This window comes from Zootoca vivipara, chromosome 6 (genome assembly GCF_963506605.1).
Source record: "Zootoca vivipara chromosome 6, rZooViv1.1, whole genome shotgun sequence".
NCBI lineage: Eukaryota > Metazoa > Chordata > Lepidosauria > Squamata > Lacertidae > Zootoca > Zootoca vivipara.
In genome coordinates, this window is record NC_083281.1 from 67,268,716 (window position 1) to 67,340,804 (window position 72,089).

Here is a 72,089-nt window from a genome sequence, read left to right on the forward strand (position 1 = left end):
ATTTTGGACTCACAGCTGTCCATGGAGGCGCAGGTCAATTCTGTGTCCAGGGCAGCTGTCTATCACCTCCATCTGGTACGCAGGCTGAGACCCTACCTGCCCGCAAACTGTCTCACCAGAGTGGTGCATGCTCTAGTTATCTATCGCTTGGACTCCTGCAATGTGCTCTACGTGGGGCTACCTTTGAATGCGGCAGCTAGACTGGTGACTGGGAGCAGCCGCCAAGTCCATATAACACCGGTCTTGAAAGATCTACATTGGCTCCCAGTACGTTTCCGAGCACAGTTCAAAGTATTGGTGCTGACCTTTAGAGCCCTAAATGGCCTCGGTCCAGTATACCTGAAGGAGCGTCTCCACCTCCATCATTCTGCCCGGACACTGAGGTCCAGCACCAAGGGCCTTCTGGTGGTTCCCTCATTGTGAGAAGCCAAGTTGCAGGGAACAAGACAGAGGGCCTTCTCGGTAGTGGCGCCCGCCCTGTGGAACACCCTCCCATCAGATGTCAAAGAGAAAAACAACTACCAGACTTTTAGAAGACATCTGAAGGCAGCCCTGTTTAGGGAGGCTTTTAATGTTTAATAGATCACTGTGTTTTATTTTTCTGTCGGAAGCCGCCCAGAGTGGCTGGGGAAACCCAGCCAGATGGGTGGGGTATAAATAATAAATTATTATTATTATTATTATTATTATTATTATTATCATCATCATCATCATCATCATCATCATCATTACAGTGCAAGTATAATTTTGGCTTCTAGCCTCATGCAACATCTGAGGTCTTTTTTGAATTAGGTTGAATCCAGAACTCTGGAACCTGAAGGTGGAGAACTGTGTCTGGCAGTAACTAGGAATGTGACCAACACCACCCAGAACACAAAATAAGCTTTCCTGAACAAGAAATCAGTCTTCCCTTGAAATGCACACTTCTCTGAATTTTGCAGTGCTGTTCTCCAGCCAGGTAGTGGGTACAAACAGCATATGTACAGTACTGGGGTTGAGTGTGGATAAAATACATCTATTAGTAAAAAGAATATACAATAATGTATTGATTTATTATTTTTATTATTTATTTGCATTTCTATCCCACTGTTTCTCTAAGGAGCTCAAGGTAGCAGACGTGGTTCTCCCTCCTCATTTAATCCCCACAACAACCCAGTGAGGAAGGTTAGCAACTGACCTCCAAGGTCAGCCTGCAAGTTTAATGGCGAGTGGGGATTTGAACCCCGTTCTCTCCTAGACCGACACTCTGACCACAGCACCAGCACCAGCTTTGCGAAAATGTATATATTAGGCAAAGTTGCATGAAAAAAATAATGTGTCCATTAAAGAAATTTGCACTAAAATAGTGATGAATTTTCAGGATGACATTTTAAAAATCACAAACTGATATGGAAGTGTAGAGAACTGAAGAGTAGAAAAAATGGAAACGAAGAGAAATGACAGATTTCCCCATCCCAACTCATGTGGTGGGACGCGGGTGGCGCTGTGGTCTAAACCACAGAGCCTAGGGCTTGCTGATCAGAAGGTCGGCGGTTTGAATCCCCGTGCCGGGGTGAGCTCCCGTTGCTCGGTCCCTGCTCCTGCCAACCTAGCAGTTTGAAAGCACGACAAAGTGCAAGTAGATAAATAGGTACCACTCCGGCGGGAAGGTAAACAGCGTTTCCGTGTGCTGCTTTGGTTCGCCAGAAGTGGCTTAGTCATGCTGGTCACATGACCCGGAAGCTGTATGCCGGCTCCCTCGGCCAGTAAGGCGAGATGAGCGCCGCAACCCCAGAGTCGTCCGCGACTGGACCTAATGATCAGGGATCCCTTTACCTTTACATTTTACTCGTGTGGTAAGTGGCTTGCTTTTCTAGCCTACCTTTTTCTCCAAGGAACTCAGAGTGGTGTACATTGTTCTTCCCCTCCATTCCCACAACAACCCAGTGAGGTAGGTTAGGCTGAGAGTGAATGACTGGTCTCCAAGGTCACCCCTTGTGAGCTTCCTGGCCAAGTGGGGATTTGACCCCTGCTGTCTCCCAGGTCCTAATTTGACGCTCTAACCACTACACCACACTGACTATACAAGATCTAAACTAGATCTATATCTAGTTTAAAATAGCCAGCTGTGTGATCTCTTTCTTTATATCTCTCTCACACACATGGAAGCCTCCCCCCCCCACACTTATTTTCCTCTCTTCCCCTTGACACGGGTTCTCTGTGCTTTTCTATAAATATTTCACTAGCACTTCTAAAAGTCTATTTCATCCCCTCTTTTAATAGTATCAAATATAAATGCAGCACTGGAATGGCAGCAAGTGCCGGTGATGGCTGGGCAAATATAAAACTTCCCTTGAAGTGCAAAGAAGTGGATGGCAACAATTTGGCTTTATCTATTATATATAAATGCATACGGCTTGCCAGTGATACGGTTCCTGTGAAACTCGCAGGATGGAGATGAGGCTATCATACTTCACTATGGTGAATCGCGGTGGGGAAGAGGCTTTGTTATGTTGTTGTTGTTTAGTCATTTAGTCGTGTCCGACTCTTCGTGACCCCATGGACCAGAGCACACCAGGCACTCCTGTCTTCCACTGCCTTCTGCAGTTTGGTCAAACTCATGTTGGTAGCTTCGAGAACACTGTCCAACCATCTTGTCCTCTGTCGTCCCATTCTCCTTGTGCCCTCCATCTTTACCAACATCAGGGTCTTTTCTAGGGAGTCTTCTCTTCCTTTGTTATGTTATCTGTGTGGTATTGGAGAAGCGGTCACACAACTGTATGCCCTATCCGGCCACTGCCACTATGTGGTGCTTTGGGGCATAAACAAAGGCTGTGGTAGACCATGGCTGCGCAGCTCCTCAGAGCAGGCTTTTACTTCTGGGTAAAACATTTTTTTCCTTCCAGCTTCTTGAAATGGAGACCTCTGCCTCCTGAGGCTGGAACTGTCCACCCAAGTCTGTAAACTTGGCTACAGGTCTAGGCCAAGGGACATAAAGAGATGGAAGGCTTTCATGCTGAAATCCAGCCTACATGTTGGGAAGCAGGTGAGGAACGGAAGCCATAGATAGAGAGGGTCTGCTAACCTGTGGTTTGAACTGGCCAAGACCACAAAGTCTGTTCCTAGAGGGAACAGCAAGTGCGACTCGGGAACAAAACCCTGCAGCGCCAAGTGCTTCTGCACTCAGGGATGCCTGTGTGGTGTAGTGGTTAGAGCGTTGGACTAGGACCTAGGAGATCAGGGTTCAAATCCCCACTCAGCCATGAAGCTCCTTGGGTGACCTTGAGACAGCCGTTGCCTCCCAACTGAACCCACCTCACTGGTTTGTTGTGGGGGTTTAATGAGGAGGATGGCTATGTATGCCACCCTGAGATCCAAATGCAATAAAACAGAAACAGAAACATATTCCTCGCTCCAGGCTCCCCAAGTTCCATTCCAGGGGAAATGGAGAAGGTACATAGCTGAGTGGAAGAGCATTTGCTTTTTGCACAGAAGGTGCTGGGTTCAGTCCCTGAGATCCTCACAAAGGGTTGGGGAAAACCCCTCTCTGAAATCCTGCAGAGACATTGCCGGTCAGGATAGACAATACTGCGCTGGATGGACCAGTGGCTTGAGCGGGTACAAGGCAGGGTTCTGCACTCCTGTTTTTACAAGGGAAGGGACATAGCTCAGTGGTAAAGCTCTTATTTTGCATGGAGAAGGCCTACATTCAATCCCTAGCATTTCTATGCAAGGCTAGTAGAGACCTCCATGTTCGAAACCCTGGAGAGCTGCTGCCAGTCAGTGTGGGCAATATGGGTAGATGGACCAATAGTCTGACTCTGTATAGGGCAAGTTCCTATGTCTGTTTGTCTCTCTCTTATTTTCTCTCTCAGACACATACCCTACAAACACACACCAAACACCACTTGGTCCACCAAGGATGTTCAATCCTCACTGAGCTGTTTTAGGAGTTTTGCCCCAAAACATATACTGATTTGATTTCTAGGTCACTTTTTAAAAAAAATCTAAGCAATATATGACAACATCAAGAAAAGCGTAAGATAAAACATAGCTAAACATAAACATAGCTAAAACATGGGTCAGAAAATGCCTGGGTGAAATTATGTGGCAGGTGTCAGAAAGAGATAGCTCCTTGCTTCTTCTTCTTTTCTTTTCTTTTTTAAAAAAGAGGTCCTCATGAAAATTAGCAGCATTTTAGTGCATTTCCCCCCCCCTAATATTTTCCATGCAATTTTGACCAATATGCACATTTTCCCAAAACCGTTTCCCCTAACATGAGGCATTTTGTATGTTACTTTCATGAATATGTGTACGCACACCAGTAGATGCATTTCTTGCCTGCACTGCAAAATTAGGAGAAGCGCGAATTGTGAAGGGGGCGGGGCATGTTTCAATTTGCGTGTTGTTCCTAGAAGTGCAAATGATGTGCTTTCGCCTTTAAATGCAAACAGAGTAAAAAATTACCCCCACCCCACCTCTGCCCTGCAGGGAATACCTTCTGGTGCCTCTCAGAGCCAGAGAGGCCAAACCCTGTGAATGGATTGGATTTTCTTTATTAGTCCTTTCCGAGCCTCGGTGCTTTCGAAGTGCAAACGTTTAAACGTGGACTTTAGCTGTGAATTTAATAAAAAAAGGTGCGATCTGGAAATGTCGATTCTGTTTGTCTAGATCTCAGGATTTGACAAAATTGCCATTCCTGTCATCAAAAGCCCCAGGACGAGCGAGGTGCATTTTCCTGAGGCTTTCCCCTTGTTTTCATATTCTGTCGTAATGAGAGATGATGGAGGGAGAAACGAGGTTATTAGAAATGTTATACGGCCTGCGAGAAAAAAGCCATTTTCTTTTCCATTTTGACCCCTGTGTGCTGTAATTGTGAAGGATTCTTTTTGGCTCCTAAGTTAATGCATTTTCATTGATTTGGTTTAACTTCATGCATTGGAATGAGCTATCTTTTTTCATCTTTTTCATCTTTTTCAAAAGCAAGTTTAACTTGGTTGAGAAAATGCAAAGGGAAAACACCCACACCAGTTATTTGAAGTTGCTCTTTTCAGACAAAACATCCTTACCCGGTATATACTCCAGCTATCTCTCTTCATTAGGGACTGTCCTTATTTGCCTCACACTGGCAAATGCCTGTTTGTATCTTGTCCGGATTTACTATTCTTCAACCTACTACCCCAGATCTGTAGAAAGCAAACGTCTTCATTCTGGGTGGGGATGCATGTTTCTTGTCACTATTGCACATATATATATCAGGAAGGGGCTTATCTCAGTGGCATCAAGGCATATTGCAATGGTAAGATCTCAGGTTAAATCCCTGGCATATCAAGGTAAGGCTGAGGAAGACCTTTCTCTGAAATCCCTGGAAAGCTGCTACCATTTGACCTGACTTCCCCAACCTAGTGCCCTCCAGAAATTTCAGGCTACATCCCCCATTAGCTTCAGCTAGCATGGCCAATGTCTTCATGGCCAACGGTGGCCATTGCTAGCCTTCTCCTCCATGATCTTGTCTGACTGTCTAGCCAGAGTGGTGCATGCTCTGGTTATCTCCCGCTTGGACTACTGCAATGTGCTCTACGTGGGTCTACCTTTGAAGGTGACCCGGAAACTACAATTAATCCAGAATGCGGCAGCTAGACTAGTGACTGGGAGTGGCCGCCGGGACCACATAACACCGGTCCTGAGGGATCTACACTGGCTCCCAGTACGTTTCCGAGCACAATTCAAAGTGTTGGTACTGACCTTTAAAGCCCTAAGTGGCCTTGGTCCTGTATACCTGAAGGAGCGTCTCCACCCCCATCATTCAGCCCGGACGCTGAGATCCAGCACTGAGGGCCTTCTGGCGGTTCCCTCATTGCGAGAAGCCAAGTTACAGGGAACCAGGCAGAGGGCCTTCTCGGTAGTGGCACACGCCCTGTGGAACGCCCTCCCAGCAGTTGTCAAGGCAATAAGCAACTATTTTACTTTTAGAAGACAACTGAAGGCGGCCCTGTTTAGGGAAGTTTTTAATGTTTGATGCTGTACTGTTTTTAATATTCGGTTGGAAGCCGCCCAGAGTGGCTGGGGAAACCCAGCCAGATGGGCGGGGTATAAATAATGAAGAAGAAGAAGAAGAAGAAGAAGAAGAAGAAGAAGAAGAAGAAGAAGAAGAAGAAGAAGAAGAAGAAGAGTAGTAGTAGTAGTAGTAGTTTGGATTTGATATCCCGCTTTATCACTACCCGAAGGAGTCTCAAAGCGGCTAGCATTCTCCTTTCCCCTCCTCCCCCACAACAGACACCCTGTGAGGTGGGTGGGGCTGAGAGACTTCAAAGAAGTGTGGCTAGCCCAAGGTCACCCAGCAGCTGCATGTGGAGGAGCGGAGACACGAACCCGGTTCCCCAGATTACGAGTCTACCGCTCTTAACCACTACACCACACTGGCTCTATTATTATTATTATTATTATTATTATTATTATTATTATTATTATTATTATTCCTCTTTTAATGCCACTCAGGTTTGTGGCCACTGCTACCTGCCCTGGGAGCAAATTCCAGAGTTTAACTATGCATTAAGTACTTGGCTTTTCCTGCGTGGAGTCTCCCAACATTCAGCTTCACTGGATGTCCCCAAGTTCTAGTCTTATGAGAGAGGAGAAAAGGAACTTTTATCTACAACCACTTTCTCCATGCCATGCCTGATTTTCTAAACGTCTTTCATGTCAACCCACCTTTTCTCTAAACGAAAATGCCCCAAATGCTACAACCATTACTCATAGGGAAATCGCAGTCGTTACTTCTGAATTTGCATCTATGCAATAAATTGGCATATGCAAACGTCCTCTTCCACCTTCTTGTTCTGCAGATGCATTTCTTGGTTTGGGGGACATGTGTAATTGGCTGCCTTAACTCTGAAAGTCAAGGCCGATGGGAGCTGCCAGGACAGGTACCAGCCAACAGGGTTGGTCCTTGGGACAGTTCTTGTGCATATGGTAGCATGCTGGGGGAGAAAAAACACAATGGAATTTTATTGCTCACTTAGTAATGTGTCTGTGTTCGCTGGATACTTCTTACACATACACCTGTGGGCCTGGCACGCTCCAAAAAGGACTTTGTCAAGGTTAGTCTTAATGGCTAAATTATGCAAATTGAAATTAAAAATATTTTCTTAATAGAAGATGCATAAATTATTCCCAGCTGGCCTGCAAGTGACAATAAATTTCATGCTCCTGGAAATTAAGATGGCCCACTTTTAGTAGCTTGCTGTTCCATTACAAAGGATGCATTATTCATTTCGGAAGGCTCCATGATCCATCCTTCCTGGTTTCTCCAAGAAAGGACATTTAAGCTGCTGCCTATGCAGACTTAACCTGGGCTGAAGCCCTGCCAAAAATAAGGGAGCTTACTTCTGCATAAATGGGACTGCACCACCGGACACTTCTCAAGCCTCTGTCTCCTTTAACCTCTGCATCCATTACTGTGGGATTAGGAACTCTCTGCAAAAAGTTATACCTTTTAAGGAAAGGCAAGTGTTTTGCATTTTTAATAATTTAGTTTGCAATTATGTCATAAGGACACCTTTATAGATTATATGTTCCTAAGTGGCTTGTATAAAGGTTTCCAATTCATCCATTGCAAAAAGCAGTGCACAATGCATCTGACAAATTGTAACCTTCAGTTTTGCGTAGGGCTCTGCCATCAATTCAGGGTGGGGCAGCCGTTTTCAGTAGGAGGGCTGCATTCCCTTTTAGGCAAGTTCCCACGTGCTTGTGGTGGTGGGTGTCAAGGAGCCGTCAGGCCAGTGCAGGTCATCCACCGGGCAGGAAGAACGTGAGGCATGAAATGCAATTCGCTTCTATTCACAGGAAGTTTACAACACAGCACAGCTACTCAGGCTCGACTTCTTCAGCTGAAACAAACCACTGGCTCCCCCCTTCCCCTCTAGCCTCTCCCTCTGGATCCCTCCCAAGCAGACGAAGACTGTATCGAGGGGGGTTGGCTCCTCCTCTGGGCCTGTCTGCTCCATTGAGCTGTCCTGCTGCTTGGTAGCAAGGGCAACCTCTGATGCCCCTCTGTCTGAGTCTGTGCTCACACTGTGACTCTCTGCCTCTAGCCCTGCCATGGAAGGGCCTCCTTCTCCTGACCCGTTTTGATCGCCCAGACCTCCTGCTTCTAGCATCTCCCAGCTCATTGCTTCCCCAGGCTACTCTCCAGTGTCCCACCACCATGATCCAGGGTCTAAGTCGTCTTCTGTGTCATCCCGGGGGGGGGAGGGTGCTCTAGGGCAGGCGGCACCCACCACTCTTCCTCATCCATTGCTAGAAGGGCAACAAATGTCCCATTGCTAGAAGAGCAACAAATGTAAAATTTTGCCTTTGTACAATAGGTTATTTTCTGCATCCACACCCAACCCTCTCTATCATCCAGACAGACAGACAGACAGACAAGAGGCATGATCAGATTTCAAGGACATATTCCAGCCAGGCAAAGACACTCAAGAGGGGGTATCAAGTAGGGCCGGCAAGAGGTATGTTCTGGAGAGAGGAGGTGTGGCCTGGGGCAAGTCCCAAGGGCTCGGTAGAGAGGCCTGAAGTTCCCAGTCCCTGACTTAAGCTCCACACTGGTTGACCTTCCAGCTCAGTAGGGAGATAAGCTGGTAAAGTGGGCAGCATAGAAGTGAGTTTTCAGCTGAAGTTACTGCTGAAGCCAAATGAGCCCTTGTTTGAGAGTACAGGTGCAAATGTACTCTATTTATAACTAGGAGAGTCAGCGTCACGCTAGGCCAATGCTACATTAATGGCAGTAGTAAAATGCGTCTTTTTTTTCTTCTGAAGGAGCGACTCCCTGCCCCCGCCCTCGTCCCCAACAAGATGTTAAAGATATTGAGCTGACTTGTAACAGTGCCTGCTACAAGATCGACGAGCGCGATTTGCCAAAAAGAGAGAGGGAAAACTCCCAGATCCAATATTGTCGAATGCCCTTCCCCATTGAGAGAGAGAATAGGAAATTAAGCATTCAGATCTGGAAACTTCGCTCTCTGGAGATTTTTGCTCTTTTGGAAAAGGCATGTCTCTCAGCACAATGGCAGTGTCTTATGTCGCAAGAAGAAAAAAGGCATTTCTGCAAGGCATTTCAATTGAGATATGGAACTATACAGGCCACACAGAAGCCGGGGGGGGGGTGAGTGATAAGGAAGAATGCAGCTTAAAAATGCTAGAGGAACGCTGAACTGTCCCCTTTATTAAGGTTAAGTAAGCCGACTAGCCTTAAATCTTTCTGAAAAGGGGCAAAGAAATCCCATCCTAGTTCTTTGGATTGCTGTTCATTCAGAATCAGCACCTGCTGATTTACGCTCTTACAGTATTGTATATAATGTTGACTCCTTACCCCAATGTGAACAGTGCATACTAGTAGATTTTGAAGTGCAGGAGCTCATCCTGAACAAAAATGCAGGCAATTGTGTTGCTCAATTGTGCTCAACACACAAACACACATGCAGCAGTATGTAGCATGATACTCAATTTATTAGGATCTGCACGGCCACAATCCTATGCTCTGTTTTTCTTTGGGAAGAAGCTCCAATGAACTCAGCAGTGTTTACTTCTCAGTGCTTTGGTTCAGCTTGTGTAACACATTGTGCTTTGACAAAAGATCTTTCGACAGCTGAGATGCAACCTGTAGCTTTTCATTAGAAAGGCAAACAATCTGACAGAGACTGAACTACTGTTAGCCAGAAGTAGGAACTCCATTGAAGAAAAGGGAAGGGAAGGAAGAAAAGGAAACTTGTCTTGGTCCCCCCCCTCCTCAATTCTCCAACTTCTTTTCTGCTTAACTGTCTCAGACAAGCTTGAAACCTTCATTATCCTTGATTTGGTTGCCCGAGCAAAGAGAGTCCATCAACTACACTTGTTGTTGTTTAGTCGTTTAGTCGTGTCCGACTCTTCGTGACCCCATGGACCATAGCACGCCAGGCACTCCTGTCTTGCACTGCCTCCCGCAGTTTGGTCAAACTCATGTTCGTAGCTTCGAGAACACTGTCCAACCATCTTGTCCTCTGACGTCCCCTTCTCCTAGTGCCCTCTATCTTTCCTAACATCAGGGTCTTTTCCAAGGATTCTTCTCTTCTCATGAGGTGGCCAAAGTATTGGAGCCTCAGCTTCACGATCTGTCCTTCCAGGGAGCACTCAGGGCTGATTTCCTTAAGAATGGATAGGTTTGATCTTCTTGCAGTCCATGGGACTCTCAAGAGTCTCCTCCAGCAGATGATAAAAAAAATTCCTTCAGTAGCACCTTAAAGACCAACTAAGTTTATATTTTGGTATGAGCTTTCGTGTGCATGCACACTTCTTCAGATACATATCTGAAGAAGTGTATCTGAAGAAGTGTGCATGCACACGAAAGCTCATACCAAAATATAAACTTAGTTGGTCTTTAAGGTGCTACTGAAGGAATTTTTTTATTTTGCTTCGACTCAGACCAACACGGCTACCTACCTGTAACTAGAACTGGCAGATGATGCTATTCCATCTAGTTGTGAAAAGTCAGTCCTGTTAACAAAAATAAACAGAGTAGTTAACATGACAATGCTGCTTAGACAGTCTGGTAAGTACCATTGAAATGCGTCAAATATGCATTACTTAAAGTGTTCAGTCTAACCCAGTGCCTCTTTCCCAAGTGATCTCTCTCTCTCTCTCTCTCTCTCTCTCTCTCTCTCTCTCTCTCTCTCTCTCTCTCTCTCTCTCTCTCTCATATCCCACCTTTCATTCAAGGATGGGATATACCGGTATAGTCCCCCCCCCTAATTCTAACCTCACAACAACCCTATGAGGTAGGTGCAACTGAGGGTGAGTGACCAGCCCAAAGTCACCCAGTGAACTTCATGGCTGGATGGAGATTTGAACCCTTTTCTCCCAGGTCCTGGGTCCAACACTCTGACCACTACACTACACTGGCTCTCCAATCATGTCCCTTCTGCATGTACTGTAAATAAAACAATGCCACTGCCTGAAACACGTCTTTGGTGTTCATTGAGGTCTTTTGTGCTCTAACATATTTCGTTGATTTTTCAAACACTTCTGCTATCCATATTTTTCTTATACCAGTCCTCCATTAAGAGTGTTATCTATTATTTCCCCTTGTTTGGTGGTGGTTATTTTGGCTGATTTTGGTGTACGTTGAAAATATTTCTGTTTGCCTTGCCGCTTGGCCCTTTCTGATGCTAGCTGCTATAGTTTTGAACACCAGCCTTTATTATTTTCATTGCTGTATTGCACTTTTTTTTTTTTTACTACTCATACGGTATAATTTTATAGTTGTATTTTTTTCATTTGTGGACACTGCCTGGATATATTTATGTGACAGCCAGTATAGAAATATAAATACTTTTTTAAAAAATACATAAAATAAAATTGGATATTAGTGAATGTTTTGTGTTGTTGTTGTTTTTTAAAAAAAGAGAACAGAAGGCCATAAGAATAACCTGCTGGATTAGGCCAGTGGCACATCTAGTCCACCATCCTGTTCTCATAGTGGCTGACCAAATGCTCCAAATGGAAAACCACAAGCAGGATTTGACCACAACAGCACTTTTTCCTCCTGTGGTTTCTGAGAACTGGTGTTCAGAGAAGAATTGCTGCCTCCAAGTGTGGAGGCACACACTATAGCTCTCCTGGCTAATTGCCATTGCTAGCCCTGTCCTCCGTGAATATGTCTAATCCTCTTTTTAAGTTCTCCAAGCCGGTGACCATCCCTGCCTCCTGTGTCAGTGAGTTCCACAGTTTAATCATGTGCTGCGTGAAAAACTTCCTTTAACCTGCCCCGCATCATCCAAATAAATTAAAAACCTGTTAGCTACAAAGCATAAATGCTTGATGCAACTCCGGGGTTGTGTTGGATCCGCTTCTGCTGCCAATGTCACTTTTTAAATATTTGTTTCCAGTTCCTGGGATTTATTACAGCTGATTTTGCTCCAGGCATGGCTTACCTAGGGAGCTGATACCTGGGGTTCTGTTGATATTCCTGTCATTGGCAAGGTAAGAGCAGGTTGACCTGCCTTCCATATGAGCATCAGACTAGAAATAAATCTAATTTCCATATGCTTTTGGGAGATTAAAAGAAATAGAAAAAATAAGGTAGGAAAATTGCACAGGTGTTGTATTTTATGGACAGGTTCCACATGTATGACAAACTCCCACTGCTGATTTACTTTGGACATGTGATGCATTTCCTTGTTCTGGGCAATATGGAGCTGTGTGTGCAAGTTGCTATTATCAGGAGAGCTGGCATGTAGTAGTTACACAGATGTTGAGTCCATTTTTATTTATATATAAATATATACATAATACAGCGGGCAATCACAGCTCCTAGGGAGTGTCCCTGTATGATGAAGGTGGGCATAAGGTGGATTGGGTAGATCTCTTGGTGACGGGACGGGACACAACAACTCCTAGCAGTGCTTGATTTATAACACAGAACACAACTACTTTATGATATGACCACGGGACATCCAGAAAGTATAAAACAAGGCAACTACGTAAGAATACGAATCCCTCCCAAAATATAATAATAATAATAATAATAATAATAATAATAATAATAATAATAATATTTATACCCCGCCCTTCCCAGCCAAGACCGGGCTCAGGGCGGCTAACAACAAGAATATCAAAGCAAGCATAAAAGAAACAATTCAATTAAAATACAGATTAAATACATGGTTAAAATTCAATTTTAAAATTAGGAATCTACAAGTGCAACCTCATTTAAATATCTGTAGGATAAAGCCTTTGGGGAGGGACTCTGAGTCAGTCCAAAGGCCAAGCAGAACAGCTCCGTCTTGCAGGCCCTATGAAAAGATGACAACTCCCGCTGGGCCCTAGTCTCCTGAGAGAGAGCATTCCACCAGGTCGGGGCTAGTACTGAGAAGGCCCTGGTCCTGGTCGAGGCCAGTCTAACCACCTTGTGACTCGGGATCTCCAGTATGTTATTATTTGTGGACCTTAATGTCCTCTGCGGGGCATACCGGGAGAGGCAGTCCCGTAAGTACGAGGGTCCTAAGCCGCATTATAAATGAACCTCTTGCATATGTACCTTAACTACAAACTTAATGAGAGTTGTGAGCTTGCATTTGGCAGCCAATCTCATTTGTATTAGGTCTAATCTGAGACAAGCAAACTCTCATTTCCTCATCAACACAAAGAAGGCTTTCTCTTGTCTGATCTTTCATATTTGTCAGGGCTGAAAATCCCTGTTCACAACAATATGTCGAGGAGAACTGTGGAAGACTAGCCAATGCTCTTGGAGAGAAGATACTGTACTGTTTCTTATTGCAAACGTGCCACCCTCTCCTATGTACTGAGCCACACCCTTTGAGAGCCATCATATCAACACCTGGAAGAAGTATGACAGTGAAAGCGGGTGCAACTGAATAACTTAGAAATCTTGTCTGTTTGTAGGTTTGTTTTCTTCTTCTTTTTTTAAAAAAAGGGATTACGTACAAATGCAAACACACACACACACACACACACACAAATAAAACCCTTAATTCAGCAGAGTTCTGCATACAAGCGAAAGCATGAAGATACTGTCTTTTCTAAGATGGCTACATATATGTAGCCGGTTAATAATAATACTAAAAAGTGGGTAGAGAAGCCAATGGGAGAAAGTGATCTTTGATAAGCTAATTATTTTGGAAGGGGGGGTGTACTGTACTTGCATCAGAGTTTAGTAAATCAGCATGCAGCAACTGCAGGGCTAACAAAACTAATCTAAAACACCGGCCTCCCTGAGGAGACAAAGAAATGTCAGAGCCCGTTGAGACTCCCACTGCATTTATGCAAGTCGCCCTTTTCTGTCACATATTCAACAGACCTTCCTGGAAGAGGGCCACGGTTCTTTAAACAACCTTAACGTGCAGTTTGAAAAGAGATTAATGAATATCTGCCTTTGTGCGCAATAAATTTCGTCGCTTGGTTCCCTTTCTGCTTCCCCCCCTCCCTCCGGATATGCTAAATGAACTTGGATCAGCGTGGCACCTCCAAACAGCACCTCTAACTCCCTCCAGCAAGTTTGATGGGCTAATGGCAAATATACCTTTGATGGAAAACACCCCTCCCCACAACACACACAAAGTTACTGTGTTTTTCTACATTCACCCCAGAACAGCTATTTTTACATCATTGCTTTTAAGGATGTGAGATTAAAGGACTTTAAAAGGTTTTTGTGCGTGTTTTAAATCTACATAGGTATGTGTGGGCAGGTGGACTTCTCTCTCTCTCTCTCTCTCTCTCTCTCTCTCTGTGTGTGTGTGTGTGTGTTCACAAGTAGCTTTTTGTCTCTTATATGCAAGTTTGCTCGTATCAGTTCCCAACCTGGTGAGAGATGAATGCAGGCATAAAATGAGACTTTGTGTTTTGCGTATCCAGTGCTGGATTTGAAACTCTGCATCGAAGGCCCTGCCTGGTTCCCTGTAGCTTCACTTCTCACAGTGAGGGAACTGCCCAAAGGCCTTTGGTGCTGGATCTCAGTGTCCGGGCTGAACAACGGGGGTGGAGAGTCTTCCAGGTATACAGGGCCGAGGTCATTTAGAGCTTTAAAGGTCATCACCAAGACTTCGAATTGCACTCGGATCATATAGGTCAGGCATGTCCAACAGGTAGATCGTGATCTACCGGGTAGATCACAGGACGTCTGTAGTAAATCATTGGCTCCCCCCAAAGAAGCTCAACAACTATGGCTCCCCTCAAAAAAGCTCAACATTTTTGCCCTGCAGCCCATCAAAACGGCACTTTGCTCCTCCCTAAGAAAAGCTCAACAACCTTGACCTGAACCCCAAAAAGGGGGCAGATCACTGCCAGTTTTTAACTCTGTAAGTAGATCGCAGTCTCTTGGGAGTTGGCCACCCCTGATATAGGTCTTTCTGGACTGGTGTTATATGGTCCCAGTGGCTGCTCCCACTCACTAGTCCAGCTGCCGCATTCTGGATTAGTTGTAGTTCCTGAGTCACCTTCAAAGGTAGCCCCATGTAGAGTGCATGGCAGTAGTCCAAGAGGGACATAGCCAGGGCATGTACCACTCTGGCGAGACAGTGTGCAGGCAGGTAGGATCTCAGCTGGCATACCAGATGGAACTGTTAGACAGCTGCCCTGGACACAGAATTAACCTGTGCCTCCATGGCCTGTTGGGAGTCCAAAATGACTCCCAGGCTGCGCACCTGGTCCCCCATTCAGAACCAGGGAGCCCCCCATACCTGTCCCCCAGAAACAATACTTCTGTCTTGTTGGGATTCAACCTCAATCTGTTAGCCGCCATCCATCCTCCAATCATTAATTCTCCTCAATCTCTCAGCGACTTTCAATACTATTGACCATGGTTTCCTTCTGCAGCAGCTGTCTGAGTTAGGAGAGGGTGGCTCCGCTTTGCAGTCCTGCAGACACACATAGACACAGTGCAATGGAGCGATAAATATTGCTTTATTTATTTCTCATGAGCAGGTGTGATTTTTTTTAAAAAAATTTAAACAGCAGCAGATGCAATGGCCACAATCAACCCCAGAGTTAGGTGTGATGCAAGCCCTGCGTATATAATTGACTAAATTAAAATTAATTGACTTTGAATCGAATTAAACGTTGCCAAGAGTTCCACCACAAAGAGAACTTAATTCACGTCCTCTTCACTCAGAAATGATTACTGTAACTCTTTTCAGGAGTAATTCAGAGATTTGTGAATTAGTTAATCCGAATTAGTTCATTCATTCTAAGCACAGCACCTAGCATTGCCCACCAAGCAATGGGCCTCTGGCCATTGAGTAACCTCAGGCCATTGAGTAACCTCAGGCCGTTGGAGGTTGGATTAAGGTGGATGGATGAGGCATTGCATTTCATTGGTCTTGACTCGGGGGTGGAGCCACCCAGTAGCAGAAATGCCAGGGGGACATCACTCCTTATGTTCATGTGATTATTTTGATACTGCGTTTCTTGACCTTTTGGTGCTGTGCTTTGGAGTAGGTGGTTGCTAAGTGGCTGCCTTAAAAAAGAAAGAAAAAAAGGAAAGAGGGGGGGAAAATGCTCACTAACGGGTTTGAGACTGTCTGAGAAGCTGGGGCAGAGCCCTTGATTTTCTCTCATACTTGTGGCAATCTTTATATCTCGGAGGCTGCTCAGCTACTCAGACCATGACCTGTCTGACACTGCAGTGCCCCTTAGCCCTTCGTCCTTTGACCTGCTGTTTTCTCTGTTTCCTTGGAGCCCTGAATGCAAAACACACCCTCCTAGTGCAGCTGGATTCCTCTGCATATGAGCGGGGCAGGGGGCTGCCTTTGCCCTTTTCTTTCCGCTTGACCTTGGAAGATCTCTTTATGTACACCAGACACAGACAGACAGGACCATCTCAGAAGAACATTTGCATTGTATTCCACCTTTCCAAAGTAGGAGTGTATGAATATTTACCTTCCCAGTTGTTGAGTACATTGTCTCTGCCATTACATTCACACACACACACACACACACACACACAATATTATTTCTATACTTCCCTATACCAGAAGGTAAGCAGAACATAGGTGAGTAGCCAATCCACATGGGTAATAATAATAATAATAATAATAATAATAATAATAATAATTTATTATTTATACCCCGCCCATCTGGCTGGGTTCCCCCAGCCACTCTGGGTGGCCTCCAACAATATATTAAAATACAGAAATCCATCAAACATTAAAAGCTTCCCTAAACAGGGCTGCCTAAGGCAAACTAAGGCCTGGGGACCGGATCTGGCCTAATCGCCTTCTAAATCTGGCCCGCGGACCAGCGTGGGAATCAGCGTGTTTTTACATGACTAGAATGTGTCATTTTATTTAAAATGCATGTCTGGGTTATTTGTGGGGCCTGCCTGGTGTTTCTCATGAGTAGAATGTGTGCTTCTATTTTAAATGCATGTCTGGGTTATTTGTGGGGCACAGGAATTCGCTCGTTCCCCCCCTTCAAAATATAGTCCGCCCCCCCACTAGGCCTGAGGGACAGTGGACTGGCCCCCTTTTGAAAAGGTTTGCTGACCCCTGCACCAGAACACAAAAAGCCCAGTGCAGGCCCTGATTTTGAAAGACTAAAACAACTTCATTATTGGTAATTAGTTTGATCACTGTCACCACCACTTTTTATATGCAGTTTCATATTTCAAAGAAATGTTGCAGCATCCTAAAAATATCACAAATAAAAAAAAATACAAAAAGGTAAATATTCCACATTTTAAAACAGTATGCATAACAATTTGTTAAGTTATCCTCTTAAACATCAACATAAACTGGGGGGAAACACTACTTGGGATCCATAATAACTACCAGAAGATCCAAAACCATATCCTCCCCTCCCTCTGATTATATTATCTTTTAAAGTAAAGGGACCCCTGACCATTAGGTCCAGTCGTGACTGACTCTGGGGTTGCGGCATTCATCTCGCATTATTGGCCGAGGGAGCCGGCGTACAGCTTCCGGGTCATGTGGCCAGCATGACATAGCAGCTTCTGGCGAACCAGAGCAGCGCACAGAAACACTGTTTACCTTCCTGCTTGGAGCGGTCCCTATTTGTCTACTTGCACTTTGACGTGCTTTCGAACTCTTTTAACATAAGAAAAAAGGCAGCTGTTAGCACTGGCGCAGGAAGAGGGGTGCAGTGGGTGCGGTTCGCCCTGGGTGTCATCCCTGAGTGGAGGTGACATATCCGACCCACCCCCTGGGATGCTCACCTCCCTGGGACGCTTGCCCCACCCCGCAGGCAGCTAGCCCCGCCCCTGGGTGCACAGCATGTGCACCGCTCCGGGTGCTGGAGCAACTAGCTCCACCTCTGGCTGTTAGTATTATTGTGAGGCAGCAGAGGCAGGTGAGATTTTCTGTTTTGCTTCAAGAGGCAAAATATGCCGGGCTGGCTCTGCTTCCTGGTAGCAATGGATGCTCCTGAACTCAGTAGTATTTCCAGTGTCTGTGGAACTGCAGGGAAATGTAGCTACCAGTGGGCTGAGGTGAGAGGCCTTGGGAACAACACCCTGGCCCTGTGCTCCCCCCTGAGGGGGAAGGATATTCTGGAGGCTAGGTGCCATCACTAGGCAGGCCCTGTCCCTCACCACCATTCTCTTATTTCAGAAGGTGGGGGCACTCTGAAGCACTCCGCTGAATGAGATCTATAAAATGTTTGTTAGGCTCGTGTAGGATCGCACAGTTTCAGGATAACCCAGAAGCATTTTTCTTGATAAATAATACAGGCCCCGGACTAGTTGCTAAAAGTGGCTCAAATATTTATTCAGTCTCATTTCCTCCCCCCATCCACCAAGCTCCTCAGTCCCACTTGTAACATGAAGAATTTTGCACTGCAGTTGAACATTAACAGCCTTAATAATTCCCCTAACCATCTAATTAGACTAATAATAAAGGCTTAATTACATATCCAGTTAATCATTGAGTTTGTTCACTCAAACGCTTTTAATTGGTAACTCAAAGCGCCAAGGTCTTTCAGGTCCTAAAGACGTCGCCCGCCTTGGCTGACGGCTAGAGCCACACAGGGATGGCGATGATCTCTGCAATTCTTAAAAAAAACCCAGATCTTCTCCCTAAAGTTCTAGAAATGTTACAACGTTCAAAAATAATGACGAGCCAGAGGAATGCCTGGGTGCAAATAATGCATCACATGTGGTACCAAAACGGGGGGGACCCAAACCTGTGTTATCTTTGCAGTGAAAATGTCCTTAGGATTTCCCCCCTCCTTGAATAGTTGGGGGAGTCTGTTTTGCTCGAGGTATATGTTGACCCCAACTCCATCCATATCAGTCAGCATGACCAATGGTCAGGTATGAATATGCTATATCTTGCCCTGCCCTTGGTTGGATCTGCGATTGGAAGCTCCAGCTGATGCAGACTATGGCTGCCAGGCTACTGAAAGGGGGAACCTGGCTGTCAACATGTGGCACATCTGCCCTGGCTTCCCATCTACTACTAAGCCAGGATCAAGGCGCTTATATTAATGGGCAAAACCTGGACAGCTTAGGCCTAGGGAACTACAAGGATCACCTGAACCCTTCTATCCCTGCTTGATAGGATTGAACTGAGATCACCCTACAGTATATCTGAACAGCTATGATTCCAAACAATGCCACAGTCCCCTGTATGTGCACAACATTCCACTAAATTGCTGGTCCCCAATGTGCGGGCAACCTCACAGAGGACTGTGACCAAAGTTTGCAGTTTTAAATGCTTCAGAGTCGACAGGATAGAGAGAGAAGGAATCGGGACTCAAGGGACGTGGAAAGAAATTGCCCGTCATAACTATGGGAGCACCCTTCTCCTGAGGAGCCAGTATGAAAAGGCGAGCCTGTGATTTAGAAGGCTTTGTACTGTCTGTACTCACGCAACTCCGAATAGCAGAGAGTTCTACAAAGCTCCGTGAGAATGGGAAGCTTTTCTGTATTCTGCCCAGGTAGTTTCTTGCAAAATGATAGTTAAAGACTCCGGATGTTGGGGGCCTCTGGGTTTTGTACGATTCAGTAATATGCCACCTAAGCCATTTTGAAATAGATACCTGTACTTGGGTAGCCCTGAGTCTTTTCTTATTATGGAAACGTATAAATTGGCTCTTCGTGTAAAATGCTTTCCCCCCCCCCCATCCCCGCTACCTTTTGAGTATGTGGAAAGAAAAAAATATCTAATTGCCTTATGGACATTTGAAGAATCGAGGTGCTTCTCCTGGGAGGGTTTGCACTGAACCAAGAGATAACGGACCTAGCTGCTGATTAAGAAAGGAATGGAGAGTCAACTGCTAAATGCAGGCAGGATTTCCTTCCTGTTCAAAGTTCAGTTTAATTGCTAAGTTGTAGTTACATTGTAAAGAATGCTGTCTTTTTTCCTTCTTCTTAATTTTCCCTTTTCTTTTAGGGAGTTGTGTGTGTGTGTGTGTGTGTTACTATTCAGGCATGGGGCGGGGATTGTTCTGAGAGAAAGAGACCATATTTCATTACTATAACATGATCTGCATGCAAAAAATCCTGGGTTTAATCCCTGGCCAGGTTAAAGCAAGGAGGGGATGTCTGTGGCTAGGAATGGATAAATCAATCAATTTATGTTTCTTAGGTGCTTTCATATATGGAGGTCCCTGTGTTAGTTTTACTTACTTACCTATTTTATTGCATTTATATTTACCCCCTTTCTCCAAGGAGCTCAAGGTGGTGTACACACATCTCTTCCTCTTCATTTTAGGGTTGCCATACATCTGGATTTTCCCAGACACGATGGAAGTATTGAGGATTTCCTGATTTTTGGAATTTCCCCCAAAGAAGCTCTGCAGCTTTTGTGTCCTGAATTTTTTACTTCTTGGAATATGGCAACCCTACACAACACCCCTGTGAGGTAGGTTAGATTGAGAGGCAATGTCTGGCCTCCAAGGGTGTCCAGTAAGCTTCATGGCCGAGTGGGGATTTGAACCCTGGTCTCCCAGGTCCAAGTCCTATACTCTTAACCACTATACCACATTGACCTTCCTGGTTGCAATGCTAGAGCTTCTGCCCTACATTACCTGCTGTGTTATGGAACAATTGCTTTTTGACCACATTGCACTGTATTTCATTCATGCCTGTGGGCACAGTGTGATTCAACAGCAGGTGTCCTTGGGCATGCCAACCTCCCCTCCCCCATATGTGCATGCCTGGTTTTGTTTCCCCATGATTCCCCCATGAAAATGTCAGGGGATGGAGGAGAGAGGACGTGACGCAGTGATGGTGCAAAGCTCTCACAACTTTCTGGGTTAACAGGATTGTAAATGGAGTGTGTCCCCACCCCCCACCCCCTGATGCAATTTACAGAGAAATAAGTCTGAAATTTCTGCTGGATTTCCAGAAATGATTTTTTTGCATTGTGTGAAAGAACACATAAAATGCAGAAATTATCATGCAAGTGAACATTGGTGCTTTCTAAATGTAGCTGTTCTCCTCCTCCTCCTCCTCCTCCTCTTCTTCTTTTGTGATTTAAAAAACCCAGCTGTGGTTGTTGTTTTTTTTAATCCTTTTTAAAAAAAGTTAGTTTGCAATTTTTTTCCAGGCACAGTTTTGCCAATGTATGGATTTTGGCACGCAATTTTACATAGTAGAAGCACTTTGGTGGAAGAATTGCATCACAAAGTTTGGAGAAGAACAAATTTCAAAGGAGAGAGGCACTTTGGTTTACACACTGGTTAAGGAAGTGACGGCGACAATAATAACAACAACAACAAAAACAACAACAGGAAGCCTTTGACCAGTCATTAATTCTCAGCCTAACCTTCCTCACAGGGTTGTTGTGAGGGCAGTGCAAATGCCACATGCCGCCCTGACTGAGCTCCTTGGAAGAGCAGTGAGTTCTCAAATGTAACAAAAACATTTTAAAGAATGGATATAAGAGAGTTGCAAATTTTGAGAGCTGGCTCTGTTTTGGTTCTTGTATAATTTCAGGCAGTGGGAACTGGGGTCAATTCTCCTTTAAACGTTAACTGAATAAAATTTCTGCCCTCATCCTGAAATTTGATGTGATAGGTGAGATCTTGTTGGGATTCTCCTGGGATGGTGCTTTGCCATCCTTCAATAAACCCTAAGCTCTTGCCACCTACGAAACTCTCTGGAGAGACTTGTTGGGATAAGGATAAAATGCTACACTCAATGAAAATATTTGGAATGTCATAATTTTTTTTATAATAATCACAGGTACATTTCAACTAATATACAACATAAGCAAAATATGTACACCATCACTATTTTCATGTTGCTGCTGATGTTTTCCTTTTTCTTTTTGTGGAACAAAATTGTAACAAACTGTATAAAAAGTACTCATTTTCTCTGACAGGGGTACACAGGAGGGAGAAAGTTCTTGAATTCCCACCTTCTCGCAGAGCTACAATTCCCCAAGTTTGCATTTCCCCCCAAATTTCCATTTCGTTGACCTGGGCCGGCCCTCCCATTAGGCATGCTTGTTCTGGACTGTCTTCCAGTCTGACTGGCCTTCTCTGTGCAGCATTAAGAATGGTTGCTGACTGGCTGAGTGTCCAGAGAGACAGACAGCCTGGGCCTCATGTTCCAGCAGGTGTCACACATACACAAGTGTTGCAGACCCTCTAAGTGTCCCTAATTTCCAGGGATGTCCCTGATTTAGAGAAGCTGTCCCAGTTTCTGATTTGATCCTGACATGTCCCACTTTTCCTTTGGATGTCCCTATTTTCATTGGCGAAATGTTGGAGAGTATGGAGTTATCTGACCCACTGAGCTGTCTGAAGGCAATCTTGTATGGGAAAGTTTTTTTAAAAAATAAATAAAAATAAAATATTAAAATGTTTTTATATATGTTGGAAGCTGCCCAGAGTGGCTGGGGGGCAACCCAGTAAGATGTGAGGGATATAAATAGTAAAATTATCATTATGGAATGGGACGTCCCTGTTTTCATTGGATAAATGTTGGAAGGTATGGTGTTTCCTCACGTGACACACATCACTGTAGCTGTTGTGTTGTACACATCCGAATTCTCTGGGAAGAGAGATTGGTTGTTAAATTGCCCTGGGATTTGTAGCTCTGTGCAGGGAATAATAGTGGCCTCCTAACAGCTCTCAGCACGCTCAACAAACAATAATTCCCAGAATTCTTTGGGGGAAGACATGGTTTTAAAAAGTGGTATGACAGTGCTTTAAATATGTAATGTGGATGAGGCCATAACCTGATGAAGATGCAACCGAATGGGACTTTTCCTTCTTCCACTTCCTGTCTTTCTGAGCTGTTTGCAATTATGTTTGCTAGAGAAGCTTTTCTTTTTTTCTACTTAGAAGAAAACAGCTTCACTGTCGTTCAGAGAAGAAAATGACCCCCCCCCCATTTGTGATGTCCCAATTTTCATACACCTTCATCTTTTTGTTCCTCAGAGACTCACCTTTCTAGCAGAGGTTGTCTTGATTAAACTGCCCTTTTCTCATGTCTCAATAAAGGCATCTTCTTCAAATTCCCCCACCCCCACTTCTTCCCGGGGTGAGGGGAAACGTTCCCTCCTTGAACCCTAAATGTACCAAATTGCAGCTCTCTCTCTTAACACAAACAATTCCCCATCGACGGAAGCATCTTTTAGCAGGCTTCCATGCCTAGGGAACCAAATGAAATACAGAAAAATGGAATATTCAAAGAGTCAGACTATAGAAACAGTGCGCTCTTGCTTTTAAAAAAAGAGCAATGGGGCGGGGAGAGCGAGAGAGAGCGAGGATTTTATGTGAATTAGGACCACTCAATATTTGTCCTGCATAACAGACTATTGGCTTACATTTCCTGCACTTTTCTGGGATATAAAACAGCAAAATAAATGGCAACCACTCTCCCTGGCCCTCAGTGGCAGCCTTTCTGATTAGACGCCATCTCCAGCTTGACTGGAAGAATCAAGGCGGCTGCTGCTGGGGAGCCCACAGAGCCACTATGCCTCAGAGTGTGTGCTGAGCGTTGCCTTTAAACGCGTTCTAAAAGATATATTTCGGGTTTTTAAAGATTGTTTTGTACTTCTTCAAAGATTGTTTTGTACTTCTTCAGCCCTTGAGGTTCGTTCCCTCCTCTGCCCACTGCTCCCAGCCTGCTAATATTTTCCTCCCATGTACATGGATGCTGCTCCTTTGACTAAGCAAGGATCAGGAAAACTGAGATCATTATTAGTACATAAAAGTGGGGCCTTGCACCAAGATATTGTGTGTGTGTGTGTGTGTGTGTGTGTGTGTGTGTGTGTGTGTGTGTGTTTCTGAGCAACCTGAAAGATTGCATCCTCCTTTGGAAATTCTAGTTGGTCCAAGTAAGTACAGACAGGGGCTGAAAGAGTTGATATTCTTTTTAGGTAAGAAAACAAATAAGTTGACTACAAACCTCTTGAGTGGCTTGGCGAGAATAAACAGGGGAAATGTTTTTCTAACCCCTTTCAGAATGGAAATAATAATAATAACCTGAAGTATTCACTGAAATTATTAAAATGCCTCCACATATCTCGTATTACAAGGCTTGCAATTCCAAAAAATTGGTTTGGAGGCAAGCCTTAGGCCCAGTACTTCATTTTCTCCAAGCAGTGGCATCAGCAAAACCATCCCCTATGTCTGTTCCAGTGGATAATGATGGCTATGTTTAATGGCTTTTACAATATAAAGGTAATCCTCACAGAGCCTTCAGATTCTATTAAGAAGTTGGCATCTATCTCAAGATCTAATCAATTGACAGGTCAATCACCATATGAGAGGATGCCCTTTGAATCACCACTTTTGTAGGAAAGATATTGATGAGAGGCAAGGAATTTGTAGGAAAGATATTGATGGGGAGGAAGAGAGGCAAGCAGGGGCGTACCCAGGATCAAAACTGGGGGGGGGGGCAAGCCATGATCGTTCAGGTTGTGACATTTCAGCACGGAAAAGGCGAATGAAACCAAAATTTTAAGAAAATTATATATAATTATAGCAGTGCTTTATTACGGTAGTTATTACAATTATTTGCTTGGAAAAAAAATAATTTTACTCTAGTTACATGTCTTATATGAATATCATTTTTCTTGGGTTTGAAGAAAACTTGTTCAAAACTTTCGTTTCAATCCAGTCCTGATTTTCCTTGAAGAATTTCCGATGGGCGCTCATCAAACACAACCCAGTCAGTCTGTCCTCTCCCATTGTACTTCTGAGCCAGGTCTTTACCCTTTAAATTTTAATTTTCTACAGAAATTACTTAACTTACCTTTTTGGAACCAGTTTCTTATATCCATTTAGGCAGCCTCGATGTCTTCTAAATGTAAATAAGAAGGTAAACTAATAGCGGGCGGCTCAGTTTAGCGGCGGGCGGCTCAGCTTAGTGACGCGGAACTCACTAGACCCCTCTAGAAGATTCCCTCTTCTCTCTGCTAGAGCCCGCTAGAGACCTCTCCCTCCCTTGAATCCCAATGGCTGGCTGACATAATTCCTCTACCAGTCGCTAAGTGGCTCTAGATACTCCTCGGTTTTTAACACCATTTCAGTGTGGTGAACAACTGATTATTCACCATCGCCCTACCTAATTTTGTTTCGTTTCATCACTTTATAACCATTTAATTATTTTTGCTTGGGGGGGGCAGCTGCCCCTCCTGCCCCTCACTGGGTATGCCCATGGAGGCAAGGACCATGTGCCTCAAGCTGGTCTGGAATCAGAGCATCTTATAACCTCCACGAAAACTTGCTCTTGCTGCAGGGCAGCAGTATGGGCATTGTGTCAGTTTAATACCTGGCATTATGGAGAAGTTTCATGCCACTGTTAGCTACCTGTCAGCAGAAATTGCATACTTTATTTATTTAAAAATATGTAATCCCCAGTCTTTAGCAGAAAAGGGCTCTCACGGTGGCTCACAAACGATCAGTAATAAGGGGGTCCCTGCCCTCAGGTTTATAATCATAAAGAAAAAAAGACATAGCACAAAAGGAAAAGGTATTTGGAAGGAGGAGGGGGGGAAAGCAAAGTCAGGCACTAGATCTTAGAGACAAATTTCTTATAAGTGTTCTTATTAGCAGGAAGTAGGGGATCATACTCTCTAGCTCAAACTAGAGTAGGCAAACTAAGGCCCGGGGGCCGGATCTGACCCAATCGCCTTCTAAATCCGGCCCGTGGACGGTCCAGGAATCAGCGTGTTTTTACATGAGTAGAATGTGTCCTTTTATTTAAAATGCATCTCTGGGTTATTTGCGGGGCCTGCCTGGTGTTCTTACGTGAGTAGAATAGCTGCTTTTTATTTAAAATGCATCTCTGGGTTATTTGGGGGGCATAGGAATTCGTTCATTCCCCCCCCCCAAATATATATAGTCCAGCCCACCACATGGTCTGAGGGACAGTGGACCGGCCCACAGCTGAAAAAGTTTGCTGACCCCGGCTCTAGCTGATGGATGGAGCCAGAATATTCTTGCCACAGCGTTCTTCCTATGAGGCAGAATGGAGCCAAAATGTGTCCTCCAACTTTTGCCACCCTGCACACAGAATGTGAAGCTGAGGACTGGGGCTCACAGAGCTATAATTCCCTGGGAAGAGTGTGTGTGTGTGTTAAATCATGCAGGGAATTGTAGCTCTGTGGAGGGAAATAAGGGTTCGCCTAACAACTCTCAGCACCCTTAACAAATAACAGCTTCCAAAATTCTTTGTGGGGACCCATGCCTGCTTAAAGTGGTGTCATAGTGCTTTAAATGTGTGGCTTGAATGTGGTGTTAGGCAGCTTTTTGCCTTTTCATATTTGATAAAATAACCGGCACAGAAACATACAAATGGATTTTACAAAACTGTTCACTCTATTGATAACTGCAATACTGTAAAACTGATACAGTCATCCCTGAACATTATTCTTAAGTCTCCCAGTACTCTACAGCAGATTTAAATATACATTTTTTTTGAAGTCATTAAGATTTCCAAAAGTCCTTAAGTTGTCACATTAGTGGTTTAAAAAATGTGAACCTTGAGAGGAGACAAGTGGGATTTCTTTTTTCCCCTCTTTTTGAGGAATGCTAATATAGTATATTAGAAAATGGTGTATATAATAGATTTTTGAGTGAGAGGTATAGATATGCATGTATGTGCAGGTAATAGACCATTTCGGCTATTATTGAGCCCCATCTGGTGGTGATATGCAAGAACACCGGATATTTACGCCAATGTGGACTTCCCTGTACAGTAGTTACGCTGTAGTTTCATGGAATCTTTCATTTTCGAAGTGTTTTATATACATGGATTGTCCAAGTGTAATAGAGTGGGGAATGTGGTTGTGATGCTTTGCCAACAGATTTCAGATACCTAGCCCAAATTTGTAGAGCATGTTTCTTTTCAGTTTTACTCATAGTGAGTGCAGGAACCATTTTATCATTACATCACAAGAACACACGCCTCACACACTGTTTTGACTCCAAAAAGCAACCGGCTCTTCCAAGTATAGATGGTGGTGGAAATGTTTCCCTAAGAGGCCATCTTCTAACCAGTGCAACTGAATTTGGGCAACAGGCCCAATCTACAATACCTTGCTAGGACTGAATGAGAGCACCTTACTAACGTCAATGTCTGATGCTTTCATATGAGGATGCAAGTCAATATAAATCCCAGCTTCCTTGCACAGCTTCAGCAAGGTATCAATATTGCTCTGGGACAAACGGAGGTACCTGTGCAAAGAAAATAAGAGGGAAGGACGCTTATAAGTCACATTTGTTAAGAGGAAAAATCTACTGCCCTGGATTCTCTAGATCACTATTAATTCTAAGTCAGGGCTGGAGAAACATTTGGTCCTCCAGATGTTGCTGAACTACAGCTCTCCCAAAGGCCAGGGATGGTGGGATTTATAGTTCGTTAGCATCTGGAGGGATGAAGGTTCCCCACACCTGTTCTAAGAGATGTGGCTGGCCACAGCATTTGACAAAACAGGGGCAATATGCAGGGTCCTGGGATAGCTAAGGGGGCCTCCCACCTTGCTCCAATCCTCCTCTTGATAAGCTGGGGGGCAGGTGGTGTAACTGGATGAGCAGACTAAGCACAACAGGAAGTAGGCAAACAGACTGGGTGAGATGCAGAAGATGAACTGGTTTGAGGACCTTGGCAGCAGAATGAGCCAAAGAGATGCAGAAAACAGGAGAGACTTGAGCAGCCTTCTCCAACCTGCCATTCTCCAGAACTGCCATTGGCCCAAGCCAACATGGCCCATGTTCAGGAATGATGGTCCAGCAACATCTGCAGGGCATCAGGTTGGGGAGGGCCGGACTAGACACACAGCCGGGGAGTCAAAACTGGAGCTGTTGGCCAGCCAGCTATCCCCTTCATGCCATTTTTACAGGGTCTACTGAGAGTTGGCACCATAGAGCAGCCTAGATTGGTGAGCTTGCAAGGCAAGGTTGGTAGTCAAGGAGCGATTCACAACAACAAAACAGTAATCAGTTTACCCTTTTGCTTGTTTCCCCATGCTTGTCAAGAAGCGGATTAAGTAAAAAGAAAAGCGCTGTTCTGCTATTATGCTCATGAATATATAAAACATGTGAGCAGGGGAAAGGGGGGTGAGTGCACCAGCTGTGGCCCCACCCACAGGATGGGAGTTGTAGTTCAACAACATCTGGGGACCCGAGGTCAAATAATGCTGATTTATGAGGGCAGTGCTTTTTTTCCTGGGGGTACGCATACCCCTAAACATTTTGTGAATCTAAGTTTGGCCTCATTGTGGGGCAGTATTTCAATATGAGTAGGAAAATGAGAGTACCCCTAAACATTTTTTAAAGAAAAAAAACACTGCATGAGGGTGCAATGGATAACCCTTTAAAATCAGAGTTCTGTCACCACACAGGGAGACTTTGCACTGCAGACTTTGCACTGTTCTCCAACATGAGGTGGGCACCAGGGACAGCCTGTTCCCCACTATCATGCTGCCCTTACTTGTGAACACCTGGATAGGGCTAAAGTGATATAGACATCACAGAGTGCAGGTTCTACTTGAGAGTTGCCTTTTAAAGTTTTTTGCTAACCTGCAGCTCAAAAATTCTTCAGGCTTAAACTCAGGCAGCAGCTTGAGAGGCTTTGAGTTCTCTTCCTCCCATTCTTTCTCCAGCAAGCTTTTGAGCTTCTTCTGCAATGCTGGGAATGCAGAGAGTGGCTTATGGAGAAGCAGTGTTGATATTGAGATCCGGTCTCCCCTCGCTGACAACCTTTGCAAGGAAGGGAAGAATGCCATGGCTTCTTGGAGTGATATGCTGTTGTCCTGGCTAGCCGCCCCGGTGTTGCTTCCCTTCCTGGTGTCTCTGTAAGGTGGGAGGCCGTGGTAAACACTGTTTCTGGGTGCAGTTACATTTCTGCCAGAGATGGTCTGCATGGGCAAATCCATTCCACTGAAAGGTGTGAAATCCTTGGAATTCTTCCGGTCTGAAAAAGATCAAGCACTTTGCTCAGAAAAGCAGCTTCTGTTTGCTGGTTTTGATTTTCTCATTGCTTTAATTGTTTTTACTACCCATCTCCATCTCAAAACTTTTATTGGCACATAGACAGAATTCTGAAAGTCATAAAATAACTCAGAAAAATCTGCACCCCACAATTAAAACACTGTTGTATGACAGTCACAAATCTTCATTGTGCGTTGCAGAAGCCTGACAACTATCTCCATCTTATTCCCATCCTGGGTTAGGAAGGCTACCTTACATTCATCTATAAATTCCCTGCTAACAATTGTTTTTACTAATAGGTTTATTGCTTTATTATTTTTGTAAGCTGCTTTGAGGAACAGGTATTATGCAGCATCTCTAAGAGTGCCAATTCTGCAGATCAAAGAGGTCAAGAGGGCATGGATGGGATAAGGTGATCTTGCAGGTTCAGGGTCAACAGCTTCTGGAAGGCCACAGGTCCCTCCCCCCTGCTCTAAACCTAACCGAACCTGGCAGGGTGGAGTGGGGGAACCCCAGACTGGGTCTTGTGAATGCAATAACTGTGGGATGTGAAACACATAGCAGTCAAGTACAGTCATGCCTCGGGTTGAGTACGCTTCAGGTTGAGTACTTTCAAATTAATTACTCCGCAGACCCGCCTGGAACGGATTAATCCACTTTCCATTACTTTCAGTGGGAAAGTTCGCTTCAGGTTAAGTACGCTTCAGGTTAAGAATGGACTTCCAGAACCAATTAAGTACTTAACCTGAGGTACCACTGTACAACATTCCTAGAATGAACATGCTAGGGGATGTTTTGCATGCAGTCAGGAGAAAACTTCCTGTTTCCTCCTGAGCTGTGACAAACTTCCTCTGCATGTGACTAGAGGTGGGTGTGGCCTAATCTGGACTAGTTGGCCTGGGTTACAAGAGCAAGGCAGGAAGCACACATTCTCTTCCTTTTGCTCTTCTCCATTTTGCTGTTCTATGTGTGAGCAGAGGTGACTGCCTATTCAACGTCACTTAGGAACTAACTTCCTTATGGGATAGTTCCACATGTGTATATAGTTTTGTAACCTAAGTCTGCCTTCAGGGATCCAACCGTGAACTGAATGATTGTGAGTAAACTACTTTTATATTGACTTTAACAAGACTGCCGTATCTATTCTTTTTAAGAGGGATAAGAAGGGATCTTACCAGGAATCGAGGCTCAGATGAGCCTGCAACAAGTAAACCGCTGTGTGTTTAAAGGGGAATATTACTCTGCTAAGATATAGAACTTGCTAACGCAAGTTAGGAACGATATCATTAAACAATATACCCTCTCCTGTGTCAGGAGTATGGGCAGGAGTCAGGCTCTGGGGCCTATAGTGCTTTGCAGGACTGGGGCCTGCCTCAGCTTGTGCTGGAGAGGCAAGGAGTGGTCACTCAGGTGAGGCCACTTGATACCTCACTGCACCTGGTGGCAGGAGCTGGGAGGGATAAAAGCTCAGCATTTCCCTTCAGCTCTTTGCCACAGCAACGCTATCCTTGCCTGGTTGCCTCTGGCCTCTCACTCCTTGGACCCTTGCCTTGCCGACGCCTTGATCCTCAACCCTTGGACCCTTGCCTTGCCGACGCCTTGATCCTCGACCCTTGGACCTTTGCCTTGCCGACGCCTTGCTCCTTGACTCCCAGACCTTCGCCTCTGCCTTGCTCCTTGACCCTGCGACTGCCTGCTGCTGGACCCTCAGCCCTGCACCTGTTCCTGCTTCTACATCACCATCTTGCCTCTGGTCCTGACGTCCTCAGCCAGGGCTTCAACCGCCCGCCGACCGGACCGTGGCATCCTGCATCCCTGAACATTCCCACAATAATTCCTACCATTGCTTGACCTTTTGGTTGGGAGTCTCAGGAAGCTCACGAAGTTGGAAAGATGGTCACCAGACTGGGTCCACGGGCTATCGAAGGAATCTTTCCGAGAGACTGTGCGAGTGTCTGTGAATTGTTCTTGGCTGGATGCAGGGTGGCTGAGTGGCTTCGGTGAGGAAAAGGAGCACATTTTCTAATTTATTTGTGGATCACGCCTTGCAAACATTAGACCTCCTAAGTGTCCCCTGGCATTTTAAAAATCTCAACTTCTTTTTACACACACACACACATACCCTCACACACTTCTCATTACCATTGGCTCCTTGCTGTGGGGGTGCAGTTTCTACCATGGTAGCCTTACATCTAGCCTTACCTTCTGCTACATGCTTTAAATGTTTGGTGACAATGGGGCTTTTGGTCAAAGGCGGATTTATGGGAGCATGACCGGTGCAGCTGCACTGGGTGCAGAGCCTTGGGGATGCCACAAGTATTATTTAGAATGGAGAGTGAGAGGTAGGGGGGGCACTGAATTTTGGCGCTGCCCTGGGCACCACTGAAATTTGAGAGTCCTAGGCCGGCCTAGGTGCTGGAGGAGACTCTTGAGAGTCCCATGGACTGCAAGAAGATCAAACCTATCCATTCTTAAGGAAATCAGCCCTGAGTGCTCCCTGGAAGGACAGATCGTGAAGCTGAGGCTCCAATACTTTGGCCACCTCATGAGAAGAGAAGAATCCTTGGAAAAGACCCTGATGTTGGGAAAGATGGAGGGCACAAGGAGAAGGGGACGACAGAGGACAAGATGGTTGGACAGTGTTCTCGAAGCTACGAACATGAGTTTGACCAAACTGCGGGAGGCAGTGCAAGACAGGAGTGCCTGGCGTGCTATGGTCCATGGGGTCACGAAGAGTCGGACACGACTAAACGACTAAACAACAACAAGGCCGGCCACTGCTTTGGTCTGATCCAGTGATGCCGCTTTCTGATGTTCTTGCAAAGTCTATCAGATGTATGTTCCTTGTTATTATTGTGCATTTTAAAAATAGAGTCACATTTAGGAACTTGAAACCACCACCACCCCTTTTTCAAATGGCAGGCACTCTTTCCCTTTTCACCGGCAGCTGGTGGGTAAACATGTTGCTGCTTTTTTAAAAAGAGCTTCCTTCGCCCTTAAAAAAAAATGTTCACATGGGAAAGTGTGAGACAGATGGCAAAAACAGATAAACGTTTCCCAAGAGATGCTAATCAACTACTTAAGGAAAATATGATCAAAGGGTCTTAAGGGGCAGTGATGAAATCTTTCTCTGTTTTAAATATAGAGGGTGGCAGGAATTTTGGTGCTTTCCCAACAGTATTTTTCCAAGGGATGTTTGGACCACGTTCAAGGAAGAAGCTGCGTTGGATTATTTTAATTGCTGTGTGTTAACAACATGCCACGTCCAAACACTCCTTTGAACAAAGGCTGCAAAAGGTGATTCTTGACTTTGAGAAAAGCGAGACGAGCCCCTTCTTCATCTTCATTTTTCAAGTTTGCAGGTCCCCTGGGGAGGGATTGCAAACTTTTATATCCAGCTTTCGTGCAGTTTATGTTGGGTGAGGGGAGTATATTGTTACAAACGCAGCCCACTTCACTGAGTGGGGAGAAGATCTGGGGAAAGGGCTGAGTCAGGTTTGGTTTCCTTCCGCAGGAGAGATCACGGGAGAAATACAATGCAATATTCAAGTGTATTTACAAAAATGCAAGCTGGGCATAAGAGTCACACTGCTATAAATCCATTGCCCCATTTAAGATCTCCAGCCAGGCATCACAGCACCATGACATGTTCTCAGGTTAGCACTGCCACCTTAGTTCTTTCTCTTTCTTTTGGTCAAGTTGCATTCAAATGTGGGGGAAATTGCATTAGTTTTCCTGATTATAATGCTAGTGCTTCTGTGCTATATACTAGTGTTCCTTTCACATGGCAGGACCTGTTATTTAATGGAACTGTGGCTTGTTGACTTATATGCCAATGTGTCATGCTAAATTTCATTCGCACCAGTGGGCGTGGTGTGACACAACAATAAATGTCACTGGACAATGTTGCTACTTCATTCGCAGGATTAATGTAAAGACGTGCAGTGATATAAAATTAATTTCTATTACATTGGATAAATAATAATTGGGTTCCGCTCGGAGATGCAGCAAATGTATTACAAACATAAGTAATCACAGAAAAGGAGGAAGGGAGGTCAAAATGGGGTTTTGAAATTCAATGCAAATTTCAAGTCAGGGCTATCTGGGCATATACTGTTCTTTGCCTCTCTCTCACCAATCTGTGGTTTTTCTGACTTCCTGTTTGGAATCGTAGCAGTTAACAGGATATCCTGAGATTGTAATAAGCAGGTGCAGTACTGATGAATACAGCATATTGTGGGGAGGGATTCTCTCATTAGGGCTGTGATTTAAGAAGTCATGGACTTTTGAATAACTTCAAATTCTGCTCCCCCCAATATACAAAGGCTCCTCCTTTTCATCCACAGGTGAGGCCATTGGGACAACAAAGCTGTAGGAACACCCCTCCCTGTGTTTAGTATTAGGAGGAGTTTGGTGCTAGTGATCATGTTGAGTTTGGGTGTGACTAGGCATCTGCTGGCATTTAAAAGTGAACCTACCTAATTTGCAATTTTGGAAACAGTATGCGAACCAAAACACAGCTATCTTTTGAAATTGGCACTTCTCTGAATTCTTGCAATGTACCCCCCCCCCAGCCATGCAATGTGTAGAAAAATGCATTTGCACTAGGATAAAATGTCCGAAAAAAATGCACACATTAGTGAAGATCGTATGCAAAAATGCATTATATAAGGCAAAATTGCACATACAATTTTGTGTATTAGGAGAAATCCGCATTCAAGCTACGTTTCTGAGCATAATTCAAAGTGTTGGTGCTGACCTTTAAAGCCCTAGATGGCTTTGACCCAGTATACCTGAAGGAGCATTTCCACTCCCATCATTCTGCCCGGACACTGAGGTCCAGCACCTTCTGGCGGTTCCCTCACTGTGAGAAATGAGGTTACAGGGAATCAGGCAGAGGGCCTTCTTGGTAGTGGCGCCCACCCTGTGGAACGCCCTCCCATCAGATGTCAAGGAAATAAAGAACTATCTGACTTTTAGAAGACATCTGAAGGCAGCCCTGTTTAGGGAAGTTTTTAATGTTTCATGTTTTATTGTGTTTTTAATATTCTGCTGGGATCCGCCAAGAGTGGCCGGGGAAACACAGCTGATGGGTGTGAGGTATAAATAAGTAAATTATTATTATTATTATTAATTTTCATAGCGATTTAAAACAAATTAACAAAAATAACAAACTAATGTGGAAATGTGGACACCTAAACCTAACATGAATGAATGAGAAGCTGCAGCCAAGAGATTCAGCCATATGTAGGTATGTCCTACAGAACCAAGAATGGAGCCAAGCAGAGACGTGCAACATTTTGTAGCTAAAAACAAAACAACCCTCTTTCTTATGAGTCTGTGGTTTCTGCATTGCAGGGGGTTGGACTAGATGACCCTTCAGGTCCCTTCCAGTTCTACAATTCCACTATTTGTGCTGTGTGTGTATATAGACAGCTAGATGAGCAACATTTCTATATTGACATCCCGCCCTTCCAAACTTCTTCGTTACCTTGTAGTATAATGTTTTATAGGTTGAAGAAGAGGGCGAGATCTGTGCTTGCTTCTTCAGCCACTTTTTCACCTTCCTTTCCTCTTGCTTCAGCAGGTTATCATTAATCGTCTTCATGGAGTCAAGAGACCGCCGAATCTTCTTCAGCTGAAGAGTTGGGGAGATAGGAACATGTGTGAACACAGGAAGCCCCCTTGCACTGTGTAAGACCATTGAGCTATTTAGCTCAGTCTTGTCTGCTCTGCCTGGTAGCAGCTCTGTGGGGATTTAAACAGTTGGGTCTCTCCCAGCCCCAACTGGAGATGCTGGGGATTGAACCTGGAACCTTCTGCTTGTAATCTATTGCACCACTGTGCTGTGGGCTTTCTCCTAGACCTGGTTGCTTGCAGGACCTTAGATCTGAGCTATCTAAACAGCTCAGGTAAAAGCAGGGGTTCCCCCATCCCCTGTTACACATGCAGATAGTTTCCCTACTCCATACCTGAAATGCCTCTCTCTCATTGGAGACCCGCAGGGACTTTGCCCTTTTGTTTTCGAGCCAATCCATACTCCTCGGTGGCTTCCAGTTTCTTTCACCTGTGCTTCTGATTTAGTAGAAGCAAAGGCACCAGCCAGGGTCAAGGTAGCCAGAAAAGATCTGAATCAGTTGCCTACTGCCCATCTTGCCAGCCTAAAGCCATTGGCTGAGCCACGACAAAGGTGAAACAGCGGCTCGTGAACTGTGATGCAACAATCTGTGAGCTTCCATGACTCTTGAAAGCGTTGCCTTGGCAACTAACCTGAAGCCATGAAAGGGACTGTGGTATCATTAATAGATAATTAGTCAAAGGATAACGATCAATGGCTCTTCGCTGGAGTTTTCATAGAGGCACTTTTAGCTTTGTCTGTTAATATTGTGGTTGACAGAAACTTGTATCATTGTGAGTTGCGTGGAGCAGGGGTAGTATCCTCCATATGCTGCAGATAACAACTCTCATTGGTCATGCTGGCTGGTGCTGATGGGAGTTGTAGTCCCAGACATCTGGAAGGGACCAAGTTGACTACCCCGGTTTAAAGGAAGCACTTATTCATAGCTAGAGAAATTGGTGAACCCGTTTCACCAAATTTATCCAGGAAGAAGAGAAATTCTCCCACAGTTTTGTGTAGGTGGTAGGCCACCATCCACAGTGGCATAGCTTCCTGTATATATATATATATATATATATATATATATATATATATATATGCTGCCGCAAGTCTGCTGTCCCCCCTCACAATACCCCAGGGGTAGTGTCCTCCTCAAAGCATTTTGTGTTTGTGTGAAACAGGAACTGCAACAACAAAAACAAACCTAAATATTAAAAATTGTGGTGAATATTTGGAGAAAGCAGCCTTATTTTTCTAGGGAAAGGGGAGAAGAAAAGAATCATAGTCAGAATGACCCCAAGAGGCATCTAGTCCAACCCATTGCAATGCAGGAATCACAGCAACATTGTGCTCCCGACTGGTGGTCAGGCAACCTCTTTTTTTTTTTTTAAACCCAACGAAGGAGGTTGAACAGCTCTTCCCATAAGGAGGTTCTTCCTAATGTTTTGTCAAAATCTCCTTTCTTTTTTTTTGTTTAGGTCCTGCGCTCCAGAGCAGCAGAAAACAAGCTTGTCTCCATGTCTTCTAAGACATTTTGACAATGCTGCAATTCTTTTATAATTCCTATAAAAGGTGCAAAATGTAAAAAACAATAGTAACGAGGCTCTGGCAGCTTGGAAGGCCTATTTGTGAGAATCTAGCCTTCTTTGGGCTGTTGAAAAGGAGCAGGCGAGGGTCAGGGAGTGGGCCATTGTGGCATACGCTAGCCATTCTCCCCTGTGTCCCTGAGCTTTTCTACACCAACCCCATTGATTGAGGTCTGAAGGGGGGCTTCTAGCAAAATTCAACTCAATGTGCTTAAAAACATCCCCATGACTGGGACCTCTATGCTTTCAGGCTCCCTTGACTGCAAGAAGGCTTTTCTATGCTTTTAGCCAAATGCACTTAGATGTTCCCTTTAGACCTTCCCATTCAGCGTGAGGTCAGGAGTGGAGGTCAGGGGGCCCCTGGCATGCATAAGAACTTCGGAAGAGCCCTGCCGGATCAGACTAGTGCAGCATCCTGTACTCTCAGTGGCCAACCAGATGCCTGTGAGAAACAGGCAAGCAATATTTCCGAGCACAAGAGGACTCTATCCTCCTGTGGTTTCTGGCAACAGGTCTTCAGAACCATTGCTGCCTCCATCCATGGAGGCATGCATAACCATCATGGTTAGTAGCCTTCGATAGCCCTCTCCTCCGTGAAATTGTCTAATCCTCTTTTAAAGCCATCCAGTGATTGGTGGCCATCACTGTCCCCCCGTAGGAGCGAGTTCCATAGTTTAACTACGCACAGCGTGAATAAGTCTCCAGCTCTGTGTTGCAAAGATGGCTGCAAATGCAACATGAACGCTGGCACATACGAGAACCCCTTGCAGAAGATCACCGTGCCTGGAGACAGAAGACAGTCAGTCAGGTCATGTACCCACAGCAGTGACCAAAGGAGAAATGACCACTAGGAGGGGCACAAAGAGAAGAAACGCACCTGTAGCAGCAAAACCAGATCCCTTCATCTGCCCCACCTTCAATAAAACATGTCTCTCCCATATTGGCCTTTTCAGCTACATCAGACACTGTAACTCTCCAATGGTTTGACCTTACCGCCAAAGGCGCACTCTTGCACTGTCTCCTGAGACAGTCAGGTGCAAACAAAAACCAATCTTGCATACATTGGATGTCTACAATTTCTAGTGTTATGAAAGAGGGGAAACAACTTTTCTCTATCCACTTTCTGCCTGCCGTGCATAATTTTATAAACACTTGCGCTCGTCCCCAGTTTGAGTTTCACACATTCATTTTAAACACCTGGAGAGGTTTTGTGGTGCCTACCAGTAAGCAAAGGAGAAGGAAGGTGTTCTACTCAGCTCTGATCTCTCACTCTGGCAGATGGAGGTCAGAAAAGAGCATCCTCTTTGGAATATGCCACCAAAAACAATTGCTTCATGTTGCTTTATGGTGCTGTTGTTCTACCTATTGGTTCTGAGCAGTCAGAAAAGCTACTCAGTACTATGACATCCCAGGTTCCTTGGGCCTTTGGTGACAACAGGCTGAAAGTTTGGACATCTGTTCTTGAGTGGAGAATTGAAGATAGTGTCGGAGGCAGAGCCGCCTTGCAGGCCACAGGTCTGGAATGGAGAGGGATGTTTCCGTTTTCACAGTGGTGTTAAATTAAACCAATAAATCTTTGGAAATGGTAGAAAAATCATTCACCCATAAACATTTCTCAGAAGGGAGGATGGAAGCTAAGGTTTTTTCCCCTCTCCAAAAAAAGTTCAGATCTACTAATCTAAGCCTCCAAGGGGTTTTAGACATCTTAATAGCTTGATGAAACAAGGTAGCTGGAAGATTTTCGCTTCCATGGGGAACTGGAGCCATCAGTGGTATTGGACCCATGTTAGAAATATTGGACAGGGAAACGAACTAATGGTTGAAAATTAAGGGAGTTGAGCAGAAGGTTTAATGGGGAAGCCTATTCTCCAACCCCCACCCCTTTCTTAAAGGGTTATATGATTTGTCAGATACAAGTCTTAGGAGGCCAGTAACATAAATTTGTTACGAAAATGAAGTGTTAGTCTGGTTGTGCCCAGTCCACAAAAACATGCCATAATGTGTTTGGATTTTTCCATGTATTTTACTTGTGTTGTATATTACTCTGAACAAATTTGGGAAAAGTTCAGATATTATTAAGCAATTTATAGACTGCTTAATAAAGGTAAATGGCATTTCCGTGCACTCTGGCTTCCATCACAGTGTCCTATTGTGCCAGAAGCGGTTTAGTCATGCTGGTCACATGACCCGGAAAGCTGTCTGTGGACAAACGCTGGCTCTCTTGACCTGAAGTGAGATGAGCACTGCAATCCCATAGTCTCCTTTGACTGGACTTTATCGTCCAGGGTCCTTTACCTTTTTAGACTGCTGAATTCCTAAATTGGTTTCTAAGTGGTTTATAAGTAGAAAAAGTAATTACAAGCACATTAAACTATAAAAAGGTAAAGGTAAAGGACCCCTGACAGTTAAGTCCAGTTGCAAACGACTTTGGGGTTGCGGCACTCATCTCGTTTTACTGGCCAAGGGAGCCGACGTTTGTCCGTAGACAGTTTTTCCGGGTCATGTGGCTAGCATGACTAAGCCGCTTCTGGCGAAACCAGAGCAGCACACGGAAACGCCGTTTACCTTCCTGCTGTAGCGGTACCTATTTATCTACTTGCACTTTGACGTGCTTTCAGACTGCTAGGTTGGCAGGAGCTGGGACTGAGCAATGGGAGCTCACCCTGTCACGGGGATTCAAACTGCTGACCTTCCGATCGGCAAGCCCTAGGCTCTGTGGTTTAGATCACAGTGCCACCATTAAACTATAAACACCCATAATTAAAGTAATTTCATTAAAGCATTAAAATATAATCATCTGTCATTAAAATATGCAATAAACCATCTCATTAAAAGAACACAGCAATTAAAGCTGGAGATTCAGGTTGAGAGATTAAGGGAATGCTTGTGTAAACAGGTGCATCTTCAAAAGCCATTGGAATGTCAATGTAGATGGGACCTCTCAAATTTCAAGTGAAAAAGCCCACCTCCATGTTACCACAAGCCGATAATCATTAGACTGTGACAAGACTAACAGGTCTCCATTAATTTGTTATTTTGATGTTCTTTCTGGGCAACAAAGGAACCACAAATACTCTTTGTTATTTTTTTTCTGCAGCAGACTAAGATTGTGTCAGAGCTGGGCTATGGACAGCAGCCTGAACCAGGGAAGCAAGCAATTGTCAGGCCTGAAGAGTGAATCAGAACCACAGGGCCAGCCATGAGGCAAGATTAAGAAGCAAGCTAGAAGATGAAGCCAAAGATTACAGCAGAACTAGAGGACAGGAAGGAAGCAGGATCTGGAATCAAGCCAACAGTAAGGATAAAAGAAGAGTCAAGAATACAGGAACACACCGGGAAGACATTGTGGCTCAAGCAAGACTAAACTGAAACAGAAGTGCTCTTATCCTTCCTCTCCAGCTTGGGCAGGTGGAGACAGTCCTGGAGCTGAAGGTACTACTTTGAGAAGCTGTCCCTTCAAGGTTTAACAAATGGGGGAGCAGCATACAGACCTAGCATTTCATGACATATGGCTGAAAGTCATCGTTGAGTTTGCTTTTCTGGATTCAATAATGTGTTCAATAATGCTGGCTTCCCCTAGGCATGTGGTTGGCTGCTGTGAGAACAGGATGCTGGACCAGATGGGCCAATGGCCTGATCCATCAGGGAACTTCTTCTAAGTAGTGAGAGAGATAGCATGTGTTACCCTGGAGCCCACTCCCTTTCAGCTCATCTGTGTTTTCATCTGTCCCACATTTGACGTGGGGCAGATGGGTGCGATCTGACTGAAAAGAACTGGTGGGCCTTACAATGTTCACAGGGGAGGCGGTTTCCCAACCCCCGATGCCTGAGATCCATCCCTTCCCCTCTTTAGTGTGCATCGTAATAAAGCATTTACGTTTGAAAACACACTGAGGTTCCCTGCTCCATTTTCACACGCAATTACTTCGGCATGACTCCCGAGTGGCCCTTTTAGACATGTTACCGACAATTTCCTTTCATGATCACAAATAAAAATACTGGTACCCCCTTCATCAATTTTGCTTTTAATTAATTAGAGTGCTCCGGTGACAGAAGGACACAGCTGTGTGCAGAGGACTTGATGGAGAGGGAAATGAAGAGTGGGTGAAGGATCCGTGTTAGGGACTCCTCCTCCTGCAATTCTGTCTTTCCAGGGATCTCTAATCTAGAGATAAAAGGCTGAAGAATCACCTCGCTCACAGGGTGTCAGGATGCAGAGCTGGCTCAAGATGTTTGACCAGCTGAGGCAAAAGCTAAGATGGCGTCATTCCCTCACCTATGTACTGAAGCCAATGAGGCAGCTAGGGATGGGGAGTAAATTTGATTTGAAGGCAGACGTTCGTAATTTGAACTTTCTGAAACATTGTGCAAACTGAAATGCAGCCATCCTTTGAAATTCACATTTCTCCACTAGCCAACCAGGTTCCTGTGGGAAACACACAGTCAGGACCCAAGCACAAGATCACTCTCCCCCTTCTGGTTTCCAGCAACTGATATTCAACAGCATTGCTTCCTCCGACTGTGAACGCAAAGCATAGACATCATGGCTAGCAGCCATTATCCTCCATGAATTTATCAGTCCTCTTTTACAGAAATCCCAATTGGTAGCCACCACTGCCTCCTGGGGGAGTGAGTTCCACAGACTTTCTTTTACCTGTCTTGAATTTTCCAACATTCAGTGCATGCCCACTGCTTTTAAAAAATGCATACACCTAATGTGTCTTAATTCCCTCCGCCTGTTTTTCAAATTGCACATTAGCAGTTTTCAAACTGCACCATTTCCATAGCTGCCAAGTCTCCCGTATTCCCCGAGAAACCCCCATTTTCCCAGCCGTTTCCCGCTGGCAGCCCAGATTTTTTTAAAAACCCGTAAATCTCCTGGATTCTTACCGGCCCGGGGAGGCTCCTTCTGCGCAGAAGTGATTTCTGGCGCTGCGGCCATTTTGGAAATGGGCAGAGCATGCACAGAAGCGACTTCCAGTGCTGCTCTGCCCAGTTCCAAAATGGCCGCAGCGCGACTTCCGGCATTGCGGCCATTTTGGAAATGGGCAGAGCATGTGTAGAAGCAACTTCCGGTGCTGCTCTGCCCAGTTCCAAAATGGCCACAGAGTGAATTCTGGTGCTACGCCGCTGCCAATCCCAGATTTTTCAATCTGGGAGTTGGCACCTATGGCCATTTCCCTGCCCCTTAAATTCACATTTTTTCGTCCAGCAAACACACTAAGAAGAACACCCTTGTGGTGCAGTGTATAGAGGGTTGGACAAGGACTTGGGAGATCTGGCACATATGCATGTCTTATATGACTAGGGGCACACCCTCAGTTGTGAAGGGCCTGGGGGAATTTCACCTGGATCCACAAGACACAGGAAGAGGACTCCCATGGGAGTATCCCCTATAGGAGATTATAGAAAACCATCCAAAGGAACCAGCCATTGGCCTGGAACATTTGTTCTGTCTTTAGGACAACCAGCCTGATAGTATTTCTAGCACCTTTATAATTTAATTAAGAAAAATAAAAATAAAACCCAGCAGGGTGTCTGAGGACCTGGTTGGGAAATTGAAGGATATTTGTCTCTGGCAAACGTCTAGCTCAGACAGAAGCAGAGCAAACTCTTCCCTATGACTCCCAAGGGTGGCAATAAAACTGGCTGGGAGTTAAGAGATTCATTTTGTGGGCCTGAACTGATCAAAGACTGCCTACTGTCTTTAATTGTGTGGGGGGCTTGGATGGTCTAGGAGGCAACAGGGGACCAAGAAGAAGCATCTGTGACCTGCCTTTGAATTACCTTCAGGATTAAATGTCAAGAGTTTGTATTTAAGGTGGCTCCACACACGATGCATTTCCTGCTATCCATCTGTGGAGAGATTGCGTGTAATTTATGTGTGGGCATGTGGCTTGCAGCCCATGCGGCAAAAGGAGATGTGCGGCCTGGGACAGAAGGGTCCTGTGTCATGAAGAGGCAGACCCAGGGCAAAAGACCGAAGGTGTCCAACCAACGCCCCAGGGAAATTGTTGCCAAACTTCCCTCTCTCCCCCTTCACTCCATGGGCCACTTAATGATTTATATATTTTTGGCCTGCCATAGAGTGATTGTAATGCTAGATGCTGTGTGATATTTAATTGCATATTCATTGCTTCTTTTATTTCTTCTGTATTATTTTATTGTAACCCAATTTGAATTCCATGGAAATCAGACTGTAAGTGTTCTGCACAGACAGGCCAGGGACCACAGAGATGAAGCTTATGGACAGTTTGAGAACCCTCATCCAAGGATAAATGGATGGCTGTTGGTGAGCTCTAATCTCTGCACAGGTTCAGAACGACACATGGATATCTGGGGTGAGGCCAGCAGGCATGAGACCAGCCCTCAAATTTTCATTCACTATGGATCCTAATCAGAAAATGGTTAATGCGGAGTGTAAGTTAAGTGGTTATTCTGCACAACAACTGGCCATTGTGCAGATCCCCCAGTTGATATATGTAGTTCCCAACAGGCCTTGGAGAATATTGCCTGAATTTTGTACATTCTCCAGTCATCATCCATTTCCCAAGCCTGTTGGGGATTGGGCATAACAGCTGGAGAATGTACTAAATCCAGTATTGAGGGGGGGGGGAGGAAATCCAGTATTGCTCTGCATTCAATTATGCTAAACCCTCAAAATATGAAGTCTTAATTATTCAGATCATTTTATTATCCAGATCTTCCATCTTTCCTGTCCTCAACTCTGTATGTCCTCCCTTTTATCCAAACTTCTGGTTACTTCAAATTATTTTTATTTTTTTAAAAATCATAATGCCCTCACGTCCTGATGAATCAGATCGTACTCCTACCATCATGCATTCTGCTAGCAAAAAAACCCCCCTCCAATTTACTTGGTCATGGCTGGTTTCAAAGGTTGCAGTTACCATAGTAACAAAAGTTAGTTACCTAAGTGACAGTGCTCTTCTGATGTCATTGGAACAGAAAGTGTTCCAGGAAACACCCTTGAACTTGGTTCACAACAGCATTGTTCAGGAAACATTTAGCGGGGTGGGCGAGGGGAGGATGAACACATTTTCTCTGGGTAACAAACACTTATTTTTCAGCGGTGAGAATGAGACACCTTTGCACTTTTGCTGAAGAAGTTTCAAAGGAAGAAAACCAAGTGACACTTTGAACTTTTGTTCCAATGGGCTTATCAACAGATCTTAATATACCACATTTATTAAGTCGGAAAACGAGCATCACACGTTGCGTGTGTCACAGTGGTTGGCAAATGTGTTTCCTGGCACAAAGCAAGTTCCCAAGTGCCTGTTTTGTGGGCTGGATGTGCTCATATGCTCAAGTGCGCAAGCACACGGTGCTTCAGAGCTGATAATATTAACAGGACTTTGGCAGTTGGATTTTGCTGTTTGATTGTTTGGAACAATTAAAACACGAACATCAGGATAGCCCTGCTGGGTCCATCTAGTTTAGCATCTTGTGACCTATCAGATGCCTCCAGGAAGCCTGGCAGCAGAGCCGGTGGCCATTAGTCCTTGCCCGTTATTGCTCCATGGAAACTGATCTTCAGCATAAAGCATATGCATTTAAAGACATAGGACCTACTACAATGTATTTTGCCTGGAAAAACTACTGTCTCAGAATAGCGGCTGGGAATTCCACTTTGGAAGAGGGGTTGAACATGGTCCTGATAGAAGCTTCTCTCCCCACCCAAGAGAGGGAGTGGAAGAATAGTAGACAAAGTGTTTTTTTTTTACATTAAAAATAAAATAAAACCCTCAGCCTTTCTGCAAGTCCATGTTTCTACGCTGGCTTTTGGAGATGAGCTGTACTACGATGCAGCATCTGATTTGTTCAAACATGTTGCAGACTGGGGCAATCAGAATCAGATGTGATCTCCAGAACAGATGCCCAACCAGAGCTGGCAGTTAATTAAAAGCACCATGTACTTAAATGATTAACTAATCACAGTGTGGTGGCGTTCAGCAGAGAACCCTCTCTGCTGGATTCGGCAGAGAAACTCCTAATGTCTGCCTTCGGGGCAGCATTCCTACTGCAGCTTGCTTCTGTGTCGCCAGCAGAGAGAACACAAGCAGTTAGTCTCACAAATTTCATTAAAACCCTGCTTAGTTAGAGCTTTAAAAATGGGCCGAGACAACTGTATCAATAGGTCTCCATTGCAGACGCATCAAGATCGCCTTTGTTCTGATTAGGTTGCTTCCAGATGACCCATTTTATCTATCATTCATCCTGACGTCTTTGTGGAGAGATGGCACAACAACAACTGTTCATAGAGCATCATCCCAATTTACAGTGTTTGCAGGGAGATTATATGGATCAAGGAAGTCCAATCCCACACTTTCCAGTTTTCTGGTCACTTTCCTTACCGCAAAAAAGAAAAGAAAAGAAAAGTTGATTTGGGTGAGAGAGGAAGGGAAACTGGTTTCTTGCAGAAGTGTGTCAATTCAACTTGAACTGCACTGTCTAAATTTGCTGGTATGTGGTTCGCATATCACATCCGCACACTGCATTTAAAGCACACTGACATCCCCCAAGAATCCTAGGAGCTGTTGTTTGTTAGGAAGGCTGGGAATAGTAGCCCTGGGAGTGGTAAACTACAGGATTTTAGTGGTGAAGGGAAAACATTACATTTAAAGTGGTCTAAATGTGCTTTGGATGTACAGTATGGTGTGAATTTAACTTGCATCTCTTCTGCCACAGCCAGGGATGATGGGCTTTCCCAATTTTCTGGCCAACTGGTATTTGACCCAGTTCATCTGCTGCTGTTTGACAACGTCCCTTCAAAGGACTGAGTATTTCTGGAGTGGGTGGTGGCTTGGAATAAGCAAGAAAGGATTTTCGCTTTCTCTTTTCCGGGAGGTGGCGGTTTATTTATCTTTTCTTCCCATTTCTTCCTTTCTTTCTGAACTCACTTCATCACACATAACAGCTGACTCGTGCAATGAAAGAAACACTAATAGAAAATCAATGCTTGCCCAACAGAGAAGTTGAAAACCTCTAAATCAGCCATGAAAGAATGTTATACTTTCAACTCTTCAGACAAAGGGGACCAAAATATACTGCGGAAAGTGCTGGAGCGCTGGCACTTAAGCTCTGAAGGCTGGCAGTGGTGATGGGAAGATGGAAAGCGAACTTGGGGCTGTAAAACAAGTAGATTTTATATCGATACTAGTTTGACTATAGTAATGCCAGTTGTGTGCAGTTTCTACCACTTGCCACGGAGCAGAGGAAGGCCCCCCCCCCAGGTTTCCAGGCATGAGGCCATCAGTGGGGCTCCTTAGGAAGGGGAACTAAGCCAAGCATCAGGGAAGACAAAGCAAAAAACCACAGGTTGCCATTGTGCCCCCAATGCTAATATGCAGGTTATAAATTATTTTTATTAGTAATAAAATTGTTTGCCCTCCCTTCACTAGCTGCTTCCAGGGCAAGTTACAGTAATTTAATGGGGTGCCAGAGCCACTTGGTCAAGTCACTCACATCTCTCAGGTAGGCATATTGAGCCTTCCTTTTTGCATTTGAAGAGAACAGAAGGAAGATACGAGGCAGCTTGGCTTAGAAGAATGGTGGAGCCAAGAGACCATAGTCCGGTGAGGCAGTAAATGCCATTGGTGGCACTTCTGCAGGTAGTAGCTAGTATGGAACACCCTCCCCTGCCAAAGAGGGCATTGTGGAGACAGGGGTAACTTTAAAATGGAAAGCATAATGCTGGTGGTCAACAAAAGAGGTTCAAAGTCTCAACGCAAATCTAAAAAAAATGTAGTATAAACACCGACAACTGGGAAACACTGGTTTGTGAGCGCTCCAGTTGGAGAACAGCCTTTACCAAAGGTGTGAGTTTTGAAGATGCTCGATCTCAGGATGAAAGGGAGAAACACCCTAAGAGGAAGGCATGCTTGGCAAACCGCCACCATGTTTGACCTGAAACCTATCCATGAGCACTGGGGTCTACCTGTGGCCCTTGTTTCCTCTTTGGGAGCACAAACTCCCAAAGGGAGAAATGTGCTAAGAGGAAGGCACGCTTGGCAAACACTCACTGTGATCAATTGCCACCTGGAAACCTATGTTCCCACTGTGGAAGGATGTGTGGATCCAGAATTGGCATCCACAGGCAGTTACGGATTCACTGTTAAAACCGTGTTTATGGAAGATAATCTTACTTGGCTATGAGTGATCGCCAAAGAAGAAGAAGAACAGGGATAGCAATAGATCAGCTGGATCTTTATCTGTCCCATTGTGAGAAGTGGGACTCAATTTGCTGCACCAGCCTGGAGCGCCATTGATGGTGCTGCTCCTATCTTCATCTTCTTCTAATATATACAATTTATAACATACACATTTTGGCACAAACGTTTGTCCAACATACACATTTTTGTATGCATTTATGCACGTTATTTTCACCAATATATGCATTTGTATAGACACCATCTGCAGCACCTGCATTTTTGGACACATTACTTGCCTGGGGAAGTGCAATGCTAGACAAAGAGAAGGCAACTTTTTGAAAGATGGCTGCGTTTTGGTTCTCGTATTGTTTTGGAAATTAGGTAGGCTTGCCTTTAAGTGTGAGCCGGACCAAGTTTCTCCCCATCCCTGTCTTAGACCCAGGTACTAGTGGTCATTGCCCAGATCACTCATGTGTCAAGAGGGACTGTTGTCTTTCTTAAATAGCCTCAGGAAGGTAACATAGAGCTGGTTTGTTCAGAAGTGTGTTTAATTTGTGTCCTTCAAAAGCAGTTTTGTAACCGGTGAGAGCAGTTCAGCCTTGGAAATAAATCTCGGGTTTAATTGCTTTTTTTGTGCTCCCGATTTCTGTCAATGCAACAATGTCTATATATGCCTGCATGTATTTCTACGTCGCGATTACCTACACAAAAATACAGCATGGAGTTTGAAGGGAAACACTTAAAGCAGCCTCGCTGACACTAATGTGTCTTTAAAAGGAGCAGGAGAAAAACGCCAGCAGCTTAAGGATTTCACACCTCACTTAGTGCCAAATTCAATTTGGTATTATTTATGAAGATTAACTCCAGAAAGAGGACATTGCTGGTGTAATGCAAGGCCAGGAAGAATCGGGGCACTTAGAAGCTGCAATAGAGCATGCCAAATTAAGCTGGTTTTTCTAAAAAGCTGGCAGTTTCCATTTGATTTCCATTAATTTATTTGGTGTGTAATTATTTAAGGAATTAGACATGGAGCTAACAGGGGGTGTAAAAAAAAACCTCTGAATTGGTTGGGAAACATCCACTTAAGCTTAACAATGATGTTACCATAATTGGGAGAACAGGACCTTTAATTGCGAGAACAGTCAATGGGTTTCTGTTATTTGCTACAGCGAGCACATTGATATTCAGGATGCAAGCCAATTGCCATGAAATATAGAAAGTTCTTTAAATTTGGATTTTAAATCCAATTCATCTCATGCATGCACATTACTTCATTGCAGGGGGGTTGGACTGGATGATTGTCAGGAACAACTCCAACTCTACAATTCTATGACTCATGATTCTGTGGGTAAGGACAATTTATTTGTAAGGATGGGTTAACCCTAGGGTTTCAGGGTCAAAATCTGAGACCTAGAGGCGGCCCTTGGTGATGTCACACTCATAGGGAAGTTCCTGGAGATGGAGGCTAATTATGAGATGGGAGCTGAGGAGGGCAGATCCCCTTAGAGTACCTATTTGCAGCTGGGGTGAAGTTTCAAACTGTGTCACACACAGAGAGGAACTTGCCCACCTGGAGATACAAGCCCCATGCTTGTTTCTTGGCAGAAGTCAGGAAAACCTGGCAATTTCAGGTCAGACACGGGTCTGGCAACGTTTGTTTGGCCTCATTTTTTGTGGGCAATTATTATTGTTGTTCTTAACCATACTGTCAGGGGCTGGGCTGAGGAGGAATGGTAGGGACCGCCCCCACCGTCTCCTGAACCTCCCAGAGAACAGGAGGGCAGTATTGATTTGGAACAGTGGTTTGCCGAAGGGCATAGTTCAGAGGCTGCAGAGGGCAGAAGCTGGGAAATATTGGAAGAGGAACAGCAGGAAGAAGAAGAAGCACCAGGGGAGAGACAGCTGACATACTCGGTGTCCTTGGAAAACATTCCTGATCCTTCCTCTCCCAGAACCAGGTGGGCATTGAGGGTATTATAACAGAGAGCTCAGAAGCAGAAAGCTCAGATTAGCCGATGCAGGAGTGACGTCTAATAGGGGAGACGTAGGGGGGTGGAACTTTATTTGGAGCAACGCCATTATTAGGGAAGGCTGCATTCCATCATCACTCTCTGTGAATTATTGAATAAATTGCTTGGTAAGAACTTTTATCGTTACCGAGTCAAGCCATTGGTCCATATAGCTCAGTATTGACAGACAGAGGCTCTTCAGGCAGTCAGATGGGATTCTGTTCCCAGCCCTACCTGGAGATACGGGAGGTACAACCTGGACCTTCTGCATGCAGAAGAGATGTTCTATCACTGAGCTCCCATCCTTCATTCAAGCAATTCAAGGCAAGAAAACATGTGCCATTTTATGATGCCATGAACCTGTGCAAAGAGAGTGACTTGCCCAAAGCTACCAGTAAACCTTACAGGAGAAGTTGGATGCAGAACCTGACCCTCCTCTCCCAGTGCAGGTTCAACACACTCTCCACCAAAGGATATTGACAGTGAGTTGTAAGTTAGCTAAGGGTGGACATTTGAAACTGAAGGATAAGTAGATGAATTCCTCAAGACCGAAAAGCTCTTCTGGCACCACCTCCTAGATCAGGTGGCCATATAGGAAGCTACCTTAGATACCAAGTAAGACCACTAGTCCATGTAACTTAGTGTTGTCTGCAGTGATTGGAAGCAACTCTTTGGAATTTCAGATGGGAGTCTATCCCAACCCTACCTGTAAATGCCAGGGTGCCTTCTGCTTGCAAAACAGATGCTCTACCACTGAGCTATGGCCCTTCTCCAATGTGCGGAGTGAGTGTTATTATGTTCTAATCTTACTCTTGTTAAAAGGAGTCCAAGGAAGCAGCTATGACTCTCTTACAACAACCTTGTGAGCTACACCAGGCTTAGAGAGACTGATGGAAATAACCTGTCTATTTTCATGCATTCCTTCCTGGAATCTTAATCCTTTCTGCCAAGACATCATCCCCCAAAGATGTTAGCACTGGGCAGTCCCACCAAAGGGGAAAGTAAAATCCCTTTTGGTTACAACACCTGCAGCACTCCTATGACTGAGCATTTTTCATATGTGCAAGTTTCAATGGTGTTTAGGCACCATTCTATGCTCTTTTAAGAGGATTTTCTCGAATGGCAGATTTAAAGAGCTTAGGCTCCCAGACACCATTCCATTCCTGCATGTCCAGTTCTTCCTGAAGATTATGTTCCCGCATTGACTTAAGCCTCATTAGTGTCCCTGTAGATTTTTCAATTAATATATTATATATTTTTGAAACCAGGCCTTTAAGTCTCTCTCCTGCTTCTAGCATTCATAATTCAGACCAATGCTGGCTGCTGCAAGTTGAGACTGGTACGGCGGATGGCAGAGAGACCAACAGCAGGTGGAGCCAGAGAGTCAATGACAAGTGGAAACAACTGATTCTTGTTTTGTTCCCCTCTTCCTCCTCCTCAGCTGCTGAGTTCTTCAAGGGCAACACTGAGGACACATTCACACCATCCATTTAAATAGCCGTGGCTTCCCCCAGGGAATTCTGGGAATTGTCATTTGTTAACGGTGCTGAGAGTATTTGTTTATTTATTACATTTATACCCCACTTTTTCCTCCTAGTTCTGCCCCGCCCCATTTTATGCTCACAATAACCCTGTGAGGCAGGTTAGGCTGAGAGGCAGTGACTGGCCCAAGGTCATCCAGTGAGCTTCTTGGCGAGTGCGGATTCACACAGCTGCAAAGCATGTCTTTGGCATTTGCTGATAACATCTCCTTATTTTTTGCTCACAGGTAGCTTTGTACTCATTCCTCTTTATGGCAGTAGGTTTGTTTTGAAGAAATACACAATAGAGAGAGTTTTGGCAGAGCCCTTGATCTGCATAAATTAAACTGCCCACAATGCTTAATTATCTCTTATAGCTAACCAGCTAATTTTGCCTGGCATTTGATATTTACGGCATGCAAGTGGCTTATAGCCTTAATGATATGAATGAGCATAAAGTCTGTTTTTTGTGGGTGTACTTTTTGCACACCTCTTACACACACACACACACACACACACAGAGAGAGAGAGAGAGAGAGAGAGAGAGAGAGAGAGAGAGAGAGAGAGAGAGAGAGAACTAGAAAGGTTTTCAGCAATATGGATATTGGAAAGAAACAGTGTGTATAGGTCTATAAAAATCTACTGTGCAGCCCCGCCATATCTTGAGTCCAAAAGCTTGCAGTGTTTTGCGGATTACATGAAGCCTCCTCGAACCAAGCCAAACCTTCCAGCATCTCATTTCCATAGCGGCCAAGCAGATGCCTCTGGGAAGCCCACAAGCTGATCATTTTGGCAACAACTCTCTTGTTTTTTGCTCCCCAGCAACTGGGGCTCAGAGACCTGTTGCCTCTGAAATTTAGCGGTTCCCATCACCATCGTGGTGGAAAATGCCAATGCTTGTTTATTTATTCCATGTCTGCAATGAAACGCTATCCAGAGAATACTATCAGTATCTGATGTTGCTGCTTTCAGCCCTCAAATGATACAAGCAGGATTACATTCGCGCCCCCCTTCATTTGCATTGTGTTTCCTATGCATCAAAATGAATGGGGTGGAATAACATAATGACAACGCAATTTGCATAACTCATTACATAAACTGTGTAAGTTATGTAAGTTCACCACAGTGAGCAGGAAGATGAATAAAGTAGGTTCTGGTGGGAGATAAACTGCTGCAGAATGGAAACAGTGCCGTACCACATGTGATGGATGCATATTTATTATTATTTATTGCATTTATTTACCACCTTTATCTTCCAAGGATCTCAAGGTGGTGTACATAGTTCTCCTCTTCCCCTTTTCATCCTCACAACAGCCTTGTGAGATGGGTCAGGCCATGGGTAGGCAAACTAAGGCCTGGAGGCCGGATCTGGTCCAATCGCCTTTAAATCCAGCCCGTGGACAGTCCAGGAATCAGCGTATTTTTACATGAGTAGAATGTGTCCTTTTATTTAAAATGCATCTCTGGGTTATTTGTGGGGCCTGCCAGGCATTTCTGCGCTGGATTATGGAGAAAGCTAGAGAGTTCCAGAAAAACATCTACTTCTCCTTCATTGACTACGCAAAAGCATTTGACTGTGTCGAAAACAGCAAACTATGGCAAGTTCTTAAAGAAATGGGAGTGCCTGATCACCTCATCTGTCTCCTGAGAAATCTCTATGTGGGACAAGAAGCTACAGTTAGAACTGGATATAGAACAACTGATTGGTTCAAAATTGGGAAAGGAGTACGACAAGGCTGTATATTTTCTCTCTGCTTATTTAACTTATATGCAGAATTCATCATGCGAAAGGCTGGACTGGATGAATCCCAAGCCGGAATTAAGATTGCCGGAAGAAATATCAACAACCTCAGATATGCTGATGACACAACCTTGATGGTGAGGAGGAATTAAAGAACCTTTTAATGAGGGTGAAAGAGGAGAGCACAAAATATGGTCTGAAGCTCAACATCAAAAAAACTAAGATGGCCACTGGTCCCATCACCTCCTGGGAAATAGAAGGGGAAGAAATGGAGGCAGTGAGAGATTTTACTTCCTTGGGTTCCATGATCACTGCAGATGGTGACAGCAGTCACAAAATTAAAAGACCCCTGCTTCTTGGGAGAAAAGCAATGACAGAAAAGGGGACGACAGAGGACGAGATGGTTGGACAGTGTTCTCGAAGCTACCAACATGAGTCTGACCAAACTGCGGGAGGCAGTAGAAGACAGGAGTGCCTGGCATGCTCTGGTCCATGGGGGTCACGAAGAGTCGAACACGACTAAACAACAACAACAACAGGTTGTTTGTGGGGCCTGCCTGGTGTTTTTACATGAGTAGAATGTGTCCTTTTATTTAAAATGGGGCATAGGAATTCGTTCATATTTTTTTTTAAAAAATATAGTCTGCCCCCCCCCACAAGGTCTGAGGGACAGTGGACTGGCCCCCTGCTGAAAAGGTTTGTTGACTGGGTTAGGCTGAGGGATGCTGGGTTAGGCTAAGAGATGGTGACTGACCCAGGGTCACCCAGCGAGCTTCATGGCTGAGTGGGGATTAGAATACAGGGCAGAATGGAAAAGGGAGCCTTCATACAGACTTCCTCCTCAGAACATTAGTCCATCCAGCTCAGCACCATTCATATTGACTGGCACTAGCGCCTCAGGGATTCAGGCAGAAGAAATCCCCAGTCAGGCTAGAGATGCTGGGAACTGAACCCCAGAACTTTCACAAGCAAAACAGATGTTCTACCACTCAGCTACTTCTCTTCCCCAAATGCAAACAGGGCTTTCAAATGGTAATTCCACCTGTTTTGGATGGAGTAGAACCTGGGTCAAGGTTTGGGACTTAACTTTGCACTTGGATGCTCAGGCAGGGGCTGTAGACAGGAATTCCTTTGTCTAGGCTAGTGAGCTACCGTAAATCACTTAAGCTGAATTACAATGTTGGGCATTTTGCTAGTTTGAAAGTTCTCTTGAACCTCTCAGAATCTCCCAACGTCTAATCCCAACATATTCATTTAGCTCAGTTGGTTTGAGTGTGGTGCTGATAATGCCAAGGTTGCAAGATTGATCTCTGTATGGGACAGCTGCATATTCCTGCATTGCAGCAGGTCGGACTAGATGATCCTCAGGGTCCCTTCCAACTACATGATTCTACGATTTGATGAAACCAATTTTGGGCCACATCTGGAACCATACTGAGAATGCAAGACTCCTCACATTCTTATGTGGAACCACTTCAAGGAATGTTGAAAAGGACTCATCCAAATAAGTGGCAGTTTGAACAGCAGACGGAATAAAAGAGCACCAAGATTGCAACCTGCCAGTCACAGGCTCTTATTTGCCAGACCTGTTCTTACTTAGTTCCCTTAGGTGGCAGTAAATACAGTCTTTTAAAGCTGAGAAGTGCTAGTTAGATCAGCACTGTCAGCACTTGGGAGCTCAGGTTGGAGCTGCTTCGAGCTTTGGCTACTTTTGGAAAAGGACAAGCGATATTTCAGCACCCGGATCAGCACAGATACCTGGATTCTAAATTGCAAAGGCGTTTCAATCATGTGGCAATTTTGTTAACAAGCCAGTTAGTTAGGAGATTATTGGTAACTTTGTCTTCTGACAGAGGGAGATCCGTTAATGGATATGTTGCAGCAATGAAACTTACTTGCAGTTAGGGAGACCCAGTTTGGTGTAGTAGTTACAGTGTCAGACTACGACCTTGAGCTCCTTGGAGGAAAAGTAGGATGTAAACAACAACAACAACAACACCTGAGTAGCGGAAGACATGTATTTTCTTTTGTTGGTTCCAGAAAGTCTCAGTTTCAGTCCCTGGCATCTCCAGTTAAAAGGGTTTGCTTCAGCCCTTGGAGATTGCCTGCCAGTCAGAATAATGCAGGGAAATCAACATAGTGTCCTCTGTCTTATTCTGGACTATAACTCCCATCATTCTTGATCACTGGCCATGGTCCCCATCTTGACTCTATGCCCCAGATGCTCAAAATACAAGGTTGGCTACTTATACCTCTGGGAGGCCACTTGTCAAGGGGAGCGTGTCTCCCCATAACACTACGCATGCCTGGAGTGAACATTTCAAAACCTTGAATTCTGGCATGTGGAACAGATCATCAAAACTGGCTTTGCTCTTGCATTCTTTGCCTGCATGTCCTTAGCAGAGCTCTGTCCAGGTCACCAAAGCGAACAAGTAACTTAAATAACTCTCACAAATGCCCTTTGAATTACGCTGAAAGAGTTCCATGTGCTGTGAAATTGAAGGGTTGAAGTGTTTGCCATTAGTCAGGCATAAGCCATCCTAAGCCGCCCTCTTTTGCTTGGCTATATCAGGCTGCGGTACAAGAAGCCACGGGAGGAAAATTTCCCGTGGTGGCCAACATCAAATGTGCTTTTTGCAAATGGATACATCCACTGCATTTAATGAGACCATCGCTATGCACAACCCAGCGCGCCCTGTTTGACTGTGTAGGTGCTTACGGCTTTCATTAAGAGTTGCCAGATCAAAATGTTAAAAAGAAAAGAAAAGAAGAAACCCAGCCCTGGGGAGATTGTTCTATAGAGTGGCAATATTCTGCAGTAAGCGACATCCGTTATGTTCTACAAATAGCCTAATATAAGGGACAATTCCTTAAAACACTGGGGGCTAGTATATATACTTTCAAACTTTGGAAAGATAACTGTAGCTTAGTAAAGTGTGGCTCACCCATCAAACAAATCCTACTATATGGGCAAATCCTGCTATGTGAATTTTGTGTGAATTGTCATTCAAAGAGGATGTTTCATAAGTGCCTATTGACCCAACGTGGCTTGCAAAGATTTCCAGCCACTGTAAACCGAAGCGCCTAATTTAGGTTAAGCACCTTTCTCAATTTCTCTCTCTCAAGCATTTTCAGAAATGCTACAGTGATTCTTTTCTTTCTTTGGTCAAGAAGAAAATAAAAGAAACTGAGAACCGAGAAGAGAATTTTTTTTATTGGGCATTGCTCTTAATGCATTTGGATGTTGAGAAGTACGTTTACCTCTAAACTCCCAAATACATTTGTAACTTTCAAAGGCAATGGCCTGTCAATCTTCACTCCAAGAGATACAACAGAGCTACAATATTTCTGGTTGGTGGTAGCACAGAATCCTTAAGAATCCACTTGTGCTGGTTAGTGAAATGGTTCAGTGCTTCAAAAGAGCATGGGAAATTTAAGCAGACACCGAATGGAATCCTGAAGTGCCCTTAACTTGATCCAGAATGCTGACTGGCCCTGTTTCGCATCCTCTAGATTTTTTGCCTGGCTGGAATGTGTCATTGAGCTCTGATAACCCCTCTTGGTTGGCTGCATCCAGAAGAGAGCGGCGTGTAGAAACTAGCCTGCTATGCAAAGAAAATATTTATATTCACTGCTCTGTCCACTTTTGCCTATAGTCCCACCCACCACTGGCATATGGCCCCCAGAAAGTTGCCCAGAAGAGAATGCAGCCCCTCCAGGCTGAAAAAAGTTTTCCATCCCTAGTTATTTCTTAGAAGGAGTCTATGAGCTGAGAAAGCCTCCCCGCCCCCTTCAGCTTGCTTTGCTGCTCCTTCACAAACACGGTTCTCAGTTTGACCTGAGATTGTACAGTCTGTTTCCAGTCAGTGCGCACCACCAGGGCGCATAAAACCAAGCATGATCGCTTTCCCAGGCTCTTCCTGATACCACTGACTGCACAGTCAATGAACTGTGAACTGGCTCCTTCCTAAGAGTGTTAATGATAATTGTAATCTCTGCTGCACGTTACCGCAGATGGCCAAAAATATGTCGAAAGGAGAAGGGCTGAGAGGTGCACCTATAATATCATACTCTTTTATTAAGGCAAAGCCATCTGTTTGGGCTCAGAATTGTGCCGCCACTTCTGCTATCCTATCCTATTAGGCTGTCGATTATCCTCATCACCCTTTGGAGGAGTAAAGTCCATCCTGATATGCAGTAAGCAAAGAAACTGATGTGGATTATTTGTGTATTAGATGATGTTAGTCCTACAATGATGGGAGTTTTTTCTGTCATCAGACTATTAGGCATCATTCATGACAACTCAACAAGGGCCTTTCTTTGACTACATTGCACTGCTGGCAGAGGAAGTCTTATGTAGTGGTTAGGGTGACAGACTAGGACCTGGGAAACCTGGGTTCAAATCCCCACTCAACCATGAAGCTCACTGGGTGACCTTGAGCCAGTCGCTGCCTCTCAGCCTAACCTACCTCACAAGGAGGGGTGAGAGCTATATATGCCACCTATATGTTGTTTTAGGGACTCCACTCCAGCTTTGTGTAGGGTTTACACCTTAACCTTTTCTTCTCCTGAAGATTCCTGCAAGGCAGTGGAGGTTGGGGGTCAGAATTTTCCTTCTCCACCTAGATGGACTGACTTCCCAGGTGGACGAGCCTGATCTTCCCCTCACTTCCCTCAACGGCACATGCAGAAACCACCTTCTTGACCATTGGACCCAGTATTGCTTTTGTCCACTCAATCGACCAAAGCATGTCTTCGCATGTAGAGGGACTCCCTCACTCACAAAGGGTTTGAGACCCATTGGCTACCCTCACCTGGTTTAGCCGGCCAGTCAAAGCTGTTCCCAGGGTGTGGACATCGCCTCGGCAACCCCCTCCCCCCAATGCTACGCCCCTGAAAGCTACGGGTGGTCCCTCCAATAGGGCATCACTGGCACTTCAAATTCGGTCCTGAAATGCACTGGCAATCAGTGTGGCTGGTACAGAATTGGTGTTATATGTCCCGATCACCTAAACCCCACAAGGAACCAAAGGAAATGCATCCTGAAGCTTCCAAATCATCTTTATAGTTTACACTTTCTCCCCTGCCCAGGAGAATGGTGAGAGAGACACTGCAGGGGCTCCCCGTTCCTCTCCCTCAGTGCAATAACACTGCCATGCCCCCACCAGTTTAAAACTAGCATTTGTCTAGATCAAGCATTACAGTGTGCTAGACGGCATAATCTATGTTTTCTCTAGCACATATGATACAGGCACAAGGTTTAACAAGCAGAAGTGATAGTTTTCTCAGGACCCTGGGAACAATTCATTAACACCAACCCTTGTAGTTTTCATGAGAGAAGAATGTATTTAATTGCCGAGAAATTCCGGAGCAAAACAGTGAAGGGGGGGGGGGCTGTTGGTTGCCATTTTAATTGCCTAACTTTTTGTTTGCTTGTTTGAATTCCAAAATTCTCTTTGGAATTTTAGTCTGTTGCATCCTGTTTTGAAGCCAGATTTAACATAAGAAACCAGATTTCACTGCAGCAGATCTTGCTGCCCTGTAGGCAAGCCACTCTGGGGGAGGGGGTGGAATTGTGGCTAGCCTCTTTGGCATCTGCTGGGTCAGAAACAATGAACAAGCCTCCAGCTGCATGAATGAAAATATGAACATAAAATGAGCCACTTTTTTTTTTGAGGGGTGGGATTGTGGCTAGCCTCTTTGGCATCTGTTGGGTTATACACAATGGACAAGCCTCCAGCTGCATGAAAGGAGATAGGAACATAAGGTGAGCCTGCTGGATCAAATCAAAGGCTTTTCTAGTCCAGCACCTTCGTCTCCACCAGAATCCTATAGGAAGTTTGCAAGCAAGCCATGAATGCAGGAAAACTCTCTGCCTGATAAAATATGCAATTTGTCTCAATGAATTCATTCCTCAAGGCATTTTAGCCTAAAAAGGCAGATATTTTGGTGTGTTTCTTTGAGCCTCAAAATGTTATTGCATAGTTCAGAGGTGTGCACAATACAAATGACGGTTATGTTCCAATCCACTCATTAGTCCAGCAGGTGAGGATAAGGTCAGCCTGCAGTAGTCTTCATAGAAATCCAATTACTTCTCCTTTATGGGAAGGGCCATAGATTCATCTGCCTTGCACAAAGAAGGTCCCAAATTCAACCCCCAGCATCTCCAAAAAGGGCTACAAAAGACTCCCACCCAAAACCCTGCAAATGTGTTGTAAGACAATACTGAGCCAGATAAATCAGTGGTCTGACCCAGGTCTCACCCAAACAGCATATTACTACTTCAAACAGCCATGTATTCCATGCTATCATTTGCTCAGGATGCTGAGAGTTGCTAGACGACCTTTATTTCTGGGAACTGTAGCTCTGTAAAGGGTCTCCCAAAGAACTCTCAGCACCCTGAACAAACTACAATTCCCAGGATTCTTCAGGGGAAGCCATGATAGTTCATTAAATGTATAGACGAGGCTTCAACATACGGCAGCTTCCTACATCCCTATCCCTAAGCCATGACTACTAGTAATCATGTTTTTCTGTATTAGAATATTCTTAAACATTGCCTTCCAGCTACTGGCTTCAAAAGGGACTGATGAACAGAACAACAATACTGTTTGGGTACGGCAGCCGACTATCACCGCCCTCCTGTAACCACATTCAAGTCCTTCTATTCACCATCCATTCTGAGCAAGCTGTGGCCTCGCCCTTTGCTAAAACCTGCCGGTATTTATTTCATCAGCTCCAGCTCTGGAAGTAGGCTTGGACAAAAGATGTACTTGATGCATCACAACCAATCCTGTGCCTCTTGCACATCTGAGTAAAGGGCCTTTTGTATATACATTTCTCTAGCTGCCCCAAGCAATCTACTTTTCTCTATATGGATGCATTTGGTTTTTTTAAAAAGAGCTATTTGCAGATTAGGTTCCACGGTGATGTCATTGCCCAAGATAGGCTACCGGGCAAATGTGACCTTTTTACTGCCGCGGAATATTTTGCCGTCCCCGTACAAAAGGCACCGCTTGCTGTGCTGAGATGGAAATGGTCAAAGAAACCCCACCAGGCTGATTGCCTGGATACCAGCAACCAATCGAGCACAGCGGTCCCCTTTTCAATCCTCATTTTATTTTTTCCTGTTATTGCGAGGTCAGTAAACAGCAAATATTCGCAATGAAGTTAACACCCACCCGCCTATCTGTCTAAAGCAGTAGTGGGGAGCCTCAGGGATGGGGGCCAAATGTGGCCCCCAGCACTCCCTATCTGGTCCTTGGAACTCTCCCCAGGTCACGCCCTCTCCCAAGCCACACCTTTTCTCCCAGGCCACGCCTTTCAATGGCTTTTCTTCAAAACCTCCTTGAGCATCGTTTGCCTGGCTGGGATGTGTCTTTGAACTCTGATCATAGCTCTTGCTTTCCTGGATGGAGGACAGAGACGGATGGGTGAGCCCTTGACCAACTGCTAAGCCAGACATGTCCTGGCAGCGAGCCAGGAGCAATGGGAAATGCATTGGAATGAGCCAGGCAACAGCTAGAGAGCAGGTAACATAAAACTAGGAGCAACTATGGCCAAACACAGGTGCGAGTGTTTGCTCCCACAAGAGACAGTGTTGGCTGCTAACTTGGGTAGCATTAAAAGAGGATTGAAGAAATTCATGAAGGCTCTCAATGGCTCCTAGTCTTGATGACTGTGCTTTGCCTCAGAGGCAGCGAAGCTTATGAATGGTGACTGCAGGAAGTGAGAAGGCTGTTGTGCTCAGATACTACTGCTTGTGAGCCTCCCATAGCTTGGCCATTGTGAGAACAGGGTGGTGGACAAGGGGGTACATTGGCCTGATCCAACAGGCTTTCCTTGAGTTCTTGGGAGCCAGTGTGGTGTAGTGGTTAAGAGCGGTAGACTCATAATCTGGGGAACCGGGTTCGCATCTCCGCTCCTCCACAGCTGCTGGGTGACCTTGGGCTCGTCACACTTCTTTGAAGTCTCTCAGCCCCACTCACCTCACAGAGTGTTTGTTGTGGGGGAGGAGGGGAAAAGGAGATTGTTAGCCGCTTTGAGACTCCTTCGGGTAGTGATAAAGCGGGATATCAAATCCAAACTACTACTACTCCTCCTCTTCTTCTTCTTCTTCTTCTTCTTCTTCTTCTTCTTCTTCTTCTTCTTCTTCTTCTTCTTCTTCTTTTCTTACTAAGGGCTGTGCCCCTGCTCAATCTTCTAGCTACCCACCCCCTGGCATTCCCTAGTTAGACCCCTTCCTGCCCCATACGACTCCTGAGCTCACTTTTCACCTTCCCAACTCCAGTTCTAGAACCCCATTTCTTTTCTGCCAGATGTCCAGCGGGGGAGAGGGCAGAGAAAGAGAGAGATAACCCTCTGTTTTCCCTCAATTCCTCTGCCACTGGTGCCAGGGCAACATGGGAAGGGGCGCCTTAACTCTTACTGTTGCTGGCAATCCGTGGGAATCTTGAAGCCTAGATTGCAGCCACGTGATCTTTCGTTGACCCTGCTGGAGACAGTAGTTACAAATGTCTTGGATAAATAGGTAATGTAGAAAGAGAAAGGATGTCAAGCACTCCTGCAGAGTGTGTCTTATCAGCTTGTCCTTTGCTTGTTATGATATGCCCGTCGTGTTAACAGCCAACGTTCGAAATTTTGCGGATGTTCGTTTTCTGAGGATGTAATATTTTTGTGGGTCAGTAGATGGCGATGGTGTTATAAAAACAGAGGCGAGTCTTTTCCAGATCTCTAAAAGGCAAGATATCTTTTCTGTATGGCTGGTGGGGATGGGGGTAGAAAGGGTGACAGGCAGCTGAAGAATAAGAGCATATCCACGCTTCCTTTGTGCCCTGCTCTTTCCAGGCACAAACCTTAAAACTCAGTGTCTGAGCCCTCCTCTTTTTGTGCCCCAGGTTTTCACAGGGAAAACTTTGGAACAAAAAAGAAAGAAAGAGCTTTAAAGTGCACACTTTGCCTGGAAAGAGTGGGGCAAAAGGGAAGTGTGGTAAAAGCGATATACAATCATACCTCGGTTTTAGTACGCCTCGGTTTGAGTATTTTCAGTTTAAGTACTCCACGGACCTGTCTGGAACGGATTAATCCACTTTCCATTACTTTCTTTTTTTTATAAAAAAAACATTTTTATTCCATTTTCCAAATTCAACAAATTAACAAAACCAATCTTTTATACAAAATCTTATATTCACATCTTTTACCTTGCTCCGCCGAGCTATGACTTCCCCCCCTCCCTTCATGCGGGTTTCTTATTAATTCCCTTTTTTGCAGTTCCTTTTTTGACATATTGGTCAATTCGTAAGGTTTATTTTAATCCTGCGAGAGTTTTTAACGATCTACAGTTTTTCTCCATATAGTCCACATATTTACTCCAGTCCTTTTGAAACCTTGTCTCCCCCTGGTCACGAATCTTGCATGTCAATCTAGAAAGTTCAGCATAGTCCATCATTTTTGTCTGCCACTCCACAATTGTAGGTAATTCCTGTAATTTCCATTTTTGGGCTAACAAAGTCCTAGCCGCGGTTGTTGCGTACATAAACAATATTTGATCTTCTTTTCTAATCTCTCCTCCCATTATTCCTAACAAAAATGCTTCTGGTTTTTTTGGAAAAGTATATCTAAACATCTTTTTCAATTCGTTATATAAACTTTCCCAAAATCTTTTAACTTTTTCGCATGTCCACCACATATGATAAAATTCACCATCTTTCTCTTTACATTTCCAGCAACTTTTGTCACTCATTCTATACATTTTAGCTAATTTAACTGGAGTTAAATACCATCTATACATCATCTTATATACATTTTCTTTCAAGGCAGTACATGCTGTAAATCTTAAAGTTTGATTCCATAATTTCAACCACGCATCATATTCAATATTATGCCCCAAATCTTTTGCCCATTTAATCATCACTTCTTTTGTCAACTCATCTTTTGTATACCACTCCAACAACAAATCATATGTCTTTGCCAAAAGCTTTGTTTTGCCTTCTAGCACTTCTATTTGAAATTTGGATCTTTTATCCTCAAAACCTATTTTTCTATCTTCTTTAAGTACATCATTTATTTGATGGTATTCTATCCATCCTGTTAATACTCCTTTAATGTCATCAAAAGGTTTTAAACTCCATCCTTTTTCAGTTTTCGTCAAGATTTCCTCATACGTGGCCCGCCTCTTCTCCATATTTACTTTCTTAACTGTTAATACCTCTGCTGGTGAAACCCACCAGGGTGTTTTAGTCTCTAACAGCTTTTTATTTCTTTCCCACACCTTGTATAGAGATCTCCTTATCACATGATTCGTAAACCCGGTATGTGATTTCTTTTTATCATAACATAAATATGCATGCCATCCAAATCTATTGTTAAAACCTTCCAAATCTAACAAGTCCGTATTCTCTAAAGTTATCCATTCTTTTATCCAACAGATACAAGACGCTTCATAATAGAGTCTCACTTTCCATTACTTTCAATGGGAAAGTTCACTTCAGGTTAAGTACAGACTTCCGGAACCAATTACACTCATACCTCGGGTTAAGTACACTTCAGGTTGAGTACTCCGCGGACCCGTCTGGAACAGATTAATCCACTTTCCATTACTTTCAATGGGAAAGTTCGCTTCAGGTTAAGTCCGCTTCAGGTTAAGTACAGACTTCCGGAACCAATTGTGTTTGTAAACCGAGGTACCACTGTAGAGGCATTTTCTTTCCACTCAACCATCCAAACAGTGTTTTGAAAGCTGCAAGCTTGACCTATTGCATTTTGCAGATTAATCTTCTGCTTAGCTTTATGAGATGGACCTTCTGACGGAGCGACATGCCATTGCTTATTTTCTAACTTTGTTAGAAAAATCTTCATTTTGCACTTCTGTTGATTTTGTAGCCTGTGGTTTCACTGTAGCCTATGCCATTTTGTGTTTGTGTAAGTAACTTTTCTCAGCAGCACATACATTTTAATGCAGATCATTCTTAACATTTATACTGCACTTTCCAGTGTATCATTCTCTAGCTGAAATCCTTACAGCAGCCCTGTAAAGCAAGCCTGTATTGTCTTCCATGTTATAGAGACTGCGGGGTGTTGGGAACCAAAGCTGGGAGGTCGTGATGTCCCTAAGACCACCTAGTAAATCAGAAGGACTGTATTCTTCCAACATGCCTTTGGGGACTGACTGTTTTTGAAGGAAAGGGATTTTAATAGTGCTGAGCTGTTTTTGCTATCTGTATTTTAATGAATTGGTTTTAATAAATTAGAATTAAAACAATACAAAAATTCTATTAGCATTTAATTACCTATTAATGATCATTGTGTATTTTTTTTTTACAGCTTTTTGTATTTTTTTGTATTTTAATTTAAGCTTTCCTGAGTCCCAGTATGGGGAAAAGGCAGGATATAATAATAATAATAATAATAATAATAATAATAATAATAATAATAATATCCAATGCAGAACGAAAATTCAAACTGTGCACTTCTTAACCTGTCACTCAGTCGCTTTTCCACTAAGCCTGTTGGAGAATTCCATCAGAAACAGAAATAAGGGCAGAAATGGCCATAATCTGCTTGTTTGCACAAGATCAAGAATGGAAATCATACAAGCAACTACTAACAATATGAGCTGCTGGTATTTTTTTTTAAGTGCACAAACATTACATTAATGTTATTTTCTGCCTTGTGTTTTCAGTGTCTCATTTCCACTGAAATTGATTATGTAATTAATTACACACCTCCCTGCTAAGATGACCATTCAGTCATGGGGTTGGAGACTATCAAGGGCAGAAGTGAGGGATCTAAGGTCCCAGGACCAGATATGGCCATCCAGTCCTCTCTATCTGGCCCTTAGAAGGAGAAATGGGAGCAGGAAGAGGCAGAAACAGAATAGAAGGAAGGAAAAAACAAGAGGAAGGAAGAGGATGAAAATAAGGAGAAGGAAGAGAAAGGATCAGGGAGGAGGAAGGAAAAAAAGAGTTGAAAACAGGAGGAGGAGGAAGAGGAGGAGAATAAATAATATCAATTTTTAAATCCTCATCTATTGATTCATCCTGATCCAAGAGGTCTTCATGTTCAGGCCAACCCTGTTTTGCTGCAGCAGCCTGGTCACGATTGTTTTTAGGCACGGCCAGCCTTCAGTTTGTTTGGGCCCTTGGCATGCCCCCTAATCCCACCCATGGACCTCACACTGCAATGGGTGATAGCCCCATCTCCAGCTTATCGTCCTCCTGCTCCTCTGTTTTACCAGTATCTGCTACAGGGGAAACCTTCTCATGCACCCTGTGGAGGGAGAAGATGAGGATGTGATGAGCCAGTAGCTGCCCAGATGGAGGAAGCAGAAGTGGTGACCTGGCTAGGAAGCAGGAGGGGGCAGCGGTGAGGAGGGGGCAATGGGCCATCATCAGCTGCCTGGCTGTGACGCCTGCATTAGGAAAAGGGGCTCTGAAGTCAGCCAGTGGAGACTGGCACTGCCCAGCCTGCCTCAGCCTGCCCCTGGCCAGCCTTCTTACAACCCATCCAAAGGGGCACCCTGTCTGCCACCTTCCCCTTCCTTAGTCTCAGCGTTCCCTTTGTATAACTCAGCCAGGAGGAGGATGGTGGGAAAACTAGAACTAGTTGGCTCCACTGACCATTGTTCTCCCTCTGCCTGTTGTTGGCTCTCTGGCTCCACCTATTGTTGGCCTCCCTGCCTCCTGCTCCACTGGTCCTAGTGAGCACTAAACAACACCAGTCTTGGCCTCCCAGCCCCCAAAGGCAGCTCATGATCAGCGATTCCTAGGCGGGTGTTTGACAGCTATCCGTTCTGATGCTTGTGATCAATTGTTCATGCAGTTTACAATTCTGGATGATGACGGTGTATGGATATGGGTGCATACACACCCTCTTTCTCTCTCACACACAAGCATCACACATGCGCTCAAAAGCATAGAGCCACCAAGTAGGAAGCTGCAGCTTTAATATCTGTTTTCCCTGATGATCCTCTTCAAACATGTACAAGGTCACTGTGAAGCAGAGCTTGTTCCTAGGATACAGTTGCCCCCTAATCCTACAACGCAGATCTGATAAAAGAGCCAGATCTGTAGAGATGCATGCCTCACTCAGTGAAGGCCATATCACCATGAATGGGTATGACCTTGGCCTCTGGGAGCCCATTCAGCCTGGCTTCCTTGCGTATTGCAGGCATGCATTAGGTGATGGGAAAACTGCAAACAAAGTGAAGAGGTGAGTCAAAACATTCCTCAGCTGTTTACTGTTCGTTTCAGTGAAAAATTATAATAATATTCAGTTATAAATGCATCAGAGAGAAAACCCTAACATCTCTTTCCCTTGCATTATTTATCTGTTTATTTAGTTCATAAAATGTATACACTGCTTTGTTGTAAAGAAAACCTTGAAGCAATTTATAAAAAGGATAAAACCATACAGTTTTCAATAAGAAGAATTAACAATAATTTAAGACTCTGAAAAGGCAAAACAGCAATAGACTAAAAATAGATCAAGCTCGCACCAGCTTTCTAAATATCTAGGTAGGCTTGCCTAAACAAAACTGTTATTAGCAGGCATCAAAAACAGCACAGGGAAGGTGCCTGCCTGATATCAATAGTCAGGGAGTTCCAAAGTGTAGGTGCCGCCACACTAAGTGATCAAGTTCTTACAAAGGAGAAACAGATATTATGTGCCACCTGTAACAGTGCCAATTCTGCTGATCGAAGCAATTTAGTGGGCATATATGCGGTAAGGCAATATTGCTGGTAAACTGGTCCCAAGTTGTTAAGGGCTATATATACTGTAACCCCTTGAATGTGGCCCGGTAGCAAATTGCCAACCAGTGCAGAACAAAATTCACAGTTGGCTAATTTTGCATATAAGCCAGCCTAATACGCTGAGCCAGTTCATTGGTTCATTTTAGGCCAGTATGATCCACTCCAACCTGCTGCTCTGTAGCATGGCCAATGATCAGGGTTGATAGGAGATTCAGTCCAACAAAATCTGGAGCCCATATCCGATTGCCTGGCTGTGGCATCCTTTATACAGAAGCTGGTAGGGACTGAACCTGGAACTTTCTACATCCATGGCAGGAGCTCTACCGCTGAATGACAACCTGTCCCCTAGCTTTCAATTCTTCCCTGTTGGGTGAAATTCTGATGGAGCACAGCATACCAGCTACACCCGTTGAAATTCCCTTTTCTACGCAGTTATTACTGGGTGTAGGAGCCCTGCCCTCTCCCCACCTCCCACCTGACCACCCTATTTCTACATCACCCTCCGGACTTCCCAGCACAGCTTACAAGGTCACATTCACACCATACATTTAAAGCATATTGCTTCCGCCCAAGAATCCTGCAAACTACTTCTTTAGGGGATGCTGTGTGTTTTAGGTGCATGGTGCACCATTAAAACTTAGAAATAGCTTCCTAAAAGCCAGGGCTGTCCCAATATGTTCCTCTGACAGATGAACTATTGTATGTGTGTTCCCTTCCATTCCATATAAGGAAGCCAGTTGGGATGGCAGTCAAATCTCATTTCAGCGCCAGCAATGGGACAGCACCCTGAATCTTGCTTAAGGAGATGCTGGGCACCCATAGCTCTGTCTTCCAACGCCTTGCAGCTGGCAAGTGTTTGGGGTTGCCTTTAAATGTGTACTTAATCAAATTCCCCCCCCCATCCTTATCCACTAGAATTAAAATACATGGAACCTGGATGCAGAGTGTGGGGTTTTTAATAGTTTTTTATTTTTAAAAATATTGTTTGAGGTATGTCTTTCTAATGGGAAAAAAAGAAGCCATCCCTGAGGGTTCAGTACTGAATTACCTTAATATTACAAAGTTAGAACTGCTACATGCTATTGAAGACTATCTCGGCATGGATCACAGAAAATGCAATGAAGAATGTAAGAATCAATAGACAAATGTTGGACTTCACTGTAGTGGTGGGGTGGAATGGAACTAGCTCTTGATATTGTTGTTGTGGTGTTGGTGGTGATGTTGCTGATCTCTGCAACATCCCTACCTCTCCAAAAGTTCATAGGTGCAATCTTTGGGTGCAATCATATTTATTCTTGAGTGTATATTGCCCCCCACTTGCCTTTTCTCAGCCCCCTGCTTCAACCCCAGAGGCTGTCAATAAGTAACTACCGTAATATGAAAAAAACAACAACCTTTCTCTAACCTTTCTGACCAGAAAGTAGACCATGTGCTTTAGTAAGCTTTGTTTCTTTCAAATCCATGTCTCACAGAAGAAGAGTGAAGTGAGTGACCTTGGTGGTCAACTGGTCCAAACCTCAACTCAGCATAGGAACTACAATATAGAATGCAGTTGCAACATCCCTGGCAAATGGCTGCTTGGCCTCTGCTTAAATACCTTCAGCAAAGACCCCACCACCACAGCCCTTACCATTAAGACGTTTCTCCTGATTCCAACACATGCTGCACTGGCTGACTACAAATTTCTGGGCCCAATTCAAAGCACTGGCTTTAACCTACAAAGCACACAGATTGTGACTCCAATACCTGCTGGAACACCTCTCTTGTTGTGAACCTGCCTACCCCTTATTATTACATTTACATTCCCACCTTTTTCTCCAAGAAGCTCAAGGTGGTGTACACAAATATCTCACTATTAATTAATTAATTAAATTTATATTTAGTATATATCCCTCTTCATTTTATCTTTACAACGACCCTGTGAGACAGGTTAGGTTGAGAGGCAATGACTGGTCCCAAAGGTAGGAATGACTGTTCCCATTGACTTCATGACTGAGTGGGGAATTGAACCCTGATTTTCCAGGTCCTAGTCCAACACTCTAGCCACTAAACCATGCCAGCTCTTCCCCTTACCATGCACTTAGAATCAGAGGTCCTATTTTGTTTTTTTTTTAAATATATTTTATTAATTTTCCAATTAAAACCAATTATATCACATTCATTACTTCAAATTATACACATATATATATCAATCAAACCGAATGTTATGCCAAATCGTCTAAAGAATTTTTTATTTGGGTTCCCATGCTTCAAGAAATTGGGGATTCCTCGCAACCGTCCACTGCCGTCTTTTTTCTAAAGTTCAAATCGTCCTCCAAGTTCATAATAATCCAGATCTTCCCCTTACAGTCACATAGATGTTTTCCACTTTCAACCGATTGTTTCCCAGCTGCTGAGATAAATATCAAACGAGGTTTCACAAATGTTCTTTCTCCTGTGTGGGTTAATCAGTCCAGCCTCCCCATAAATCTTCTTAGTCTGGAGCTCCCTGTTGCGTCGAAGCAGCGCCATCTTAAAAAGCTCAAATCACTTTCGTTTTCTCTCATAGCCATGAAGATTAACGATCTTTATAAAATTTACAGCTTTTCCAGGCAGAAGACCCAAACATCAAACCATAAACTCTTGGTAAATTAATGGATCTCCTTGCCCTATAGCTGAACTTAGCTTCAGGTCGCTGCTCCAATTCAAAGTGCGTCACAGCTCATAAATCCTCCGAACGCGTCCAGGACTCCTTCCGTCCGACGAGGGGGGGGGGCTTTTCTCATCGGCAACTCCACATCTTTAAAAAATATGCTCAGTAACAACAGTTTATAAAGTTCAACTCACACAGTCTTTTGCTTCTCTTTCACTCCAAACAAGCCAGGACATCGCGTCTGGGAAGGTACGAAGTAACTCATATGAAGAAAAATAAAACTCCATTCCCTTATCGCTCCGTCCCCATCAATCCTTCTTCCAGATGATATACAGCCTTTAACTCCTCTCCCTCAGCAGCATAGATTTCTCAGCAGTAAACAGCGCTTCTTCCCCTCCTTCTGAAGTATGTCCATAGATTTAAGCCTAATTATCTTCTTTAACCATGGAAATCCCCGCCATGCAGATTAGCGTCCGGGAGTCCTGGCCCTCGTAAGTGCTTTTCAGCCCAAGCTCCCCCCACTCCATAAACAGTCGGAGTGGGTCTGGGGGCATCGCGGGCCAGCGGCCCCTCTCCGTAACCCCCGGAATCAGAGGTCCTATTTTGAGTCCTTCCTTCAAGAGAGGCTCAGAGGGCCGTAATAATGGAGAAGGCCTTTTTGGTAGTGGCCTTCCATCTTTTCAGTGCTCTCCCCAGCAAGCCCCACCTGGCACAGACATTGACACCCACTGGCAGGTGCCTTTTACTAATTGACTGTTCCTGATGGTTTTGTGTCTTTGTGGGAGTGGGGTGCTTTTATTTTTTTTATCAATACTGTTCCCCCTATTATCTGTATATTTTGAGTCTGTTGTAACATGCCTTGGAATATATATATATTTGCTGATGCTTCTGAGGATGATCTGTTTTGCGGAGTTAAACATTTTCACCCTGCCTCCTTGTCTTCAAGAAGCAGCTCAGAAAGTCACCATGCAAAAATGAAATAGAATAACTCTTTTTGAAAAACCATAACCCCAAACCAAATCAGCACTTTGGGTGAATTCCCTGTATTGGTGGTTTGGTGGTATTTAGTGGGAGGCATCTGATTCTTCAAGGGAAGGTGCCTGTGAGAGTATTGACCAGGCATCCCCAAACTTCAGCCCTCCAGATGTTTTGGACTACAATTCCCATAATCCCTGGCCACTGGTCCTGTTAGCTAGGAATCATGGGAGTTGTAGGCCAAAACATCTGGAGGGCCACAGTTTGGGGATGCCTGGTCTTGACTATGGCCCTATACGTAGGTCATGGTGGCCTGGGGAGGTGGGGTGGGGTTCCTCTGGGGGCTTCTGCCCAACAGCCTCAGGTGCAATGATCTCTCTATCTTCAGTAGTCATCTCGTTACCCTGAACCTGCTCCAACACCACGCTTGGATCCCTGTTAAATGTATCATGACAGGTCACAGACAAGCAGATACCTTTTTCTTCTTTGGCGATCACTCATAGCCAAGTAAGATTGTCTTCCATAAACACAGTTTTATCAGAGAGTCCATAAGTGACTGTGGAGACCAGTTCTGGATCCACACATCCTTCCACAGTGGGGACATAGGTTTCCAGGCGGGAGTTGATCACAGTGAGGGTTAGCCATGCGTGCCTTCCTCTTAGCACATTTCTCCCTTTTGTTCTGAGTTTGAGATCCTAAAGAGGAAGCAAGGGCCACAGGTAGACCACAGTGGTCATGGATGGGTTACAGGTCAAATGCAAGGTGATAAGTTGCTCGAACTGACTTGCCTTGGCTGCCAGGATTATTATAGGGCCTAGTGTGGCCCGATGGGCTTGTCGACTCAGCAAATGACTCTGCACAAGCTGGGACTACAGCCTAGAGGGTGCCATCGATCCATAAGGCCTATTCTGTCTGGCCTTTTGAGGAAACTAGAGCACTGGTGGTTTATAGAGAGTCTTATGGAAAAAAATGAAAACATAGTGGTACAGATGGCAAGGCACTAGTGCCTGACTCATGGAGGTCCCAGCGTGTGAGACCCCCCTGGTACCTTTTGTCACCTGAATGGTCATTTTTAGATTTCCTTCATCCAGTACTCAAGGTAGTGCTTCTCATGTTTGTCTTTTGATTGGATGATGCTATAGCTTGATGGAGTCCTTCATTTTAACTTTAAGTGCATTGTGTTTTGTTTATGCTGTGTGTGTGTGTGTGTGTGTGTGTGTGTGTGTGTGTGTGTGGTCCCTCTAATAATATACATCTACCATCTCCAAGGTACACGGGGGACAGTTAAATCTAATAAGTTAATCTTGACTCCTGGAAATGAGATTAAATTTTCAAATAAAGGTATGATCTGACAGCTAAGGCATAAATCTTTTATTTAAAATAGAAAAATAAACCTATTCAAATGCAATCAGAGAAGACAGATGCAGATAAAAACAAGCTGCGATGGGCTATAGTACATAAATTGGTTAGGGCTGCATGATGGATAAAAAAGGTGACCTTAAAGTGTTGCACAACCATCAGCTAAAAGGGGATTTGCATATATTTGAATATTTGCTTTTTATCCAAGATGGTAAGAAAGAGTTTGGTGGAGAGAGAAGTGTTAAAGTATAAGGGAAAAGTTTGCGACCATCTCTCAAAACAGCTAGAAGCTAAACTGTTACAGCCAATGTAGCCAGATGTAGTCAAAACACTCAACAACCAAGTACATCAGATAATACAGTCTTATCTGAATAGGCTTGAAGGTAAAATATTGTCCACCCCTTTAAGCAAAGTCTAGGTCTGTGGTGGCTGATCCTCATTGGGACTGGTAGAGTGGAAGGCAGGAGGACTAACAGTAGGTGGAGCCAGAGAGCCAATGATAGGCATAGAACCCTCAACTAGTTGCAAGTAAAAAGGTAGGCAGGTGGGGGCTGCCTGTGGGCAGACTGAGGTTAGTGGGGCAGTGCCCCATTCACCCTAGTGGACCAGCACCCACTGGCCAAGATGAAATTTCTTAGAAGAGGTATTTCCTAGAAAATTTCTGAGAATTTTATTTGTCTCGTCTCTTCTGAAGCAGAGGGCTAGTTTGCTGAATATTCTCCATCACTTGTTTTGTGGTGGCAGAAACCCTGCACTCACTTGGCACAATGCCCTTGGGATTCTACTATTGCCACATTCATACTATACATTGAAAGCACTATGATACCACTTTAAGCAGTCACTAAAACTAAAACTAAAACTTGATAATCTTAAATAACTAGAAAAGGTTCCTGGTCCTCATGAAGTTGTCTCAGCAGTTGCACACAGCTCATGGACCTTACATTGTCCACTTCAGGGATGAAGCCAGTATCGTGGAGATCTCTTGGGGCAATAAATGATAATCAGCCATGCAATGGTGGATAATAAACATGCCATTGTGAGCTTGAGAAGCAAAAGCTCTGAATGAAAAGTGGTCCTCTGATTGACATATTTTGACCAATATGGCTTCATTGGGGTCACAAAGATTTATACAGTCAGGCCAGCTTAGCCTATTAAGAATTCTCCACTGAGCAGAAGTTGTTAAATTGCATCGCCTGAAAACACACATCATTTCAGCATGTGGCCATCATTCTTTGCTTGACTATCTTTGCTGTTGGAGCCAGCAGACAGATCGCCCTCCGTGCTTGGCAAATGACCAATTGCTCCCTGCGCGTTGCCACTAAGAAGTGACTATTGATTATTTCGCATCCCTCGTAACCAAATCCTCTCATTTGTTTGCAGACTTTGGTCTTCTCAACCCCATTTTTGTTGCTGTTGCTAACCGCTGGCCTTTTCTCATGTTCCACAGCAACTAACCATACATGGGTGTACAGCGGTACCTTGGGTTAAGAACGTAATTCGTTCTGGAGGTCCGTTCTTAACCTGAAACTGTTCTTAACCTGAGGTACCACTTTAGCTAATGGGGCCTCCTGCTGCCGCCGCCACGCAATTTCTGTTCTCATCCTGAAACAAAGTTCTTAACCTGAGGTACTATTTCTGGGTTAGCGGAGACTGTAACCTGAAGTGTCTGTAAACTGAGGTACCACTGTAACATTAAAAGCTACCACCTACTGAGTCAGACACTTGTCTATCTAGCTCAGTATGTTTTACACCATGGGTCACCAGCTCGGCACCTGTGAAGGCTTTTACTGGGGCCCCTGATCAGGTGTTCCAGAACGAGCTTACTCTTTTTTTTTTTAAAGCAAGACTCTAGTCC

The 72,089-nt window shown here is 44.4% G+C and overlaps 1 protein-coding gene across 1 annotated transcript; it reads right to left on the reverse strand.

Annotated features, from left to right (window-relative positions):
• Positions 1-26,972: 26,972 nt before the first annotated feature.
• Positions 26,973-34,910, reverse strand: C6H16orf78 (chromosome 6 C16orf78 homolog). The gene is made up of 5 exons (XM_035118063.2): positions 34,848-34,910; positions 34,367-34,513; positions 30,717-30,870; positions 28,465-28,858; positions 26,973-27,120 (listed from the first exon to the last, which is right to left on the reverse strand). Exons 2-5 carry the CDS (start codon positions 34,481-34,483, stop codon positions 26,973-26,975), a joined length of 813 nt encoding a protein of 270 aa, XP_034973954.1. The 5' UTR covers positions 34,484-34,513; positions 34,848-34,910.
• Positions 34,911-72,089: the final 37,179 nt, after the last annotated feature.

Bases quoted from the DNA above. Each gene is read 5' to 3' on its own strand.
- C6H16orf78 (XM_035118063.2), bottom strand. From the start codon at position 34,483: ATGAAGACGATTAATGATAACCTGCTGAAGCAAGAGGAAAGGAAGGTG. The intron at 30,871-34,366 runs GTAACGAAGAAG...TCCTCACCGAAG, and splicing joins ATAAAACATTATACTACAAG to CCACTCAGCCACCCTGCATC. The intron at 27,121-28,464 runs GTTAGCAAAAAA...TTCTTTGCACAG, and splicing joins GAAGAATTTTTGAGCTGCAG to GTACCTCCGTTTGTCCCAGA.